Source organism: Bufo bufo, chromosome 3 (assembly GCF_905171765.1).
Source record: "Bufo bufo chromosome 3, aBufBuf1.1, whole genome shotgun sequence".
In the NCBI taxonomy this organism is placed as follows: Eukaryota; Metazoa; Chordata; class Amphibia; order Anura; family Bufonidae; genus Bufo; species Bufo bufo.
This window is the reverse complement of record NC_053391.1, coordinates 44,139,715-44,211,803: the sequence shown is the minus strand read 5'-3', so window position 1 is coordinate 44,211,803 and position 72,089 is coordinate 44,139,715. Positions and strand designations below refer to the sequence as shown.

The 72,089-nt window shown below is 46.3% G+C and overlaps 1 protein-coding gene across 1 annotated transcript; it reads right to left on the bottom strand.

Moving 5' to 3' along the window:
* Positions 1-20,050: 20,050 nt before the first annotated feature.
* On the bottom strand, positions 20,051-63,722 carry LOC120994524 (interferon alpha/beta receptor 1-like). Its single transcript, XM_040423162.1, has 9 exons — positions 63,434-63,722; positions 44,195-44,313; positions 42,205-42,352; positions 40,499-40,604; positions 30,852-31,030; positions 25,258-25,418; positions 23,342-23,483; positions 23,016-23,170; positions 20,051-22,821 (listed from the first exon to the last, which is right to left on the bottom strand). The coding sequence occupies exons 1-9, from the start codon at positions 63,513-63,515 to the stop codon at positions 22,609-22,611; spliced, it is 1,305 nt and encodes a 434-aa protein (XP_040279096.1). The 5' UTR covers positions 63,516-63,722; the 3' UTR covers positions 20,051-22,608.
* Between the last annotated feature and the right edge of the window lie 8,367 nt (positions 63,723-72,089).

Below are 72,089 nucleotides of genomic sequence, written 5' to 3'. Positions count from 1 at the left end.
CCAGCTGCTGTGAAACTACAGCTCCTAGCATGCACACTTACAAGAACAGTCATGTAACAGCCATAAAAGTGAAAAGAGGATTTTGGGAGTTGTAGTCTCAAAACAGAGTCCTGGAGGTTGCTGATCCCTGTGTTAGCAGTTCTGACCATTCTAAACTGCTGACAGCAGTAGTTAGAGACTGGCAAGAGCAGTACAAAAATACATTTTGTGGAGATTTTATTATCAGGAGTAGTGTGTATATAAAGTTTTATTCGGCCAGATTCTGCTCCTGAAAGTGCCCAGGAGGCGGAGCTTCACTGTCATGTGCTCTCTGCACTGGGCTGCATCACAGCCCCTACCCCCACTCTGAGTGACAGCTGTAGTGGTCTCCTGATTGGATGCTACAACTGTCATTCAGAGCAAAGGGGAGGGCCTAAGCAGCAGCTCAATGCAGAGAGCACTTCACAGATAAGCTCTGCCTCCTTGGCACTTGTAGAAGTAGAATCTGGCAGAATAAAACTTGATATGCACACTATGCAGCAGGCGCCTCCCCCCAGGGCCCTTTCAGAGGAGATATAAAAGTAAAGAACTTGTTGGATTTGTCGTGACGCCAGTTACAGTGAAGCAACAAGGGCACAGGGCCCCTTTTAGTGATATGGATGGTACCCAGGTGTAGGAATGCCAGAGTGTTGTAGGGTTGCCTAATGTCCATTAATGGTGTTGCACGTGTCACGTGCTCCTACCTGGATACGATGGACCCTAGGCGTTGGCTCCGCAGCAAATGAAAAGGGGGTTGTGGATGAAGGGATGAAGAATAAAGTCCAGACCTTGCGATGAAGTTAACAACAGCTTCAATGGGGCCGCAAAAGATGCGGACAAGAATAGGCATTTATATTGAAGGCTGTCCGTGCCGTTCCGCAAATTGCGGAACGCGCACGGACACCATCCGCGTTTTGTGGATCCGCGATTTGCGGACCGCAAAACACACCACGGCCGTGTGCATGAGGCCTTACTTGAATAAACTTGTTTCCAACTCGATTTACATGCTTTGGTTGGCTTCCAGCAGGCTTTGGCATTAGTTTTGGCAGGCAAACAAACTCAACCCTGCTACATCAGTTGCTCTCTGGCTCTGCTGTGCTAACAGGCTGGTTATGGAATTCAGCTTCTTTGGGTGCTGCAACTTCTCACTTGGCAATCTGTCTCTAACTTTGTCCAGGGAACACTTTACTCCTGGTCTGTGAGGCTTCAGGCTTTGGCCTATGTGTCCAGCAGAGCTGAAGGTGCTCAGGCTCGCTTAGACAAGGCTCGTCCAGGAGGGACGGGCTCCTGCTTCCTTCCCCAGGCAGGGGGTACTATCCACTGACCTCTAACTGAGCAAACTCCTCCCTCTCTTAGATAGAGCTACAATGGAAATAAGGGTTCTATTCTACGTAAACTTGCTCTGCCATGCTTGCCGCCATCTGCTGGTGAACCAAGCACATTACACATACACAGTTGCAGGGAAATAGATTTGCACATTGTTCAGAACCTGGAATTCAGGACATAAAAAGACATGAGGATAAGAAATGTGCATAGACTTCCGGTTCCGGCGCGCACCTATGAGGAAGTAGAGAAAGACAGCTCCGAGTGCCCGCTTACAACTAGTCCGGGTAACCGCCGCAAAACAGGACGAAAGCTCCCATAAAAACACCTCCAGTAGTGGGGATACCACAGATAGAAAAATACATTGTGCGTGGCAGCACCCAGACTTCAGTATCTCCGCTCCCACAAAGAGACGCATCGCCCTGCAAGCAACAGAGCAAGATGGGCTACAACAGCAGATGATTGTTGAAAGAGCACACCGCATCGGTCCTATGAGAGAGGCTCCTAAAGAGGGCCTTGGACAAAGACCTAGAGCCACGATAGTAAAATACCTTAATTACACCGAGAAAGAAGTCCTCCTAAACAAATATAGGAAGGCAAGTCGCCCGATCCAAATTCGTGGGCATAAGATCTTACTGTTTAGGGACTACTTGGCTGAAGTCGCCAGGAAACCGAGGGCCTTCTCCGCTATCTGCACACAACTTGCTCAAGAAAAAGTGAACTTTGCACTGATCTATCCGGCTACCCTCAGGATCTTTAGAAAGGAGGGCACCATTGAAACCTACCAAACACCTGGAAGACCAGCCTGGATCTACTTTAGTCTGTACCTCCCAGAGGGGGAATCACCATCAAGGACTTCCTCGCAGAAACCGTCCTGGATCCTCTCCAACTATTCAGCAAAGAGGGCCAAGTCAAACGTCAAGCCCGGAATGGGATTGAGACATTCAGGAGTAAAGGTGAATAGATAAAAATTCCTCCGCAGGACTTTGATTTTACAGAAAAAACAGTTCTGTCAGAGTTCAGAGGGACGGACTATTACTTTTTCATTGATGGGCACGGAAGTCGGGTTATGACATAGATGAAAATGTATTCTGGTTATGTGTATGCCAGCGAACCTAGCCAGAATGGTGCGGAAAAAGTGAAGTCTAAATTACAATATTGTTGGCTCGTTTTACCTCCTGAAAGGAGGGATGTTGTTGGGATGTTAGGGAAAGGGGGTTGGTTCTTTCTTAGTTTCGTTTTACTCCATGAATGCAAAGATATGCCTCAAAGTGTGTTACTCAGAAGGGATCGGCGTCCTTCGGGTGAGTCTCCTGAGATGATCAAAGATATTACTAAGTCATGAAAATTGTGACCTGGAATGTAAAGGGCCTGAAGGCCCCACAAAAGAGAATGTCGATTTTACGACATTTAAAGAAACGACGCGGACATTGCTTTACTACAGGAGACGCACCTGGGGAGGCAGATTTTTGCCGAATGAGGCGAATGTGGTTGGGTCAATTATACGGTTCACCGGCACAGGGGAGGAAGGCAGGAGTACTGACCTTAATTCACGTCTACGTCATAAATTAATAGCGATTCATAGTGATGATGAGGGAAGGGTGTTGATGACCAAAATGGAGACGGATGCAGGTGAACTGACTGTGTTCAATATATATGGTCCTAATGTGGGACAGTAAGTATTTTTCAAAACATTGGTTCCAGTTATTTTGAAGGAGGGCAGGGGGCAGATACTGGTGATGTATTCGTAAATACTCCTGCAGTGATGTATTTTCCAAAGCTCAGGGAAGCTTTTCCTTAGAACCCTTTTTGGAAGACACAGGTTTGACTGATGTGTGGAGATTTTTTAACCCGATGGAAAGGGAATTTACCCATTACTCCCATGCTCAGAATTCGTGGTCAAGGATTGACTATATTTTGTCCTCACAACTGCTTATGCAGATGGTGGATATGGTGGAGATCACAGATTTAATTATTTCAGATCACGCTCCAGTAGTTGTTTATATAAGAGAGATAGTACCTAAAGGCACTGATTATACTTGGCGGATTCCCAATTACTTGCTCTCTGATGAGGACTTTCACGATAGGTTGAAGGGCTGGTGGTGGGAGTTCACAGAAAATAATAAATCACACACGGAAGATAATGTCCTGTTTTGGGAAACAGCCAAATCTGTTATCAGGGGAAATATAGTTTCATATGCATCAGCAAGAAGGAAAAAAATACAAGACCAGTATAGACAGGCTACTGAAAAGGTACGACCAGCGTATACCTCCTTTTTAGCAGACCCTTCGGCCCTAAATAGGGTTAATTGGGTTACGGCTAAACATTAATACGATTACTACCTAGAATTGAAAACGAGAATGTTCTTAGACCAAAAGTCGGCGGAACTCTTCAAGTTCGGTAATAAGGCGGGTAAAATGCTAGCTAATCTAGTTAAAGCTCAGAGAGGTAGTTGGGGACCTAATAAAATTATAGATGAAGACGGAGTGGAAATACGAGACTTGAAAACCATCACGCAATGTTTCGGGAACTTTTATAACAAACTATACTCTCAGGAACCCTGTGAGGGATTTCGTGGTAAAGAGCTTTTAGGTAAAATCCGGCTGCCCCGATTGACAGAGGAAGCACTATCACATCTTAATGCTCCAATAACGGAAGGCGAGGTGAAACTTACTATAAAAAACCTAAAAAACGGTAAGGCTCCTGGCCCTGATAGGTATACAGGGGAATTTTTTTAATTACTGACTCCAGAAATCTCGCCAACCTTGACGAGATTGTTCAATTTTTTCTTGGGAGGCGGAGCTATGATGCCTACAGGAAACATGGCATACATTAAAGTTATCTTAAAACCAGGCAAAGACCCGAGCTTAACTAGTTCGTACAGACCAATATCGCTAATCAATCAGGATCTAAAGATCTTCTCCAAAATTCTAGCAAATAGATTGGCAAATTACATGCCAGACCTCTTAGGCCCGCACCAAGTAGGCTTTACTAGAAGGAGAGCAGCGGTGACTAATATTAGAACTGTTCTTGCTGTGCAGGATCATCTAGCCCATAACAGATCTAGAAATAACCAACCAGCCTTTTTGTCGCTGGACGCCGAAAAGGCTTTTGATAATGTTAACTGGCGGTGGTTAGGATGGGTTTTAGATGCCTTTGCAGTCAACCGTATAGACAGATTAAATCGTTTTGTGCGCAGCAAGCAACAAAATTGGGCGACAGTGACAGACTGGCCTGGTTTGAGGGGCTGATAGGCAAGGTGGGAGAAGCTATCTCATTATCGGATCTATACCATCGAATCCAAAGTACCCAGGCAAAAGCTTTGGGGAAGACAGTTTTTAAAAAATGGGAGAGAGAGCTACAAGATGACTCCTTGACCGCAAAAATGAGGGTGGATATGGAGAAAGTGAGACAGGAAATTAGTAGCGAAACCTGGAGAGAGATGCAATTTCATTTTATTCATAAAGCAACATACGCTTTTGATCTCTCGTATAGGGATGCCCCTGCACATTATCTTAGGAGCTGCCCGAAATGTCAATTGCCAAAGGCCAATTTATTACATGGCCTATGGGAATGCCCTAATATTTCACAGCTTTGGAGGCAGGTGATGGATTATATTAAAGCAGTGTTTCCCAACCAGTGTGCCTCCAGCTGTTGCAAAACTACAACTCCCAGCATGCCCGCACAACCAAAAACTGTCTGGGCATGCTGGGAGTTGTAGTTTTGCAACAGCTGGAGGCACACTGGTTGGGAAACACTGCATTAAAGAAGTATGGGAAGTGGAGGTGAGTCCTTCTCCACAACAATGCATATTTCAATGCATTCCGAGAAATCAGAAGGGAGATCAAACTCAAGCGGTAGGAGTTAAAGGGGTGCATCTGTTTTTATTGGCAGCGAAAAGATGCTTATTAAGACACTGGCTATATTCCACCATCCCTACACTAGATGAGGTAATTGGTACAATGAAACATATTCTATACATGGACCGATTAGAGGCAGAGAAACATAAAGGAAAAACCACAACAGCTTTTTTTCATAAGTGGAGAAAATTTGCGATCCTTGCATTACCTCAAGAAGAGTTGAGAGAATTGATGCTCCCATTCTAGAACACACTATGGTGTTTGGGAGAGCAGGCTAATGGCACTCTAGGGAAAATGTCCGTTAGTTAGAAATAAACACTGATCCACAAGGAATGATATTATTTTTAATGTACACAAACGGGAATGGTTATTCATGGAGTATGAATTGTTATACTTTCAGATTACTATTGTTGGGGGCAGGGAGGGAAGTTGGGGGGGGGGTAAAATAACAATAAAATGGGGAATAATGACATGCTATTTCTATCCTATTGACAACGGATCGTACAAAAAACTATAAACATCTCTTGTTAAACCAAGTGAAGTAATATTTGACAAGTTTTGTAACAGGCACTCTGTAATAGATTTTCTGATCTATGTGATTTGTACAAGATGGGAATATATCCCCAATGTCTGATAGGTGCGGGTCCCACCTCTTGGACCCACACCTACCTTTAGAACGGAGCTCGCAAAGTGCCGGAGGACGCACAGCGCATTTGCGGCCGCCCTCTATTCAGTTCTATGGAAGTCCCATTGAAATGAATGGGAAGCACACTGCGCAAGTGCGGCCACAGCTCCGGTCAGGTCTATGGGGCTTACCGAAATAGCTGAGCCAGCGCTCCAAATTTTTGGCTCTCCCATAGAAATGAATGGAGGGTAGCCACACATGCACGCTTTGGCTTTTTGGGGGCTCCATTCCAGAGGTGGGACCAGCATCGATCAGACACTGGGGGGCACATCCTAGCGATATGCCCCCAATGTCCAAGATGGGACAACCCTTTTAAGGTCTTTTTACATGGATTGATAATCAGGCCAGCTATTGAGAATTAGCGTTTGTATAAACGCTCATTCCTGATAATTGACTTCAGTGAAAGGTGTTGGCGATCGCCTAATGAACAAGAAAATGCTTCTTCATTGGGGGGTCGAGTCATTTTCCCGGCACCAAAAATCATCGTTCCTGCACAGCAGATAGGGATGTCTAAATAGCAATCCGCTGACTATTGGACAGTTATCGGGAGCGATAATTACTTAATATATTGGTCTGTCTTAAAGGACCTCAGGCTCTCAGAGCTGAAGAGAACCTACGAGTGAGGAGGGTAAGTACGAGTTTGGGGTCCGAATGTATTTCTTCTGGTCAGAGATAGGTAGAAGGGGGGAGAAACAGCCCAGGACCTATGGTCCACTTAATCCACCCCTGGGCAGAGCTTTATGGATAAGATGCTGTGACGGGGCCCTCTTTGGCAGTAAGCTTCTACTGTAATTATTTAATCTGAGTGGATGTCTGGTTTAGGACACGTGGTTAGCTTTAGAGGAAGTGTGTAGAAGAAGTGAAGCCCTGCATCTCTGCCTTGGTTTACAACAGCTCAAGAACATGTTGATGACCATCACATTGAATTTGGAGGAACTTGCTGCAGATTATCTTAGTATAGAAACCATATGGCAATAACGAGGGAGAGGAAGGCCACAGTCAGTAGAGGTTGGATGTTCCTTCATATTCAGTTTATTGAAACAAATGCTTTTTTTGTGATCTGTTTGTGCATCCTGACTATATATTTTTATATATAACTAACGGGGGTAGTCGTTTTGCCTGAGCTTCTACAATAGCATTTCCAAAGACTTGTTTTATAGCAGTCACCGACAGAAGCTTAGACAACTTCAAATGAACTGCTGCAACAGAAGTGGATGTGGATCCGCTGTGTCACTTGAACGGATCTGACTTCGGACTACTCTAAAGGTTAAGTGGCTCCCCCCCAGGCTTTCACTCTTTAACCCCTCTACATGAATCTGGACCCTTCTGCAGGGGAACCACCAGGCCGATACCTCTCGGGGTAGTTTCTGTTCAATCGACTGCTGACACACAGGGGTCAAGGGACAATGGTGCAAAACACCGAGTCAGGTCAGGCAAAACTGTAGTCAGGGACAGGCCAAGGTCAGGGAAAGCTGCATACAAACAATCCAGTAAGCAGTCCAAGGGTCAGGAGGGGTAGAACAAGCAGGCAGACTGGCCATAGACCATATAGGGAAATTTCCTGGTGGGTCCTACAGGGAGATGGCATTGGACTGATACAGACTCAGCAAGTTAACAGCAACAGTTGTTTACTTATTGAGGCAACTGGTGCAGTGGTCACAGTATCTCTCACAGAGGTTATCGGCTTGTTGGTTTAAACAATAGTTATTTAGAAGGCACAACCACACCTGGTTACATTTCTTGGCAGAGGCACTTGATGTTTGATAGTGTATCAGGCTGCACTCCACTTAGTAGGATTAGCTCTATTACTGGCCTCGTGCAATTTGCCACAAATCTGTAGGCCACAATTCAGTGCACAATGGCACTCAAAGTCTCTGTGCAGTTGCATCACCATGTTAACACAGCGCTATCCTTCTTGGGCGGGCAGGCTGTCGGGTTACATGGTGTCTGGTGTGATCACCCACTTTGAGTGGCCCATAACCACTTGCAGGTTCCAAGCTTCTCAGGTGCATTTCACAATATCATTTCCAGCATGGATCTGCTCAGTAAACCAGTTTTAGGGCAGCTCTAAGGCCAGTACAGCAGGTCCAAAATTATCATGTCAGGTACTGTGTAGGATACAGAATACCTTGCCCTGTCAGATGTCAGGAACATCACCAACACAGATGTCTTCAGCTGCCAAGCGCACATGTAGCAGGTCAGCCAGTGTCATAGGTACAGTACTGCTGACAGATGCCCTTTAAAGGTGGGGTTAAGGGTGTAGTGGTGGCTGATTGGGGACCAGTGATGGCCAGTTCGCCGTGTTCGCCAGCAAACACATGCGGGCTGCCATCTTGACTCACAAGTCCGGCGATGCACAGGTAAGTCCTTACCTGTGCCGGTCTGAAACAAATGCGGTCACTGGGAGCAGGCAGTTCCGAGAACAGCCCGATGAAGGCCCCCGGCGGCTGTTCTCGGAACTGCCTGCTCCCTGTGACCGCATCTGATTTCAGACCGGCTCGCGGCACAGGCACAGGTAAGGGCTTACCTGTGCCTCGCCGGACTTGTGAGTCAAGATGGCAGCCCGCACGTGTTTGCAGGCGAACACTGCGAACTGGCCATCACTGCTGGGGACTGTGTGACATGTCTCATCAGTATGAGTATTGGCCCCAGCCTCCATTAATGACGGGGGAACAGAACGTTATTGGTTTCAGTGGGCAGCGTGGGGACCTGATTCACTGTGGTGACATCGTCCATGTAAGCCGTGTACCAGGGTGGGCTCCCCAGGATACAGCGAAGTCACGAACAAGGAAAACAACTCCACCACTAGCTTTGCCAAAACAGAATTTTACTTAAAAGTGGTAATGAGCACAACCACAAATGCTGGGAACATACAATAAATTTACATACACCCAGTCCGAAGGCTGAGACCCTTGTGCTGCACAGCCCGGCGACCTCCGATGGATGCAGGAGAAAATTGTATTGGTGTGTGGTACGGGCTAGCCTGCGGTGCAGCCAGTGGCGTACCGCCAATATAGGCAGACCACGCAGCTGCTATAGGGCCCGTGGCAGGGGGCCCGGAGCACATGGAAGGCCCCGCCTCCTTCAGACTTATGATCGCTAGTACGCTACACTACTACCTACTACCTAACATTGATGAGGTTTACTTGTCTTCCGTCCCGGGCCCTTCCTCTCTGCTCAGGGCCCCCCTCCCCCATTGTGTGCACAGCACGCTCTGATGTCCTTCCCTCCCTGCCGCTCTCTCTTCTGGGCTTAGCAGTGGAAAGCTCCTTCTGCTGATTGGCCAGTTTATCGTGCGCAGCAGGCTCAGCAGCTGTGCAGGCAGGCACGGCCATGGTATACCGCAGTCACGTGCTGCCTGGTCGGTCAGGCACCCACCGGACCGGAGAACGGACTGAACACAGCCCAGGCTTCTTGGTGGGGAGAAGACAATGGGCAGCAGCAAGCAGAGTTCCTGTGGGGCGGGGGGACACTGTTGTGTATATGGCTCATAGAGGACTTAGGACAGTTTGCTCCAGGCAACCCCCTATGAACTCTACTTGCTGTTGAATTGCTCATATTAGAGGACAGTGTGCCCAGCATCCCATCCGGCGACGTGTGGGACAGCCAATAGCAGGCCACAATGAGAATGAGCCTCCCTAGCATCGCGGGTGACGCTAGGGAGGCCCGTGCCCATCACGGTCTGTTACAGGGACTAGGACTACGTTGGTCTGTATACTTTATACAACTATCTCCTGCATGCATTTGTTTGTACTGTGGCACCTTGCACTTTATTCATGTGTCTTTAGGATTTATTTCATCCCTCTATATTTGCAGGAGCACCTTACTCTGATGTATTATGATTAGTGGTCCTATGGGCATTTTTCCTGTAAATGTAATGCTGCTAATATATATATATGTAATTTTATCCTTTAAATTATTAGTTTAATAAAATGTGTTATCTGTTGTACTATATATCTGCTGCTCTGTTCTTTTTTTTGGGGGTTAACAGTACCTCAGTCTCAGCACCCTCTAAGATGGCTTCTTCCTTTCTCTTCGTCTCCAGGTTCTGTGTAACTCCACCTCTCATGAATATGGAAATATAAGCAGTCTGTAGCTGTGTTTAGGAAACAGCGCCATCTTGTGGTCAAACTGCAGAAAGTCAGGCCAGATCATTTAACCCTTTCCTGACCAGCGCTGTAATAGTACGGCGCTGGCCAGGTCTTTAAAGATGGCGCCCACTCCTGAGCGGAGCGGGTGCCATAGCCGGGGTGGCCTTCTGTTTCTTATAGCAGACACCCACGGCTAATGTCCGCAACCGGCAGCAATGCCGATCGCGGACGTTTAACCCCTCAGATACCGTGCTGCGATCGGAGGAGCTGGAGCTTGAGTGCAGCAGCTCCTGTCTTTGTGAATGACAGGAGGCTGCTGCATAGTGTTTCCTATGGAGCCCTTGCCTGTGATAGGGCTCCATAGGAAACTAGCTATTTTCTTATAGACTCCAATGCTAGTGCTTTGGGGGTCTATCAGAATAGCAATCTAATGATTACTTGTTATAGTTCCCTTTGGGAACTATAAAAAAGTGTAAAAAATAAAGTTTAAAAAAATATATAAATTCAAATCCCGTTTCCAAAATAAAAAATGAACTAAAAAAAAATAAAAATACATATCATGGGTGTCGCCATGTGCAAAATCCCCCATAGTACAAAATAAAAAAATGTTAAATATAAATATATTCCCCATATGGAAAACGGCAAAACGTAAAAATGGCCGATTTGCTGTTTTTGGTCGCTTAATTTTCTACAAAAAAATTAAATAGTCATCACTAGTCATAGTGATCAAAAAGTCATACACACCCCATTATGGTATCAATGAAAAGTTCAGATCGCCCCGCAAAAATTGAGCCCCCTCACAGCTCCGTACACATAATTACAAAAAAGTTATAGGGGTCAAAATATAGCGACGAAAAAATAAAACAGATTTTTCCCCCACTTTTTTTTAATTATTTTATCACTATCAAAACGCAACAAAAACTATACATATAAGGCTACTTTCACACTGGCGTTTCTGGGTCCGCCTGTGAGATCCGTTTCAGGGCTCTTACAAGCGGCCCAAAACTGATCAGTTCAGCCCCAATGCATTCTGAATGGATAAGGATCCGTCCAGAATGCATCAGTTTACCTCCGTTCAGCCTCCATTCCGCTCTGGAGGCCGACACCAAAATGCTGCTTGCAGCATTTTGGTGTCCGACTGGCGATGCGGAGCCAAACGGATCCGTCCTGACTTACAATGTAAGTCAATAAGGACGGATCCGTTTTCACTGACACAATATGGTGCATTTGAAAACGGATCCGTCCCCCATTGACTTTCAATGTAAGTCAGGACGGATCCATTTTGACTTTGACTTTTTTTTTTAAGAATAATGCAAACGGATCCGTTCTGAACGGATACAAACGTTTGCATTATCGGTGCGGATCCATCTGTGCAAATACCAGACGGATCCGCACCGAACGCAGGTGTGAACGTAGCCTAAGGTATCGCCGGATTCATACTGACCTGTAGAATAAAAGTAACTGCTCAGTTTTGTCACACATCGAACGTCGTAAATAAAACACCCGTAAAACTGTGGTGGAATTGCATATTATAATTTTTTTGGGCAATTTCACCCGATTTGGATTTTTTTTCCCGCTACAACTTGTCCTGCAAAAAACAAGCCCTCATATGGCTATGTGAACACACAAATAAAAAAGTTTTGGCTCTGGGAAGGCAGGGAGCGCGAAACGAAAACGCAAAAAAAAAACAAAAAACTCCGGGGTAGAAAGGGTTAATTTAATCTACGCAAACCGTGTTCAGACAAGGAGAGCCGTTTCCCCATCTCACATGGTCTGGTAAATGGGGAGATGGTTTAAATGTATGCTCCCCCTATGTCCCAAATCACAGTCATGTACCCAATGCGGAATTCATGAGAACTCAGTCTTCCTCATTATGAGAGCAGCATTTCCGGCTCAGTTTTTGGCAGCTGTGCTGATCATATGAATTGTGCGTGAACTTCAGAAAGTCTGTGGCCGACGGAGGAAGCCGTCTCTGAAAACATAAGTCAGTTCCTACAGGCACGGTCACAGTCCCTGTGTACACACGACGTACTCGATGCAGCTTTCCATTGTGGATCTGCACACGGGTTTTGCTGCTTTTCCACAATGAATCCCCGGCAAAACCTGTGTGTCTTCTACAGTATGCATAGTTTGGCCACTACACACAAAAATGTGTTCTGGCAGTTTTTGTTCACAAAAAACAAAACAAAAAAAAATAAACTAAGAAATTGTTCATATTTTTATCTATTCCACATGTTTTTTATGTTGTTCAGTGTGTGAACCACAATTATTTTTACATGTTATTCCCTACAGAGCAGCAGAAAAATGTTACTTTGTTTTTCAAAACATTCCAGAGACCCCAAAAACGTCATCTAATTAACAAAAACACCAGTGCATATAAAATAAAATAAAAAAGATTAGCATAGCCCTTCAGCTAATATCTGGTACCGGCATTTATACTGTACTGCAAAAAAAAAAAAAAACACCACTAAGGCAGCAAAAATGCACAAAACCACTACCAAAACCCTGTGTGTGAACCCGCCCTAAAGGATTTTGTTTTATTTTTAATTAGTAAAACAAACAAATAAAAAAATACATTACTCACCTCAATGCAATCCCCCACAGCTGCTGTTCTAGTGCTGCTCTCCACCTCCTGAGCCTTGGATCGACACACAGGAAATGACTTGGACTCCCTGCTCAGCCAATCACAGGCTGCAGTGACCCACCCCTCAGCCAGTGATTGGCTGAGCAGGCAATCCAACAAAGTTTAAGGCCCTCTGCACACCATGCATTTCCTGTCTTGAAGCATTTCTGGAGACCGTTTATCGTATCCGAGCTTCCGTTTCCTTTTCTCCATAAAGTTATTAATATACTTATTAGTGGCACTCCGACCAATGGGTGAATAGCTACTGTAGATCGCGATATATTACCTACATTACATGTAATAATTATTTTCCTACTAGCAGAAGGACCCGGCTTGGCACAGGTTTACTTCCTCTATTTCATTTAATGTTTCTGTGTGTCGTTAACAGATATCGACAGTATCCCCCATAACAGTGACCTCTACAGCACCCAGCCCCCTTAACAGTGAACTCCACAGCCCCTCACCCCTTAACACTGACCCCCCCACAGTGCCCCGCCACTTTAAAATGGGACCTCCACAGCAGCCCCTCCCCTTAACTTTGACCTCCACAGCAGCCTGCCCCTTTAACAGTGAGTTTCACAGCACCCCACTCCCTTAACAGTGACCTCCACAGGGGCCCGCCCCCTTAACAGTGACCTCCACAGTACCCCGCTGCCTTAACAGTGACCTCCACAGCAGCCTGCCCCCTTAACAGTAACATCCACAGTGAACGCCTCTTTAACAGTGACCTCCACAGTGCTCGCCCCTTTAACAGTGACCTCCACAGCGCCCTGCCCCTTTAATGCTAGGGCTACACGATGACATGTGTCACGCGACATTTTGTCTCAACAATGTTTATGATAGGCTATGGTGTCGCACTGCGACATGTTATGACTTGCGACAGAACAGTTGCACAAAAATCCATCCATTGATGTTGCACCAATGTCGAGCTACACATCTAGCAGTGTACTTGTGCCCTATGTGTTGTGAGACTTATTGTCGCGCGACACATGTCGTCGTGTAGCCCTAGCCTAAAGCTGACCTACACCAGTGAAGAAAAATGGCTGGGTTGTTATGGAAACCTGGAGTAAAACTGTATGTATGTGGAGACTAAGGGCCTGCGAGCTTCTATTGGCTGATAAGGGACATGTGACCGTGTGTATGGCAGTTGGGATATGAAGAGAAAGACTTGCAGGCTTCTATTGGCTAATGCAGGTAATTTTTGGGGAATCTCTCAGGAACGGTACGTCCTAGAGAGCTGAGACCCCCACAAGATTTCATTCCAGGTAGCAAGGGATGTGTATACCAAGTTTTGTTGAAATCGATGGTTGCGTTTTTGAGTGATCGCGGAACATACATACATAAACTCACACACATACATATATCCTTCTTTATATATATATATATATATATAGATTGACAAAAGTATAAAAAAATTGCATTTTCTTTGCATGTGGTGGTGCAAATACGCAAAGCATCACACAGTGTCACCATAGAGTGCACACAGATAATGCTGCCATATGTACACATAACCTACAGTATTATTCAGGTCACATACATAATGCTGCCATACTGTACAAATAATATGGTTATACATTGTATAATTCCACATATAAATACAAAACCTATGTACATAACATATATAAAGTCTTAGTCTATAAGTAATACAGTTGCAAGGGTAGTTTTCTGTATCATTTGATTGTATTATCAAAATGTATGTACCTACTTATTTATCCTCTGATGGGGTCTTTTTTTTATTTCTGTATATTGAAAAATTGTTAATAAAAAATGATAAAAAAAAACTAGATTTTTGTACTCATTGTAAAATCTGTTTCCCTTCCGTTCATTGGGGGGGACAGGCTTTGACCATGGGTATAGCTGTTGCCGCTAGGAGGCGACACTGAGCACACAAAGTATAAGCTCCTCCCCTTTAGCCATACCCTTCCTGTATGGACCAAGCTAATCAGTTTAGTGCAAAAGCAGTAGGAGAAGCTGGACATAAGAAAATCACATTATGTGCAAACCCAGCACCACACAGGCCCGAAAAGGCCCATAAACAAAAGAATGAGTGGGAGCTGTGTCCCCCAATGAATGGAAGAGAAACAGATTTTACGGCGAGTACAAAAATCTAGTTTTCTCATCCGTCTCATTGGGGGACACAGGCCTTGACCATGGGACGTTCCAGAGCAGTCCCTGAGGGTGGGCTTAACTTCAACCCCCCTGCCAATCAGAGAACCGCTGTTTGCAAAACACTACGCCCCAAAGAAGCGTCAGAAGATGCAAAGCTGTGCACTCTGTAAAACTTGGAAAAAGTATGCAAAGACGACCAGGTCGCCGCCTTGCACACCTGAAGGGCCGAAGCCCCCTGATGCACCGCCCAAGAGGTCCCACTGCTCGAGCCGAATGAGCAGTCAACCGGAAGGGCGGGGACCCGGTCCTTAACGCGGTACGCTTCCACAAAAGCCAAACAAATCCATCTGGAAATGGAAGTCTTTGATGCTGCCAGCCCTCGTCTCGGCCCCTCTGGAATCACGAACAGGGAATCAGTCCACCTGAAAGATGCCATCTGGGACAGATAGATACGCACTGCACGCACCAGATCCAGAGTATGGAACGACTGTTCAAGGAAGAGACGGGTCCGGACAAAATGAAGGAAGAATAATCTCCTTTAGATGGAATGTCGACACCACCTTCGTCAAGAAGGACTGCACAGGGTGAAGGACCACCTTATCCTGATGGAGGACCAGGAAAGGCGACCGACATGACAAAGCCGCGAGTTCCGACACTCTACGGATAGAAGTAATTGCAAACAAAAAAGCCACCTATTAAGACAGGAAGCGCAGCGACACCTGCTGCAAAGGCTCAAACGGAGAAGATTGGAGAGCGTTGAGCACTAGATTTAGATCCCAAGGATCCAATGGAGAACAGAAGCATGTGCCACCCCCTGCAGAAAAGTCCGAACCTCCGAAACCGAAGCAAAATTTCGCTGAAAAAGAATGGAGAGAGCCGACTGCAGGACAACCAAAAGTCGTCGCAAAGAAAAACGAATGGGAGACAGCTGTCTCCGCTCGCACCAACTAAACTAGGACTTCCAAGTCTGGTGGTAGATTTTGGAAGACGACGGCTTCCTGGCATGAATCATAGTCTGGACCACTGCAAACGAAAAACTCTGAGCCTTCAGTACGGCGGCTTCCACAGCCATGCCGTCAAAACTAGCGACCCTAAATTTGGGTGGAAGATCGGCCCCTGCGACAGCAAGTCCTTATGAAGAGGAAGACACCAAGGTTCGTCGGCGAGAAGTGCGACTAGGGATGCGTGCCACACCCTTTGCGGCCAATCTGGGGCCACGAGAATGATGGGCAGTCCCTCGGACCTGATCTTCCTGAAAAGCCGCGGAATAAGCGAAAGAGGCGGGAACACGTAAGGAAACGTGAACCGACTCAATGGCATCACCAGTGCATCTCATGCCAGGGCCCTGGGGTTCCCGGGACCATGCACCGAAGTCCTCGACCTTGTTGTTGAACTGTGAGGCCATGAGATCCACATCAGGCTGACCCCACCTCTCGCAGATGTCCCGAAAGACCTGCGGGTGAGGAGCCCATTCGCCGGGATTGAGACACTCCCGGGTGAGAAAGTCCGCGATCCAGTTGTCTACGCCTGGAATGTGAACTGCCGATAGTGCCGGAACATGTTTCTCCGCCCAGCTGAAAATCAGTACCGTCTCCTCCATACGCGTCGGGCTCCGGGTGCCGCCCTGGTGATTGATGTATGCCACCGCCGTGGAGTTGTCGGACTGCACCCGCACCGGACAACCCCTGAGATGGTCGACCCAATGTCGCAAAGAGAACATCCACCATCTGAAGGCCCGGCGCACTGGGGCAAGGAGACGCATTGGCCGATCCAAGGAGGCTGGGGAGTGAGCCCAGCTGCACAGAATGGCTCGCTGAAGCGTTCTGGTATGGAATTGAGTATAAAGAAGAATCTGCAGACGAAGAGCGGATAGTTATTCTGGAGGCAAGAACACCTTGGCCTAAAATGGACCCACTGAAAACCAGAGAAACCTCTGATGACTGACACATATGGGCACGTGAAGATAAGCGTCTTTGATGTCTATCGAGGACAGGTACTTCCCCTGGTTCCATGGACGCAATGACCGACCTCAGTGACTCCATCCGAAATCTGCGGATGCAAAGGAAACGGCTACACGCCTTGAGGTCCAGAACGGGACGGACCATCCCCTTTTTGGGAACCACAAAGAGATTGGAGTAAAACCCCTGAAAACGGTCTTGCGCAGGAAACAGAACAATCACACCTTGCTGCAGCAGCGTGTGAATTGCCAGAAAAAAAAGAATCTGCGGCTGCAGGGAAGACTAGGAGGAGACGACCGAAAAAAACGGGACGGAGCGGAGGACTTGAAGTCTAGCTTGTAGCCCTCTGCAATGACCTCCCTGACCCATGCAACTGAGACGTGAGCCAGTCAAACATGCTGAAACACATGAAGCCATGAACACATGAACTCTAAGGGTTAAAGGACTTGGAGCCCTGTTGAAGAAAATGCCAGGAAGGCCGCGGCTTAAAGGAAGGCTTGCGCTTCTGGCCTGCGGCCGACTTATCAGACGCTACCTTGGGGCCGGAAAAACTCTGAAAGGGACGAAAAAAAGGCTTCTGCTTTTTTGACTTATTAGACCGCCACCGGTTCTGTGGTAAAAGGGTGCTCTTAAGATCTGTAGCGTCCGAAATGATCTCATCCAGGTGCTTACCAAAAATTCTGCTGCCGGTAAAGGGGAGGGCCGTCAGGGTCCCCTTTTGAAGCAATATCTGCCGCCCAGCAGGAGAGCCATAGGGTACAGCGAATAGCCACCAACAGGGCTGACGAGCGAGCCATAAACCTGGCCGCGTCCAAAGATGCTTCACAAATATATGCACTGGCATGAAAGAGCTGCAGGGCCACATCAGCAAGTTCCCCCGAGGGGACTCCCGAGTCGAGACTCTGACGTAAATTACTTGCCCACTCTCCCATAGCCCCCATGTAGAGGCAAACACTGACTGCAGCGCTGTGCCCACTGCTTCAAATGAAGATTTTGCAAACGCTTCCAGCTTCTTATTTTTGATATCAGAAAAAGAAGCCCCATCCGCCATTGGCAAGGTAGTATGTTTAGCCAAGCGGGAAACTGGCGGGTCCACTATAGGCGTAGCCGACCATTTCTTAGTCAAATCCTCTGGAAAGGGATGTTCAAGCGTTTTGGAAACATGAAATGCTTATCAGGGAAATTCCATTCCTTGGAGAGAAAGGAATCAAACTCCTGGTGGCTAGGGAAACACGTGCGAATAACGGGACTTCCTAAAGGAAACACCTGCGCAGGCAGATGACGGAGCTGGATCCTCAACCTGCAACGTCTCAATAAGTGCCGTAATTAAATTGTCCACCATGGAGGATAGTTTGGGCGACTGACCCTCCGGTGAGACAACATCCTCATCTGACCGTCTCTCCTCAGAACATGCCTCTTCAGCTGAGCACATGTCAGAGTGAGACTCTCTATCAGGAGGAGAGGCCGAGGACACACAGAACCCCTTTTAAGGGAAGAAGTTCTGGCCCATTTTGTGGGGCGGTCGCGATGGGCATGAGCCCCAGAGTCGGACCGGTCAGAGGACTGCCCCAAAGTTGTCACGGCTGAGGATGGAGGAAATCCTCAGCCGTGCGATGCCCGGAAGATGTTAGTGGCTGCTCGGCCAGGATGACAGAAATAGGGAGCAGGTCACCTCCTAGAGCTTCCCTAATCTGACCCTGACTCCTAGCTGCATGAGCCGACCTTGAAGGTAGGAGGGCTCATGCTCAGGAACCTCGGATCCCTACTGACCCTCCGCCGATCCCTGAGCTGGGTAGACAGCCCGTTCCTCCTAGACACGGAGGAACAGGAGTCTCACTGGCCAAGCTGCAAAGGAAAGGGATACAAAAACAGACCTATGGATATGGCAGGTGAACTGCACTAGTTCCACCTACCTGCCACAGCCTTGCTGACTGGATCCCTGTGCTGACACGCTGACGTCCACACCATACTTAAAAGGACACAGCCAACACTCATACAGACAGGAACCCAGATCCATAGCTGCATTAAATAACAGAAGGAAAACAACATCGACTAAACATCACATAACATTTGCTATGACCACAAGGGTGGCCCTCACTGGCGGATGGTATAAGGTAGGAGGATGACTCCAGCAGACCATGGCTGAAGTACCCCTCTGACTACTGCTCTCAGCAGAGGCTATATAGGCCCAAGTAGCCACACCCACACAGACACACCCAGTGCTCACAGTCTAGGAAGGGAATTAACCCTTCTCACACCCGGGAAGGGAAGACCGCAACTTAAAAGGGAATACGCACACAATTACACTGCAGCTGTTACCGCAGGCAACGACATGCGTGGCAACCGTGTCCTGGGAGTCAGCCAGAAGGCCAAGACACAAGTGAAGGGAAGTGTCAGTGCAAACACACAAACCTCGTGCACACCAAACCTATAAAAAAAGGCACACCTACAAAGACAGGTTGCCAGGTGAAACCGCATGCAGATTGCAGCAAGCTGCCAAGCAACAGCTCAGGCTGCTATGCTGCCAAGTACACAATAAGAACATGTTGCCAACGGCAACCACAAGTGAGGCAACGTACAAGCGGCCCTCACCTGTGGTCGAAACAACCACACGAGACCGCAGGCAACAGCATGCGGTTTAGGAGTCACGACCATGACCATGGTCGTGACAGAAGTCTTCTGCCCCCTTGGCTCCAGCCGGATCACCACCTTCGGTGTGTGGCCCCTTGGTGAGGGACGCTACACCGAAATAGAGGGGACTTTCGCTGGGGCGGCTGTGGTGATGCGATTGCTGGCAGAAGACAGAGGTTTTTATGGGAACCTCTGGTCCTTATTTTCTTCCGGAAAGCGGGAACGAGCAGGGGGTTTGGGCGACCCCCTGGTCTCCAGTCTTCTGCCGACAAACGCCCCAATATATCCACAATAGCTTTGTTGGTATTGGAGACATCCTGCACCACCCTAGACAGGGAACGCGCCCATTCCGGTTCTTACGTAGGTTGGGCAGCGGCGCAGCACACGCAAAGCAGTGGGAGTCTGACTGAGGGAATGGAAATTTTGCGCAGGCAAAATGACGCACCAAAGGGACCGCCTGCTTCGGGACCTGGGGCCTGGGTTCAGACATAATGACACCCCTGTCACCCCAATGAGGCAAATAGGAAGGTTAGGCCCTGCAAGAAGGGACAAACAACACTTACCCAGCCTGTGTCCCTCCAAACGCCAGTCAGACCCTCATTTCCCGCCAGGAGCTTTAAAAACCCAGAAGTGGGAGGAGTCCACTCTCCCACTGCTCTGCCACTGACGTGGGGGCGGGGCGGACAGAAGCCCCGCGCTGTCGGCTCTAATGCCCGTCCATCCTCTCAGGCCACTCGCTCTCAGGTCACCCCCCCCCCCCGGCATCCACGGGCCGTCTCACATATTGGCCAGGGACAATAAGCCATGGGGGGACCCTGCATAAATAGGCTGCACAGAAGCCAGGGCCTCCATAAACAACGGCCCCGGCTGCCCCAGAACCGATGCGCCGACCCGGAAGCGGCGCCCAGGGGAGTAAACCCCGCCCCCTCCTCTCCCGGTGCGCTCCAGAGGACGCTGTCAGCCCGGGAAGCCGCAGCAGACGCGCGCCGTGTACAAAGAAAGCAGCCACCCCCTTGCTGCAGCAGTGTCCCCGGTATGTTAACCCTTAACGGAGATTGCTGCCCAAGTCCACACGTGGGGAGGAGGGAATACTGGCCGGGGTACTGGAGGTGGTACTGAGGGGGTTACTGGAGGGAGGGGAGCACTGCTCCTACTCACCTGTCCGACGTCTTTTGCCCCCCTAACTCCAGCCGGATCACCACGCGGCCACTTGGTGAGGGACGCTACACCAGAAACGGAGGGGACTTTCACTGGAGAGGCCGTGGTGATGCGCTTGCTGGCGGGAAACAGAGGTTTTTACAGGGACCTCTGATCCTCCTTTTCTTCTAGAGAGCAGTAACAAACAGGGGGTTTGGGTGACCCCCTGGTCTCCCGTCTCCTGGGTGGGAGTGCAGGCAGTTTTTACCCGGACTGCCTGAAGCTTCCCGCTAGAAAAAAAGAGACAAAGTTAGTAAATCAGCAGACCTGCAATGCAGGAAGGTCTGCCTCCTACAGACACTAAGCTAAAACTGATTAGCTTGGTCCCTGCAGGAAGGGTATAGCTGAAGAGGGAGGAGCTTACACTTTGTGCTTAGTGTCCGCCTCCTAGCGGCAACAGCTATACCCATGGTCAATGCCTGTGTCCCCCAATGAGATGGGTGAGAAAAAGGGGTCTCCAACCATTAACAAGTATGGTATATCAACTCCCGATCTAGTGCTCTGTGAACAATAGCAACACAAACCCATTAAAGTGCAGCAAAAAGCTGAAGGGGTCATGACACTTTACAGAGAGCACTTTGCCTCCTTCATTTTAGGCACGTGGTGGTCGGGGTCAGACCCCCGGCCTGTGTAACTCTTTGGCGTATTAAAAGCATGTGATATCAGTAAAGGAAAATGCATAAAAAACAAACACTCTTATAAAGAGTCTTAAAATGTACACCAAAACAGTGTAGTACAGAGATTGACTATTTAAAGGGAATGCCCGTCCTTAAACCTCAATTTTTTTTTTTTTTTTGTTTGTTTTATTCTGTGCTCAGTAATATGCCTTCATAGGATTGGAGAACAGTTTTTTTTTTTTGTTAGAACTGCATACACATACATTTAAAAGAGAACATGCTGTTACCTACAACCGCCACTGGAGGGAGCTCAATGCATACTGTACATACATAGACCCCAATAATATACGGGATGCGGTAGCTCCTATGCTCCCACTAGTGGTGACTGCAGTTACAATGGCTTTAGGTTAAAGGGATTGTGTTATCTGAGACCTTGCAGGCATGTCGCTAGGATAAGCCCTCAAAGTCAGATAGGCACGGATCTTAGAGGTGGGACCTGCACCTATCTCCAGAAGGGGACCCAGAAAGTAGAGTGCAACTCATATGCGCACTGTGCTCTCCATTCATTTCTATCGGAGTTCCAAAAAAAGCAGAATGAGCGTGCTCTGCAATTTTCAGAAAAGTCCCATAAAAATCAATGGAGAGTGCACACAGCTCCATTCACTTCTATGGGACTGCAGGAAATAGCTAAGCCAGCTGACGGCAGAGCTGTTCTCCGCTCACTTCGGGGGTCCCATTCTGGTGATAGGTGCAGGTCCCGGAGTTGGGACCCGAACCTATCTGACACTGATGCCATATGATAGTGACACTCCAGCAATGTCTAAGATGGAACAAGGTTTAAGCCAACACCAATCTGCAACACGTGTGGTTGGATGGAAGATCTAGCCGAACAGCACGGACATTCTGCAACGCCTGCACGACTAAAGTGCGTCAGTTGTCTCCTAGCGCCTCTCGACAGAGCAGAGCGGTATTACATGTTCTGTGCAGCTCTTTACCTGTGCCACAATGTACAGTACAGTATTTCGACAGCACAGAATTCTGAACCTAACCTAACCACTAAAAGTGGAGAGACCCTATATATGGCCCGGGGCCACGTTAAAGGGGTTGTCCGACTGTTCAATACCGATGACGTCAGAGTTTCATACCCTGACCAGCACAATATCGATATGACTGATCTGTGGCCATTTGCCGTGCTGTGCCTGGGTACTTGACGGACATCTTGCAAGATGGTGATCTGTGTCTAAAATGGTCTGGAAGCCCCTATTGAAGCACCAAAGAAAAATATCAAAAAGACTGCGCCCCCCTCCATGTCAAGGCATGTTTGTATTCAAGTCGCTGCCCATGGAAAGAGGGGGCTGTGCAACTGGGTGGCGGGAAGCTGAGCAGCACTCCACCGGATCTGGACTGGCCCTTCTATGAACCTCCTCCATCATCGCCTGTAGGAGGAGAACCACCAGTCTCCGACCATAGCTATACCTTCCCCAATACACAAGGATCACTGGGTGCACGTTCCGGCCTCCCCTGTGCTTTGACCCTCATCTGAATAGTTCCCAGAATCCTGGCTGCTGGCCTGAGAGGAGCTTTTAGAAGGAATCTGCACCAAATCTTCAGTATGGGAGTTGTGGACAATGGAGCAGCGGTCTGTGGTCTCTTCTTCAGGCAGTAAAAACGGACGATTGGTAGAATCCACCGACGACTCGCCAAAACCCTGAAAAAACAAAATAACACTAAGAATATAGTGGAATGTTCTTAGCTGAAACCTGTCCCGGCCGGCGGCAGTGTATCCGAGCCCTCGCTCCTGTAACCAGCCGCATGTCAGGAGTCCACTATCACCAGGTATGTACATGTGGCGTCCCGGGACGTAGACCTGATGGACGTGGCCCTTCTGATCTCGTCTCCTACCTGCTCGATGCATGATGGCAGTCTGCTGGAAGGGAAGAAGGTATGCTTGATGTAACGCTTTAAGGGGCAGAAGCAGATGTAGAGAAGACCAGAAAGCAGGACTACTCCAAAAATGGTGAATCCGATTATCCATTCAACCATATAGGACCTGGGATCTAGAAGAAAAGAGAAGACAACATATTTATTTCATCTGAACAGGACAAGGACTGCGGGGGGGTGGGGGGCAAAATGTGTATAGAAAGTAATAATATATACTGTATAATACTGCCCGACGGAAACCACTGAGTATGTAATTCCTTTTATCTATCATTTGGCTCTTCACGCACCTGTAGTGATGCAGTAAACCTGGCTGTACAGGCTGCTCCTGTCACCGTCTTCGCACTTCATCTTTGCTTTTGCACAGTAAGTGGCTGACTCTTTCAGAGACTCAATCTTAAAAAATGGCCGCTTCTCTTCTTTAACCGTTACCTATAACACAGCAAAACACATAAGACGCTGGTCAGGTAAAAATGCCCAACATGATTCCTGACGGGCCCCTGACAGGGCTCTACAGATTAACATCTAAAATTCATATTTTACGCTTTATAGGGTCTATAGATAACAGTGGGGGAAGGGAGGTGACAACTGCTCAGAGTGCATTTCTGGTTCAGAAAATCAGTTGTCACTTTTTCATTTCTGCCATGGTTGAAAAACTTCAGCGGACATACATTTCTGGTCAGTGACTTGTAAGTTCAGTTCAGACAAAGTGGTTTTTTTCCTTCTCATCTGTTTAACCCTTTCCTAAAATGTGATCTACATGTATGTCATCAGGGCCCAGTGATCGCAGGGGCCCAGCAGTAGTCCATGCAAAACCCATGGGAGCTGTGACTGACAGCCGAGCTCTTATTGTAATGGCCAGGATTGGCGATAACTCCCATCCCAGCCACTTAACCCCTTAGGGTGGTTTAAACTGGATAGGGCTCCCTCAGTCACTCCATCGACACCCTGCTCTCTGCAATGCGACTGCGGGTGCCAATGATTGCTATGGCAGCCGATGGCCTCCAGAAGTATTGGACTGTATTATAGAAAAAGCATAAAACAAAACAAAGGATGAGATAGTCAAGTCCACTGGTTGGAAAAAATAAATAAAAATACCTTAGTTTCCTTTAAACTCCTTGCCGACATCCGCCATACATGTACGGCAGCAGTCAGAAGGAAGCGTTTGAGGAAGGCACAGAACCTGAGCGCACTCTGTTCACTGCGGGCGTCGGCAGCGATCTACAACGGACACTCAGCTGCAATGGGGGGGGGGATCAGAGATAACTCTGATCCTGGTTCTTTCAATGGTTTATCCAGTGGAATAAAGTAAGATATTATACATGTGTGCAATGTACCTTGATTACAAATGTCCAAGCCTTCTATCACTTGCTTGCAGACTGAAAGTTCTGAAAGGAAATTGCTCCCCTCCCTTTGAGACCTCGTGAGCTCACGAGACCAAAGAGGTTTGGCTTTCTACCTAGGGTTTGGCGTTGCACCAATATGGCCTCCCTCTAGGGTCACGTCATTCTCCCCACTGGCATCTAGTTTGGAAATGTTTTTACCAAGGTACTTTACACATAAGTATGAGATCTTCAGAATTTTAAAAAACAATTTTATTTTGCTGAACAACCCCTTTAACCCTTAAGGTCAATAGATGGGCGCAGAAGTGGAGCGGTTAGACGGACTGAAGCGGCTACTGTTGTCCCCTCCCCGGCGAAGCAATTGCAAGTTGCAGCCAGGGTCCTTGTGAAGGTCCCCAGACCCACCGTCTTAGGACACCTATTACGCCCTGCCACGTGGAAGAGGAAGTGGCTGATGTACAGACTGCTCACTGCTCCCTTATCACTCACGGTACGTCAAACAAAAGGCAGTGTCCAGAGCGCGGTGCCCGTTACTGACCACACAGGTCCTGCAAGCTGTCGACCTTTATTCGACCATGCCAAAATAAATCAACCTTCTTTCTCCTCAAACCTTGTGGAGCAAAAGATATTGTGCTCACTTCTACAGTACAGCTTGTACAAGGTAAGAAACAGACAGTCAAGCTGGCCCTCCTGCAAGGTGAGAAAGGAAGCCGCCGCTCCCAGCTTGAACGGGGCTCCAAAAAAAAACTTCAGAAAATGCAGAAAAGATGAAGAAATGTACTTATTTCAACAAGACTGATGAAGATGTGCCTGACTGATAGGAGCGCACAGTAGTTCTGCAATCTAACAAAGTTACAACTTACCTCCGAACTGTGCGTAGAATTGGTCCAGTATTCCAGGTGAGTCAGCCAGCCACAGAGGCCATCTATATCTATATTTCTGAACCCTTCGGGGGCACTCACATTAACGAACAATTCATTATTGACAATACGCATCATCAAGTCTTTTGGTGGCCCGATAACAGCTGTCAGAGAGATATATCACAAATCAACCATTTACACAGATTCCTTTACTCAAACGGTACTTTTATTTATTTTTAAAACCTCACAGAATAGACCAAGCAGTAGAGAGACCGGTGGGGTAAGGTAAGTTGAAGATTACTTTCTTTTATTATTTTACACCATTCTGAGCGGTTTCTAAAAAAAATGTAAGCTGCTCGACAATCCCTTTAATAACCTTAAAGGGGTTGTCTCATCTCAGACATTGGTGGTATATCGCTAGGATATGCTATCAAAGTCAGAAAGGTGCAAGTTCCAATTCAGGGACCTATTCCTATCTCCAGAATAGGCCCCCCACCAAAATGAAGGAGACCACGTAGCGCAAGCGGAACTCCCATAGAAGTTAATGGAGAGAACGGCACGCATGCACGGTGTGCTTTCTTTTGCATTGGGGGGGGGGGGGGGGGGTCCCATTCTGTAGATAGGCGTGGTCCTATCTACACATATAGTCAACATACCTGGTGCCCTCCCTGTTCTGGTTCCCAAATGGATTTATTTCAAGATGGCCGCCACCTCCTCACACTTCCCCAATCTGGGTGCTACAGGAAAGTCTAAAACACGCCCCCCCCCCCCTTTCCCCGAAGAACTAGTGTTGATGACACAAACATGTGTAATGGATAGTGACATTTTAGACTTTAGGACTAGAGAATCGCCTTAATATTCCTCATTGAATGGCCAAATTTATTCAAATACATTTTGGGCTGGGGTGGGAGGATGTTAACAGACTGGGGCACATTTATTAGGACCAGCGTTTTAGACAATGGTCTTAAAGAGGACCTTTCATCGGTCCAAACATTGTAAGATAACTATCAGGTTGTGTGGAGCGGCGCCCAGGGATCTCACTGCACTCACGGTTATTCCGGGGCGCCGTTCCGTTCTCCCACTATGTCCCCCGGTTTTTTCGCTGATTTGGTTATACTGGGAGGAGCCTGCCCTTTTTCTCCTGGGCGTCTCCTTCTCCTGTAGCGCTATCCAGTCACAGCGCAGACCTCACAGCCTGGGAGAAAAAACCTCCCAAGCTGTGAGCTCTGCACTGCGATTGGCCAGCACTACAGCCTGGGAGAAGGAGATGCCCAGGAGAAACAGGGCAGGCTCCTCCCAGTATAACCAAATCAGCGAAAATACCGGGGGACATAGCGGGAGAACGGAACGGCGCCCCCGGAATAACAGTAAGTGCTCCCTGGGCGCCGCTCTACACAGCCTGACAGTTATCTTACAATGTTTGGACCGATGAAAGGTCCTCTTTATGAAGGCCCTGCGCTGGATCCGCCAGAATTATGAAGGGAGGCGCCGGCCGCTACATAACTTCGGCGGATACACCGCTGCTTCTAAAAGTAAGACATCTTCCTTGCCGTCTTACATTTAGACCATTTTCTATGCTTAAAACACCTACACCTTGAGAGACCAGGCACAACTACCACCTCACAAGGTCCATCAAGAAAAACGCAGCCGGCACTGCTGGGTGTGTATAGCGTCTAATAGACCCTTCAACGCACGAGACAAATAGTGACAATCAGTGGTGCCCTGCTCCACGTAATCAAAATAGAAACTTATGGGTTAGAAGAAAAGGCAGCGGCACTCACCGTTAAATAAACTTTGGCAGCTTTATTGAAGATAAAAAAGGTCGGACACTGGCACTGCACAAAAGGTCAGGCTACAGCCGTTTCGCGCACCTTGCGCTTTGTCAAGCCTACAATGAACCGGTGTAGGTGTGAGATATACCTCACTCCCTCCTCCCCGGCCACGTGACCACCCACAGGTAAATTATTAATGAAGTGATTAAAAAGGTGACTCTGATCGTCAAATACATATACATACATACATATATCAAGAAAAAACTCGCCCGTAAAAAAAAATCTGACAAAGACAGCAAGGTCTTTTTTATCGTTGAGTCCTAACGGAACCATGTCATTGGTTTTGGTGATCTAAGCCGCTTCCCTCTGCAGGAGGAGGCGCTTTCTATCCCCTCCTCTTACCGGCATATGAACCACCTCCAATCCTGCACACTTCAGGACATGCTTGTCACCTCCATGTTCCTCGTGTACATGCTTAATCAGACGAGTGGCTCCTACTCCTGTGTCACTTTTTGTGTTCCCTAAACCTGATATATAGGGGTCTAAAGGTTTTGCCAATATAAAACTTTCCAGTTGTTAAAGATGGCCTTTTTGATCAGGGGTGCCATCGGAGTGAATATGAATATACAGTTGCAAGAAAAAGTATGTGAACCCTTTGGAATGATATGGATTTCTGCACAAATTGGTCATAAAATGTGATCTGATCTTCATCTAAGTCACAACAATAAACACAAGAGAAGATACAAGCGGCACTTCTGCTTTCAGCGGTGCGGTGCGCGCGTCCCGGGAGGAAGATCCACAGATAATGGTATAGTAAGGACCAGCACTCGCTTCAGTAATTGACTTGCCTCACAGTAGCCGAAACGCACGCGTCACTTATCATTTGTATGTGACCGTTAAATCTATTTGAAATTATTACTGAAGCGAGTGCTGGTCCTTACTATACCAACAATAAACACAGTCTGCTTAAACTAATAACACTCAAAGAATTAAATGTTACCATGTTTTTATTGAACACACCATGTAAACATTCACAGTGCAGGTGGAAAAAGTATGTGAACCCCTAGACTAATGACATCTCCAAGAGCTAATTGGAGTGAGGTGTCAGCCAACTGGAGTCCAATCAATGAGATGAGATTGGAGGTGTTGGTTACAGCTGCCCTGCCCTATAAAAAACACACACCAGTTCTGGGTTTGCTTTTAACAAGAAGCATTGCCTGATGTGAATGATGCCTCGCACAAAAGAGCTCTCAAAAGACCTACGATTAAGAATTGTTGACTTGCATAAAGCTGGAAAGGGTTATAAAAGTATCTCCAAAAGCCTTGCTGTTCATCAGTCCATGGTAAGACACATTGTCTATAAATGGAGAAAGTTCAGCACTGCTGCTACTCTCCCTAGGAGTGTCCGTCCTGTAAAGATGACTGCAAGAGCACAGCGCAGACTGCTCAATGAGGTGAAGAAGAATCCTAGTGTCAGCTAAAGACTTACAAAAGTCTCTGGCATATGCTAACATCCCTGTTAGAGAATCTACGATACGTAAAACACTAAACAAGAATGGATTTCATGGGAGGATACCACAGAGGGAGCCACTGCTGTCCAAAAATAACATTGCTGCACGTTTACAGTTTGCGCAAGAGCGCCTGGATGTTCCACAGCAGTACTGGCAAAATATTCTGTGGACAGATGAAACCAAAGTTGAGTTGTTTGGAAGAAACACACAACACTATGTGTGGAGAGAAAGAGGCACAGCACACCAACATCAAAACCTCATCCCAACTGTGAAGTATGGTGGTGGGGGCATCATGGTTTGGGGCTGCTTTGCTGCGTCAGGGCCTCGACGGATTGCTATCATCGAAGGAAAAATGAATTCCCAAGTTTATCAATACATTTTGCAGGAGAACTTAAGGCCATCTGTCCACCAGCTGAAGCTCAACAGAAGATGGGTGTTGCAACAGGACAACGACCCAAAGCATAGAAGTAAATCAACAACAGAATGGCTTAAACAGAAGAAAATACGCCTTCTGGAGTGGCCCAGTCAGAGTCCTGACCTCAACCCGATTGAGATGCTGTGGCATGACCTCAAGAAAGCGATTCACACCAGACATCCCAAGAATATTGCTGAACTGAAACAGTTCTGTAAAGAGGAATGGTCAAGAATTACTCCTGACCGTTGTGCACGTCTGATCTGCAACTACAGGAAACGTTTGGTTGAAGTTATTGCTGCCAAAGGAGGTTCAACCAGTTATTACATCCAAGGGTTCACATACTTTTTCCACCTGCACTGTGAATGTTTACATGGTGTGTTCAATAAAAACATGGTAACATTTGATTCTTTGTGTGTTATTAGTTTAAGCAGACTGTGATTGTCTATTGTTGTGACTTAGATGAAGATCAGATCACATTGTATGACCAATTTGTGCAGAAATCCATATCATTCCAAAGGGTTCACATACTTTTTCTTGCAACTGTAGCCCGTGCATTATCCTGATTATCCTGTCAGATTTTTTTCTTTTTTCTACTACAGTCTCTCTGCTTGAGTCTAGTGACTCTCTGGTGGGCTCTGCATCTATAACTCCCTCCGGGTGCCCCCTCTGCAGAAAACAGAGTTTTAGATGCATACATTGCTCCTTGAATTCATTATCATCTGAGACTATTCTCCTCAGACACAGAAACTGCCCATAAGGGACTGCCTTTTTGGCATAGGGCGAGTGAAAACTGTCATACTGCAGAAAGGAATTCATGGAGGTAGGTTTTCTAAAATTGGTGCAAATCTCACCATATTTTACACTTATATTGACATCTAAAAAGTTCAATTCCCTATGGTGAATCTGGCTTGTAAATCTCATATTCATGTCATTAGAGGTATTCAAGAAATCCACGAATTCCCCAAATTGCGTCTCTGTACCTGCCCAGATAATGAACACGTCATCGATGTATCTAAGGAATAACCTAATATTTTGGACAAAAGGATTATTAATAGTGAACACAAACTATCGATGGCTTGCTGTCTTTGTCTGATTTGTTTTTACACGTGTTTTCTTGACATACAGTCAGGTCCATAAATATTGGGACATTGACACAATTCTAACATTTTTGGCTCTATACACCACCACGGATTTTAAATGAAACGAGCAAGATGTGCTTTACCTGCAGACCGTCAGCTTTAATTTGAGGGGATTTAAATCCAAATCAGGTGAACGGTGTAGGAATGACAACAGTTGGGAATGCACCTACAATGTGACTTTCAGACCCCTCCATGATTTCTAAGTGGGAGAACTTGCAAAATCACAGGGTGTTCAAATACTTCTGTTCCTGACTGTATATGTATTTGACGATCATTGTCTGAGATGGGAATACCCAGTAAGGCTAACTTTATCCCCTTGAAACATAAACTAATGGAAGACTGAACTCAATGGGCCTCCACAGCTTGGACACACTGCAGCCATAATCTTCTCCACTGAGAATTCTGCATTACTTTCAAAGTTTGCCAATTGTTTCAATCAATTACGGAAAGGTATTGTAACTGCGTGCCGCCCCCACACAACTTAAAAAGTTCAGAACGTCCTTTCGGAGTCCGCAGATGGCGTGGCTGCCGCCGTCTCAGCTACGGTAACTGGTTGTCTAAGCGTAATAAATAAGTCCTGTATGACACTATACACACAGCCAGAAAACGCCCCAAAAAAACTATTTTACCGTATGGTACTGCTGGAGGGTGATCCTTACGTTACATATAGATGTCTTCCTAGCGACATGCCACCAATGTTTGAGGTTAGACAACCCCTTTAGGTTTTTCGAGTGTATTATATGATGATTTTGATACTTACTGTCATCGTGTGGCATGAACTTTATGGCGCTGGAGCTTTTTGCTTCTCTTCGGCCGTCATACACAGAGGCGCGGAGGATATGGATCCCTTTGAAAGACAACGCTGTGTGACACTGAGTGGCGGTTATATTTTCACATCCCTTTATTTTCGCACAGCGATCTCTTCCAGCGAGATTCTGACTGGAAACAAAGGGGAATTGGTATTAGTTCGTCATCGTTCATACATGTGGATTTAAGTGAAGGCGACAAGGCAATGGTGGCGCTATTACTTAGAATAAAATAAAAAATCCAGAAAAATCCCCTTTAACTAGGGAGCCATATTGCGATGAAAAATCTGCTTTAAATGTTGAAATAAATTAAATTAGCGACTTCCTCTCTAAAATCACTCCCTAGGGAAGCATTCCAATGACAGAGCCGGGAAGCTGCAGCCAAATCATGTTCTGCCTGACCTCATTACCAGCAGAAATGGATGTTTTACGACAGCCTGTATGAAGTGTCCTGCGAAGTTCCTTCTACTGACTGACTGATATATGGTGCCCACTCTCTATGATTTGAAAAAAAGAGGTTCTTCAGCAGCTCCAGTGTGCATTATATACTGTAGTCATGTGTCTCAGCTGCAGTAGAAATGCTGCCTCTATGAAGTAGATGAGGGACTACCTGTCAGTGAATGAGGGGCAGGAAAGGGTTAATTACTCTTACCGGTAATTGGATTTTCCAATAGCCTCCCCAACGGCACTCAACAGGAGGGTGTCCCCGCCCCAGGACAGGAAACAACACGGAAGCTTGAAGCTTAAAAGGCCTCCTCTCCTTACCTAAGGGCTCTTTCACACTTGCGTTGTTGTGTTCCTGCATAGAGTTCCGTCGTCGGGGCTCTATGCCGGAAGAATCCTGATCAGTTTTATCCTAATGCATTCTGAATGGAGAGAAATCCGTTCAGGATGCATCAGGATGTCTTCAGTTCCGGAACGGAAAGTTTTTTGGCCGGAGAAAATACCGCAGCATGCTGCGCTTTTTGCTCCGGTCAAAAATCCTGAACACTTGCCGCAAGGCCGGATCCGGAATGAATGCCCATTGAAAGGCATTAATCCGGATCCGGCCTTAAGCTAAACGTCGTTTCGGCGCATTGCCGGAGCCGACATTTAGCTTTTTAAGAGTGGTTACCATGGCTGCCGGGACGCTAAAGTCCTGGCAGCCATGGTAAAGTGTAGTGGGGAGCGGGGGAGCAGTGTACTTACCGTCCGTGCGGCTCCCGGGGCGCTTCAGAGTGACGTCAGGGCGCCCCACGCGCATGGATGACGTGATCGCATGGATCACGTCATCCATGCGCATGGGGCGCCCTGACGTCACTCTGGAGCGCCCCGGGAGCCGCACGGACTGTAAGTATACCGCTCCCCCGCTCCCCACTACTACTATGGCAACCAGGACTTTAATAGCGTCTTGGCTGCCATAGTAACACTGAACGCATTTTGAAGACGGATCCGTCTTCAAATGCTTTCAGTTCACTTGCGGTGTTACGGCGGGCACTTCAGGCAAATGGAGTGCACGACGGATCCGGACAACGCAAGTGTGAAAGAGCCCTAAGTCAGTAAATAACAGAGTACACGGTAGAGATGCCAAACAAAAAGATTTATATATTAATTCATATACAAACCACAAGACACTCAGAAAAAATTGCATAAGGGAGGGAAATCCCAGTGCCGTTGGGGAGAATATTGGAAAATCCATTTACCGGGAAGAGTAATTAACCCTTTTCCCGGCGCCTCCCCAACGGCATTTAACAGGAGGATTATCAGAGGAATAAATCTAGGGGGGGGACCACTGCAGAAAGGATTCTGCGTCCAAAAGAGAGGTCCTGGTTATGGACCACGTCCAATTTATAATAATGTTTGAAGAAAGTCATCGGATTTGCCCATGCTGCTGCTCTACAGATCTGTTCGATAGAGACGGAGGCAGATTTACTGTCTGCTGCTGCTTTACCTTTATTAGGTCCCTGGTACTGGACACGGAGATGGTCTGAATTCCTGAATTTATCAGAATATTTGAGGTAGGTCAGAACGCATCGTTATGAAACTTTTGCTTTTGATCTAATGAAGGCTTGGCACAAAATGATGGTAAGGTCATTTCTAGGTTACAGTGGAAACTAGATACCACCTTCGGGAGAAAGGACGGGCAGTGCTTCAGTATGATGCGATCGTCAAGAATCTGCAGACAAGGAGAACGGCAGGAGAAAGCCTGGATTTCCCCAATTCTTCTGGCTATAGTGATTGCAAGAAGGAAGGTAGTCTTCAGAGTCAGGAGCTTCAGGGAGATTTCCTCAATGGGCTCGAAAGGAGGATTCATCAAGACCGAGAGGACTAAATTTAAGTCCCAAGGTGGGACAGAAGCACGGATAGTAGGAGAGTCTCTGATTGCCCCTTTAATGAAACGTTTGATTAAGGGGTGCTCCGATAACTTAGTGTCCAGGAAGACCCCTAGAGCCGTAATCTGGACTTTAAGAGTTGAAGGCTTGAGACCCTTCTCCAGGCTCGACTGTAGAAAATCTAGTAACTTGGGGATATTTTCTAAGGCTTCCTGGTGAATTTCATCTCCTGCAAACAATAAAAAGGCCTTCCAAGCCCTGAGGTATATTCTAGAGGTTATTTTCTTCCTGCTTTTCAATAAGGTGGATATTACAACGTCAGAGAGACCTTTGTTCTTCAGACTTAGCCGCTCAATTTCCAGGCAGTCAATCTCAGATGAGCGACCTCTGGATGAGGGACCGGGCCTTGGTGTAAGAGACCTGGACTCACAGGAAGGGTCCAGGATATTCCAGACGATAGACTCAGAAGCAGCGGAAACCATGCCCTTCTGGGCCAGTAAGGAGCAATCAAAATTATTTGTGCATTTTGTTCTACCACCTTCATCAAGGTCCTCGGAATCAGGCTGAAGGGAGGAAATGCGTACAGGAGTCCCTGAGGCCAAGGGCAAGACAGAGCGTCTAAGATATCCGGATGGTCCTGAGGAGATAGGGAACCCAACCGCGCCACTTTCCGATTGACCTTGTTTGCGAACAGGTCTATAATGGGCATGCCCCATTTCTCCGTGATCTGAAGAAATACCTTGGTGTTTAAGGACCATTCGCCCTCTTTCAGAGTCTGCCTGCTGAGGTAGTCTGCTATTAAATTGTTGCTCCCTTTTAGGTGAACCGCCGTAAGAGAAAGCAGGTGGCTTTCTGCCCATAGAAATATTTTTCTTGTTATCGATGCCAGAGCTTTGTTTCGGGTACCGCCTTGTTTGTTTAGCTAGGCCACGGTGGTAGTATTGTCCGAAAAGGACCTTTATGTGACCAAGAGGCCTTTCTGCTTGGAGTGCTAGAAGGACCTTGTGAATCGCTGTTAGTTCTCTTAAATTTGAAGAGGCGTCTGCCATAGAATGATACCAGATGCCCTGAACCACCAACTGTTGGGTATGACCTCCCCAGCCTCGACTGCTGGCGTCTGTAGTAATCACGAGCTGATCTTCCTGACGCCAAAAGGCTCCCATTTGAAGATTTTTCTTTATTTTCCACCAGGCCAGAGCGTACTTCACTTGGGGGGAATAATGATTCTTTCGTCTAAGGTACCTTTCTCGCCGTTCCATGTATCCAGTAGGAAAGCCTGTAGAATTCTGGTGTAGCTTTGTGCCCACCTGACTGCAGGAATTGTTGCTGTTAGTGATCCCAATAAGGTCATGACGTCCCTGATGGTCGTGGTTCTTAAATCGCAGAAACGACTTACTTTCTGATACAGGGCTGTCTGCTTTTCTTCGGGGAGAAAGGACATTAGTGAGCGGGAGTCGAGAAGGACTCCTAAAAATAAAAAAAACCTTTCGCTGAGAAGGAGTGAAATCCGATTTTTTTAAAATTTATTACCCATCCCAGATCTGTGAAGGTAGCCTGGACCATATTTAGATGGGAGATGAGACGGTCTTCCGAGTCTGCTGCAATCAAAAAATCGTCCAGGTATGGGACGATTAAGATACCTTGTAGATGCAGATGAGCTGTTACCTCTGCAATAACTTTCGTAAAAATTCTTGGGGCCGATGCTAGGCCAAAGGGGAGAGCCTGAAACTGAAAATGACTGAGGTGGTCTCTTAAAAAGACTGCAATTCTGAGGATTTTTTTATGATCTTCGGATATAGGAACATGGTAGTAGGCATCTTGCAGGTCCATCGTTACCATGTAACAAAATTGAGGCAGAAGATTTTCTGTCGATCTGATGGTTTCCATCTTGAACCTCTTGTAGGTCAAGGATTTGTTTAGATTTTTCAGGTTTATGATTAGCCTGACGGAACCTCCTGGTTTCTGGACCAAAAAGTCTGGGGAATAAAATCCCTGTTGACGTTGATGCTCTGGAACAGGAAGCAAGACTTCTTTTTGGATCAGGCTCATTATTTCGGATTCCAGACACAGTTGTTCTTCTCTTCTGGGTAATGTATTGTTTATAACAAAATGCTGCGGTGGGTAAGAATCGAATTCTAGTCTGAAACCTTCTTGAATGGAAACAAGTATCCAAGGGCAGGTTCCGATTTTTTCGCAGCTTGGGGCGAAACTTCTCAGTCTTGCCCCTACCTGACCTTTGGCGTCATTGGGAGGATTTGGATGAATTATCTGGATTGAAAAGGAACCCCTTTCCTCTTGCTTTTGAAGCCTGCCATCTTCCTGACGATTCTCTCCTTTTTTGGTCCCCTCTGGGCTTGTTTTGGGAACGAAAGGACCGTCTCTGGTGGAAATACTTTGGCTCTGAAGGGAAACCTTTTTTTCTTGTCGGACGCTTTTTCCAATATGTCGTCCAGGACAGATCCGAAAAGTCTATCCCCCTCACAAGGGATTGAGCAAAGGCGATTTTTTGAACCTGTATCACCTGACCAGGATCGAAGCCATACAGCTCTGCTGGTGGCATTTGATATAGCTGCGGATCTTGCGGAAAGCTTTACCAAGTCAGCTGAGGCATCCGCTAGGAAATTTGAGGCTTGTTTGAGTACAGAGAGGGACGCCAGGATCTCTTTTCTGGGGGTGCCTGCAGCCAAATGATCTTTTAGTTGAGATAACCACACAGATAAGGATCTTGCGGTACAGGTGGCTGAGATACTAGGCCTGAACATGGCTGTATTCGTCTCCCAGGCTCTTTTTAGCAGACTCTCGCACTTTTTATCCATCGGGTCCCGTAATAGACCCATGTCTTCAAATGGTAGTGAGGATTTCTATGAAATTCGAGCCACAGGCCCATCAATTTTGGGGGTTTTGTCCCAAAGGCTGGAATCAGACTCAGCAAATGGGTATTTTCTTTTAAAGGAACCTGAAACAGGCGTACGCTTTTCAGGGTCCTTCCACTCTCTCTTCCATATGAGTGATTTTATATTATTGTGCACTGGAAATACCCGCCTTTTCCTCTCCCCCAGACCTTGGAACATCTGGTCCTGTAAGGAAACACTTTCCTTGGTATCTTCCAGGTTCATAGTGGCTCTTATGGTTTTCAAGAGACCCTGGGTATCCTCTGGAAAAAATAACGGCCTGCCCGATTCGTCTTCTGAAGAGTCAGAATTATCACTGGAGGTAATCTCTCCCTCGTCTAACTCCGGCCCATAACAGGATACGAGAGATCTACGGGAATTAGAGGCCTGGGGGGATGAAGGCGGCAGCCTGGATTCTACTGCTGCATTTACTTCTTCCTTAATAATATTGCGCATAGATTCCAGAATGGAAGGGGATTCTTCTGACACAAATTTTCTCAGTACACTTTGAACATAATGATTTTTTGCCTTTAGAGACAAAGGATTTGTGGCAAACTGCACATTTTTTGTGGTTCGATTCCGACCCTGGTGCCTTGGCAATGGAGGTTTCTCTGCCCTAAGAGAAATCACAAGGGGTTAAATGGCAATATAAGAGATTTCTTCCAGCACCAGGCACCCAGGGTGAAAGAGTATAATCCAGACATAGAGAGGAGGCTTACCGGGGCTAAGGGTGACTGAGGCTCGATCCATTGGCTTGCAGGCAGCGTCTACCTCGATAGGAGTAGACATCCCAGACCTGGAACACCACAGGGAGGAAAACTCCAGGTTCCCGGTCTTTATTTGAAATGCCGGCATCGCGTGATGTCATGGCGCACGTCGGCACGTGACGCCGTGCCGACGTCATCACGCATGCTCAGCCGCTCTGCCAATGGGAAACTCTCACCGCCGGACACAGGGAGACTCCGCCCCCAGACGCCACTGCTGACTCCTTGCTCCTCTTCAGGGAGCAAGCGACTTGAGCCCGGGGCTGCCTTACAAGGAAAGGACTTAAGCCGAGGATGGAGAAGGGAGGCCAATGCGCCCCCGAGGCCCCCTATCCCGTGCACAGTCCTCCCAGACTAGGGAAGAGACCGTGCACCAACGCTAGGTTCCTGGAACGCATCAGGAGGAGCTTCCGCGTGACCTGGGGACAGGAAACAACACTGACTTAGGTAAGGAGAGGAGGCCTTTTAAGCTTCAAGCTTCCGTGTTGTTTCCTGTCCTGGGGGGGGGGGGGGGGACACCCTCCTGTTGAGTGCCGTTGGGGAGGCGCCGGGAAATTACCAACTAACTTTTCGACAAGAGGTTCTGCAGCAGTGTGGATGGGTCCTCCTTTATACGGCCGCAGAACTCCTATCCTATACTGTAGGGGGCGCAGTATGCCATATATTGGTGACCTCATTTTTTTAAAATATTCTTTTTAATCGAGATTTTCAATGCTAATCAATAAATCAGAACATTAGATTTTTTTACAAGCCTTTTCGGGATCGTAGTCCCCTATTCTTTTTTGTCGAATAAGTACATATAAATGAAAGGTATAACAAAAGAAACAAAAATAGAAAACAAAAATATATATAAATATATAACACTGATATTAAGACACAGGTGTAATGTTACATTTTGTGTATTATTTATATACATATACACATACACATACAATACTAAATATTTAGGGGGCCATGTAGAATCAGAAATACGCCTATATTAGGTGCAAATTGGGCGTGGCGTGGGCACGGAAGGGGGCAGGCCCGCCTCATTCATCATTTTCTACGCCCATTTTCTAGAAAATGGTTTAAATGTAAGGCAGCAAGGAAGCTGGCGCTGGATACGCTGAAGTTATGGAGAGGCCGGTGCCGCAACATAACTTCGGCAAAACCACTGCCAGCGCAGGGGCTTATTAAGACCGGCGTCTGAAACAACAGTCTTAAAGGGGTTCTACGGGAATTAGGAAAATGAAAATACTTAAATATTACTTCATTATAAATATATTACCAAATACCTTTCATTAGTTATAATGGCTCGTTTTGTCCGAGGAGCAATCACTAGGAAAAATAATCAATACGCCGATCACTGGTTCCTTGCTACACATCCATTCACCTGTTTTATATGCCTATATTCCTCGCATGTTTGTAAGTATAATAAAACCTGGTGTGTGATTAAATCTCATTGCGGTGCTCCACTATCTCTGCCTATCTGGCCTTGGCTGTTATAGGACAGGTGAATGGATGTGTAGCAAGGAACCAGTGATTGGCGTATTGATTAATGTCGACGCAAGCTGAAGTGGTCCGAGTGGATTCTCTGGTGAGCAGCGCGGTTTTAATATTATGAAGATTGGAATTCGGTGTGAACAGAACCCACCACGCCTGAAACCGGCAGCGCTCAAAGTAGGATGGACTATTCGGTCTTATTTTAATAGGAAAAATAAAATGGCTGCCATCCTACTAGTCCACACAAAACCTGTCCTAATCACACAGGAGGACAAGTTAAAGAGCTGCGCCATCTTCCTCTCTTACTTGTCAGGGATTATGTTCCTGAATGCAGTTTAATATGATCTTCAGATGAATATCTGTAGGAATGCAGTTCATGAGGAGACATTAAGTACATAGAGGAGGTGGGGTTGTGGCTGATGAGCAGCAGCACTTGGATGCAGTCTCCATTACCACAGTGTGTCCTGACCATCCTCTTTATACTTCATTTCTCCTCATAAACTTCATTCCTACAGAGATTCAGCTGAAGATCTTATCATCTGTATTCAGGATCATAATCCCTGACAAGAAGGAGAGGAGGATGAGGCAGCTCTTTACCTCAGTGATGTAAAAAACTTGTCCTGCTCTGTGATTAGGACAGGTTTTGTGTGTGCTAATAGGATGGCTGCCATTTTATTTCTCCTAATCCTTGCTCCCTAGACAAAATGAACCATTATAGCTAATGAAATGTATTGGGGAATATATTTATACTAAAGTAATATTTAAGTATTTTCATTTTCTTAATTCCCGGAAAATCCTGTTAATAAATGACCCCCTTAGTTTCCCTAGGGTGTTTTTAAAATTTATCTACATTGTACCATTTTGTGTGTTGGAATGGAGTCAGCAGATTTTCTATTCGTTGAGTTTTCAGGGGCGTTTCAATAAAAGTTTACCATTTTTTAAAGAAGTGTTTTTTTAAAAAATTTGTTACTTAATTTATCTATTCTCTTCATACATCATTACTTCTGTAGTTGAGGGGGTTGTCTGGTGCATCCAGGAGTTCACGATGCATCTTTTAGCTACTAATAGTACAGCATGGATTATTTGTGGGATTTGAGATGTTTGATTTTTTCAGTCTTGTTCTTTGTAATGAAAAATATATATCAGGTCTAGTAATTTTCTGTGTGTTGCTATATACTGTTGGATGTTTTGCCAGGACTTTTGAAAGTTATTGCATGTCCATAATCCATGCCATAAGATAATGTCATTTATAGTATGTCACAAAATAAAAAATAAAAATAAATAAAAATGAAAGTAAGACTCCACTTTTTGACATAAATTGTGATTCGCAAAAATGAAACCATTTTCTAACAAATATCTATGATAAATATTCCTTAAAGGGGTTCTCTGCTTTCCTCCTGAGAGGGATTGTCCAGGTACAGAGCTGAACCCGGAAATACCCCCGGTTTCACCCCTCCGGCCCCATTTAATGCTCCGATACTCTGCCTTGCCCTGCACTGGATCGCATCGGGCAAGCGCTTTTTTGTTTATGTTTTTACACTTCCGCCTAGACGTGTATTCGGTGACGTCACCGGCTCTGATGGGCAGGCTTTAGAGCTGCCCTAGTCGTTTTACAGGCTAGGGCAGCGCTAAAGCCCGCCCATTAGTGCCGGTGACATCTTCAGGCTCACCGCTGGGTGGAAGCCTCCGCCTAGCAGTCTCTATGGGGAGCCTGGTACGTCACTGGAACTCCATAAAGTGCAGATTCAGCGCAGGGCAAAGGAGAGCGTCGGAGAATGAAATGCTCCGATGCTCATATTAGTGGGGCTGGAGGGGTAGAAACGGGGGTATGTCCTAGTTTAGCTCAGAACCCAGACAACCCATTTAAAGGAAATCTGTCACCAGTGCCCTCCCTATCTAACGGTTTCCATAGGCATGTAGTTCACCTGATTAAAATCAAAGGACACTTCATAGAGAAGCTCCGCCTCCTGGGCACTTGAAGGAGCAGAATCTGTCAGAGTAAAAGTTCATATCCACACTGCTCCTGATGACAAAAGCTCCACAAAAGGTATGTTTGTCCTGCTCTCCCCAGCCCTTACCCAGTGCTGTCAGCAGTTTAGCATTGCCAGACCTGCTGACAGATTGCCTTAGGGGACGTTTCTTGAGCACTTACCACCTGTCCACAGAAAATGTGACATTCGGAGACTGATCAAAGTCCCAGTCCCACTTCAGCAGGTACCTCAAGTCTAGCGCCTCCATCCTCAGATTATTCGGCGGTGCTGGAAGACAAATGAGTGATTTTACAAAAAGAATTAAAAAAAATCCTTAGCCATGATTGTAGGGAGCCTGTAGGTTCATTTAGGCTACTTTCACACTAGCGTTTTTACTGGATCCGGCAGGGTTCAGCAAAAACGCTTCCGTTACTGATAATACAACCATCTGCATCCGTTATGAATGGATATGGTTGTATTATCTTTAACATCGCCAAGACGGATCCATAATGAACTGCATTGAAAGTCAATGGGGGACGGATCCGTTTTCTATTGTAGCAGAGAAAACGGATCCGTCCCCATTGACTTGCATTGGGGGTCATGCTGGATCCATCTTGCTCCGCATCCCTGGATGGAAAGCAAAATACAACATGTTGCGGTTTGCTCTCCGGTATGGGAACGCAATGGAATGCATTTTGGAGCGCTCCGTTCTGTTCAGTTTTGTCCCCATTGACAATGAATGGGGACAAAACTGAAGCGTTTTTTTTTCCGGTATTGAGCCCCTATGATGGATCTCGATATAGGAAAACTAAAATGCTAGTGTGAAAGTAGCCTTACAGAGGTGTCACCATGCTTTGTTTTATTGATTTTAGTAAATATGGCGAATGTGCCCCCTCCGTGCACTTAACGGCTCATTTGCATATGGATTAAAAGTCCATTTTTCTCCAGAATTAAGCAATGGATCCAGCAGTGAAAGGTATCAGTCATTTCTTGCTGACACATCCCTTTAAAGGGGTCTTCCTCACCAAAATGGTTTCCATGACTTTACCCAACAATGTTTACACCATCGGTCATGTGACGACGGAGCGCCGTTCCTCAGCTTTGGGCCAATGTGTCATGCACACAGTATGAACCCCTCTCTCTCCTCCTCTCCATCCACACAAGTACAGGCGTTGTATGCATCTTCACTGCACAGCGCATGCGCCCGATGAAACGGGGAGACAATGAGGAGGCGGATGAGTAAGGAGGGGGATGTATCTGAAGTCACATGGCGACCACTGGGAGCAAGTTTATACCGGTGACATGGCGGATTGGCGGTCGTTAACTAGGGAAGAGCAAATCGACTTCGGGTGAAGCATCCGAAGTCGATTCGCTCATCCCTAGTCGTTACCACTGAAACGCAATGAACGACAGGTACAGAACGTGGTCGTGCGACGGGCAGTGAAAACGGATAAATGGCGCATCTGACCAAAGAAGCGCTCATCTATAAATGAGTAGTCCACGTAACCCACAGAAACCATTTTTTACCCTGGTGGCAGACCACATAAATGCTGTGGGGCCAGGAGTAAAAGGGGGTCTCAGTGCTGAACCCCTTCTCCTGCTTCCTAACACCATTGCATTTTTCTGCAGCAAACACAAGATGGAGTTCTGTGCAATGGGATTTTAACAGCTGTCATTGAGTTCAATGGTAACTGTATACATTCCTGTGCACTGAGTTCCATCAAGTCTTGTCTAGCCCCAGCTAAAGACTCTCTTTAGCCCTTTCTCTGCACAGAATTTGGAACTCCGGATCAGAAACAAGGAGCTCACCGTGTCAAAAAACATTTAACCCCCGAAAAAAGAATGAAAAAACTATGGTTGGTATATAATAGGCGCTTCAGGACCTTACCTTTAGAGGGCGCTGTGAAACATTTTTCTCGGCTGAATGGAGTCATTATCAGATTATCACGTACGCCGACCTTCACGCAATACGTTTGCTCAGGAAAAAGCTCGTTGGGTGGAATTATATAATTGCGCACGTTCGAAACCCGAGATTTCTATTTTAAAAGAAAAAAAAAAAAACGTAAGAGAGTTAATTGTGCCCTGTAATAACGACATTATCATTCCGATATGGAGCGGATTGCGCAAATTCAAAACGGTGAATGACAGGAGCAGAGAGTCCGCGCCCTGTGATACTGTGGGCAACTGCATCCCCTGAACAGCCCATAGCAGGCTTTCCCGAACTCCCCTGCGGTTGCTATGGAGCAGTAGTGGGCATGCTCGACTGCTGCTCCATACATCACCACTCCGTTTGACCACGGTCATGCATTTGGGGAAGACAAGGGTGGGAACCATCGCCAGCCCGCAATGTACATTTACAGTGCAGTAGGAGAAGGGGTACCCCTGACTACCCCGCAGTTTGTATGGAGCAGTAGTGGGCATGCTCCACTTCTGTCAGCCATGTATTTGCAGTAGGAGGTCCAGGTCCCCAAATCCTATAGGACACAGGCTGCCCAAATGTCTCCTCTATACTCACATATATAGCGCTCAGTCATTGCTATATACAAGTGAGGCAGAGGCGCTATTGACTGGTCACAGGATCACTGGGATTCCTCTACTAGGGGGTTGCCGCTAGGCCTACCCAGACCTACCACTGTCACTTGTACTGGGGCAGATTTCCCGTAACTGGAGTTGCTGTGGAGCCCCAGTTCATTGACATGGCAGATTTTGCGTGAAAATATTCGCACTGAAAGCCATGTGGACTCTGCTTCCTGCTGTTATCGGTGGGAATCCGTGCCGTCACTAATACGGTTCTGGATTATTTCTACGCTAAAATAAGCTTCTTAGCAAAAGATGTGCCCCTTCCATGGTTAGCGTTAGCTGTCTAAAAATGTGTGCCCATGTGCGCTCGGGCTCATGTTTACCAATCAAAGGGGTTTTCCCCTTAATCTGATTGGTGGGGGTCTCACACCCGGGACCCCCGCAGATGAGCTGTTTGAGAAGGCACAGGCGCTAACAGTAGTACCGCAACCTTCTCTCTACCCACTAAGCACAGCGCCGTACATTGCACAGTGGCTGTGCTTGGTATCGCATAGGTCACATGACTGATGAACGCGGTCACATAGGCCTGGGTAAAGCTGGAGAAGGCTGCGGCGGTACTGCGAGCGGCGGTGCCTTCTCAAACAGCTGATCGGCGGGGGTCCCCGGTGTCTGAGCCCCACCAATCCTATACTCTGGATAGCTCATCAGTATAAAAGTCTCAAAAAACCTCTTTGAATCAAGGCAAAGCAGTTGTTACGTGTTTTTCTGCCACGTCAACATGGGTTTAGGTCCCATCCACACACACAGACTTTTGACCTGTGTTTGGCTTGGTTTATAGTCACAACCGCACCATGAAGGGACATGTAGGAAACCGCGGCGAATGTCTGCTCGCAGTTTAGCTCTGAACAATGGGAGCATGGCTGTGGTAGTAAGCGCCTCCACTACTACGCTGATCAGTCGGGGTGAAGGACCCCTCGCCAATCATCTTGTCCCTCCGTGGTCTTTTCTAGCCTATGAGAGACTAAATATTAAAAAATACAGTGCATGCAGGATATAAATGGGCAGCACGGGGGCTCAGTGGTTAGCACTGGTGCCTTGCAGCGCTGGGGTCCTAGGTACGAATCCGTCCAAGGGCAACATCTGCATGGAGTTTGTATGTTCTCCCCGTGTTTGCGTGGGTTTCCTCCGGGTTCTCCGGTTTCCTCCCACACTTAGACATACTGATAGGGAACTTAGATTGTGGGCCCCATTGGGGACAGTTAATGTCTGTAAAGCGCTGCGGAATATAGTAGCGCTATATAAGTGCGGAACATAAATAAATAAAAGATATCAAGTACAAAATCCTAAAAGCCACTTACCTCCTCGATGGAATCGTTTTTTCGGAGAATGACGTCAAACATAAACTCCGGGGATGAAATGTTAACTATAACCAACGCATTGCTGAATATGACATGGACATCAGGCGGAGGTGCGGCCCCTGATTACATGGGAAAGAAGAAAAAACGTGCGGTCAGATGATTCTGGATGAAGGCTGGTATTATGCACAGCGCCATACGGATGATAGTGGCTTTGCCTGGTATTGCAGGTGACTCCCATTTACTTCAATGCCACCGAGTTGTAATGCCAGGCACAGTTGGGCGAGCCATTCCTTCTGCTGATGGGCATGGGTCAGGATACAGCCAGAAAACCCATTTTAAATAATAAAAAAAAAATAGATAAAAAAAGTCCATAAAATGTGAATACATTAAAGGGGTCCTCTCACTACAGCAAATGGCATTTATCATGTAGACAGAGTTCATACAAGGCACTTACTAATGTATTGTGATTGTCCATATTGCCTCCTTTGCGATTTATACAGTACTCGTTTCCATGGTTACGACCACCCTGCAATCCATCAGTATTGGTCGTCATTGGCGTACCTAGGGTGTTTGGCACCTGGACGGGCCCTTTCTCTGTCTTTTCGGGAAGATAGACATTTTTGCTCCATTTATGACCAGGTCTGAGTTATCCTGTTATTTCTGCAGTATGGTATCTCTGTCTTTTAAAGTGCAGTATTTTGGCGAGTATTGGTCTCGGTGGTCTGCCTGGTGGTAGTGGCCTTGTGGGGACCCGGTGCGCTCTTTCAACAGCATACAATGAAGACAGTACTTTGTCTTGAAACTTCTGATGTATCCACTTTTCTATATAGACCGTTGTGTTGGGACTTTCTGTTTTTTTCCGGAATCTCCACTATTCTAATGTTGTTACGGCGTGATCATCCGCTTTAGCAAATACTGCAGCCACGTCTCTTGCCGTCGACTTAGCCGCCATCTTGAGAGGCCTAACCTCATCTTCCATTCCTGACACTCTTTTTTCAAGCTCTGAGGTTCTCTCAGTGATTTTATACAGTAGTTTTGTACAAAGGTGTGCCCCCTCACAGTAGTTATGCCCACATTGTGCCCTCTCACAGTAGTTATGCCCACATTGTGCCCCCCTCAAAGTAGTAGTGCCCTCTCTTTGCCCCTTTCACAGTTGTAATGCCCTCTTTGTGCCCCCTTCACTGTAATAATGCCCATTGTGCCCTCTTAATAGTAGTAATGCCCTCTGTGCCCCCTCCACAGTAATAATGCCCATTGTGGGCGTGGCCTACCGGAGTATGGTGTGAGACGAAGATCGGAGTGCTCGTGCAAGTATCCTGGAACATTCGTCTGTTCGCGGCCACCCGGTGGACGAAAATCCCTCTGCGAGGTACCAGGGGCGGATAAGAGTCCCCTGCAGCGCATATATAAGCACCAGAATGCCGAGAAGGGGGAAAAGTAGCAGGCGCAGAAAGAGTCCAACATGGCGCCGGCATGGAGGAGGGGCAGCATGAGGCAGTGAGTAGGAGCGCGGCAGTGCGCCTGAGTAGTTTGAGTAGTCCCAAAGTAAAGGGGCTGAAACAATGTCCTCCAGGAGGAGAGACTAACAGATGAGGAGGGGGAGAGAGAGAAAATGGCCGTCGGGTCACTACACTAATTGACCACTGATAAAGAACCTACTCTCAAAGATATGATGGCTGTAGCCAGTTTCAATTCCACTCTTAAAGCCCTCAACCTTCAAGTGGGCAGTCTGAGGGAGGATATATCCCTGATAAGACACGATATGCATAAAATTACTGAGAGAACCTCAGGAATGGAATGGAAGATGAGGTTAGGCCTCTCAAGATGGCGGCTAAGTCGACGGCAAGAGACGTGGCTCCCCTATTTGTTAAAGCGGATGACTTGGAAAATAGATCACGCTGTAAAAACATTAGAATAGTGGGGATTCCGGAAAAAAGACAGTACTGTCTTCATTGTATGCTGTTGAAAGAGCGCACCGGGTCCCCACAAGGCCACTACCACCAGGCAGACCACTGAGACCAATACTCATCAAAATACTGCACTATAAAAGATACCATACTGCGGATATCATGGGATAACTCAGACCTGGTCATAAATGGAGCAAAAATTTCTATCTTCCCGGACTATCCCACAGAGATCCCGAAGAGGAGGACACGTTTCCTGAACGTCAAGATCTGCAAATCCAATACTCCATGCTTTTCCTGGCAAAACTGAGAGTGGTGGCTATGGGATCTACCAGGTTCTTTGAGGATCCAGAAGAGGCGGCGCATTGGCTGGACTGCCATGAAAAGCAGAGCAAGGACACCTGAGAAGTTGGCGCCTAGGAAGATACGTTTTTGATACTTTACATGATGTCCTGACGGGCGTTTGTGTTTCCCCCTTTCCGGATTCTTTTCCTTTTCTGTTTTTTTACCCCTGTCCTCTCTCCTTTTGTGTGTTTGCTTTTTTCTCCGTCAGTATTACTACATAATGAGCCGCTGTGAAGCGGGGTCACCATAGACCGGCCAAATATTCCTCTGTCCCAGTATTAACTCATTCCTGCCCTAATTGAGCCACAACGCCTTCAGACTTATTGCCTTCCAACCCTGAATTATTGGAATTATCTTTGTGGGAAAGTCACCTGTCTCAGGACTGTCCAGCGGAGGGGACAATCGGATGAACAATCGGATGTTCCATCAGTTGCAGGAGTGTGTTACACGGAATGTGCGGTTTACAGATAGTTCTCACTTAGATCTATACGTGTTTGGAAAGTGTATGGTTGACCATGCTGGTTACAGAGGTAGGCAAGAAGTTCAGGAAGAGCCCTATTCAAGTGTTGATTTGGAAATATATTTTTAGGCATACATTCTGCATTAACGGGAAGGGTCTTGGGGGGGTACTCACTCAGGCTTGGCCAGAGGGATAATATGGCATCTTAAACTAGCAATGTGGGTGATATTAATGGGAGGGGATCACTTCTATACTAGGATTCGGAAATATGACACGTATGATTAAGATAAAGATACCCAGCTGGAATGTGAGGGGCATGGCCGAAACGACTAAGCGACATACTTGTCCCGGTTTCAGCCGGATATTTGCTGCTTACAAGAATTGCATTTACCTAAGAACACAATACATTGGCTACAGAAGTCGTGGGTGGGTATGCGTCTCCTGCAGTGTTTTCCTCGCATTCCAGGGGAGTTAGTATACTAGTTCATAAAAGTGTTAGGTTTCAATGTATTAAAGAGTTCCTGGATGTGGAAGGGAGGTTTGTCTGTATTCTATTCAATATAGAAGGGATACAAATAAATGTTGGCGGCGCTATACATTCCTCAGCCATTTGCATCAACCCCATTGTGGCACAATAGTCGGGGATTCCATGGTTGCTTATAGGGGACTATACCTGTACTCCGGATGACCGGCTAGATAGATGTAGAAAGGGGGGGCGCTGGGAGGTCTCCGGGTAGTTCTGCCGTATGCAATATTATGACAGAGGTGGGTCTGATAGATGTATGGAGGGTAAGACATCCCACAGAGCTCGTCCACATATCATACCCTATCCCAAATAGATTTGGCATTAGTGAACGATGCAATGCTTCCACTCATCCCCAGATGTGGTGTCAGACCACTCTATTCTGAAAGTGGAACTGGGTGGGGGTCAGGTCGGGGCCGAAGTTATGGAAGTGTAACGCAGTACGGCTACAGATCTTGGGTGACCTGACGGGTATGGCTGAATCCATTAGAGAACACTTCACTTTCAATGCGGGAACGGCGTCCCCACATACTATATGGGATACTATGAAGGCATATCTGAGGGGGCTGTTGATTAAGGCGATTAGTGCCCACAAAACTAGATCGAAAGAAGCGGATGTCAAGGCTCATAGAGACGTGGCGGAGGGGGGGAGGGAGGCCTTTGGAGTAACACCTTCACAGGATACCAGTAGGAAAATGAGGGAGGCACAGGAGCAATTATAAGATGTCATTTGTTACAGGCAGCAGAACCGGACACAGGCCTCTCACCCAGTTAAGCCAAAACTCTGCTCTGCACTGATGAGGGGCAATCACCCCGAAACAGCCGTCTGCAGATGAGATGCTGGCTTATTTAATGTCCAAGTCATGTCTCAAGGCTTATTTGAAGAGCTGAACCTTGACTTATAGGATAGCTGCCTTACATCTGGTGGCATCAGAGGCAGAGCTTGTTAAGAGCTCGTTTGTATCCCTTTCTTCCCAGGCAGCAGAAAGGAAACCTACCTTTTACAAACAACGTTTATTTGAGGAAGGAGAAAGAGTAAGTCATATGCTTGCTGTCATCTCTAGGGCCCAGCAGGGTTCGTCATGCATAACAGAGCTGGTAGATCATCAGGAGAAATCATTTGTGGGAACAGGGGATATCCAGGGTATATTTAAGGATTTCTACTCGTCCCTATATACCTCTAGGGTATCTACTTCGGAGGAGGAGCTGCCTACACTATCGGCAGATGATAGGGAACAATTAGAAGAACCTATTACTATGGAAGAATTAGAGGAAGCCCTAAAAGATATGGCCAATGATAAGGCCCCGGGTTCGGACGGTATCCCAGTTGAAGTATACAAGAGCTTCTAGGGGATTTTGCTGCCGGAACTACTCAAGGTTTTCAATTACTCGCTAGAGGTGGCTTCTATGCAGGAGGCCACTATAGTAGTGATCCCAAAACCGGGGAAAGATCCGCCAACTCCAGACTCATATAGACCAATATCCCTCTTAATGTCCGATGTTAAGCTTTTAGCAAAGGTCTTAGCGAAGTGTCTATCCAGAGTGATTCGTAACATAATCCATCCAGATCAGATGGGTTTTATGCCCCAGAAATCCACGGCTATCAATATAAGAAGAGTATATACCAGTTTACAAGGTCAGGCGGATAACTGTGGAGATAGAGCCATCCTATCGCTCAACGCTGCTAAGGCATTGGACAGTGTGGAATGGGGGTTTCTTTGGGCTACATTGGGTTATATGGGATTTGGACAGAGATTTATCAAATGGGTTCAGGTCCTGTATTCAAACCCGAAGGCGTGGATTAGTGTCCGACTACATTCAATTGGCTAGGTGAACTAGACAGGGATGTCTTCTCTCGCCCTTGCCATTTGCTATAGCCATTGAACCTCTAGCGGCAGCAGTACGTAAATCTCCGGATATTAACCACTTGCCGCAACTGTAACGCCGAAAGGCGTCATCGCGGCGGCTCCCCCAGGCTACGCTAACGCCGATTGGCGTCATCTCGCAAGAGCCGAGATTTCCTGTGAACGCGCGCACACAGGCTCGCGCGCTCACAGGAACGGAAGGTAAGAGAGTGGATCTCCAGCCTGCCAGCGGCGATCGTTCGCTGGCAGGCTGGAGATGTGTTTTTTTTTAACCCCTAACAGGTATATTAGACGCTGTTTTGATAACAGCGTCTAATATACCTGCTACCTGGTCCTCTGGTGGTCCCCTTTGTTTGGATCGACCACCAGAGGACACAGGTAGCTCAGTAATATGTTGCACCAAGCACCACTACACTACACCCCCCCCCTGTCACTTATTAACCCCTTATTCACCCTTGATCACCCCTGATCACCCCATATAGACTCCCTGATTACCCCCATGTCATTGATTACCCCCCTGTCATTGATTACCCCCCTGTAAAGCTCTATTCAGACGTCCGCATGATTTTTACGGATCCACTGATAGATGGATCGGATCCGCAAAACGCATACGGACGTCTGAATGGAGCCTTACAGGGGCGTGATCAATGACTGTGGTGATCACCCCATATAGACTCCCTGATCACCCCCCTGTCATTGATTACCCCCCTGTAAAGCTCCATTCAGATGTCCGCATGATTTTTACGGATCCACTGATAGATGGATCGGATCCGCAAAACGCATACGGACGTCTGAATGGAGCCTTACAGGGGCGTGATCAATGACTGTGGTGATCACCCCATATAGACTCCCTGATCACCCCCCTGTCATTGATCACCCCCCTGTAAAGCTCCATTCAGATGTCCGCATGATTTTTACGGATCCACTGATAGATGGATCGGATCCGCAAAACACATACAGGCGTCTCCCTGGAGCCTTCCAGGGGGGGTGATCACCCCATATAGACTCCCTGATCACCCCCCTGTCATTGATCACCCCACCTGTCATTGATCACCCCCCTGTCATTGATCACCCCCCCTGTCAGGCTGCATTCAGATGTCCGTATGATTTTTACGGATCCACGGATACATGGATCGGATCCGCAAAACACATACGGACATCTGAATGGAGCCTTATAGGGGGGTGATCAATGACAGGGGGGTGATCACCCCATATAGACTCCCTGATCACCCCCCTGTCATTGATCACCCCCCTGTCATTGATCACCCCCCTGTAAGGCTCCATTCAGACATTTTTTTGGCCCAAGTTAGCGGAAATTTTTTTTTTTTTCTTACAAAGTCTCATATTCCACTAACTTGTGTCAAAAAATAAAATCTCACATGAACTCACCATACCCCTCACGGAATCCAAATGCGTAAAATTTTTTAGAGATTTATATTCCAGACTTCTTCTCACGCTTTAGGGCCCCTAGAATGCCAGGGCAGTATAAATACCCCACATGTGACCCCATTTCGGAAAGAAGACACCCCAAGGTATTCCGTGAGGGGCATATTGAGTCCATGAACGATTGAAATTTTTGTCCCAAGTTAGCGGAAAGGGAGACTTTGTGGGAAAAAAATAAATAAAATCAATTTCCGCTAACTTGTGCCAAAAAAAAAAAAATTCTATGAACTCGCCATGCCCCTCATTGAATACCTTGGGGTGTCTTCTTTCCAAAATGGGGTCACATGTGGGGTATTTATACTGCCCTGGCATTCTAGGGGCCCTAAAGTGTGAGAAGAAGTCTGGGATCCAAATGTCTAAAAATGCCCTCATAAAAGGAATGTGGGTCCCTTTGCGCATCTAGGCTGCAAAAAAGTGTCACACATCTGGTATCGCCGTACTCAGGAGAAGTTGGGCAATGTGTTTTGGGGTGTCATTTTACATATACCCATGCTGGGTGAGATAAATATCTTGGTCAAATGCCAACTTTGTATAAAAAAATGGGAAAAGTTGTCTTTTGCTGAGATATTTCTCTCACCCAGCATGAGTATATGTAAAAAGACACCCCAAAACACATTCCCCAACTTCTCCTGAATACGGCGATACCACATGTGTGACACTTTTTTGCAGCCTAGGTGGGAAAAGGGGCCCACATTCCAAAGAGCGCCTTTAGGATTTCACAGGTCATTTACCTACTTACCACACATTAGGGCCCCTGGAAAATGCCAGGGCAGTATAACTACCCCACAAGTGACCCCATTTTGGAAAGAAGACACCCCAAGGTATTCCGTGAGGGGCATGGCGAGTTCCTAGAATTTTATATTTTTTGTCAAAAGTTAGCGGAAAATGCTGATTTTTTTTTTTCCTTACAAAGTCTCATATTCCACTAACTTGTGACAAAAAATAAAAACTTCCATGAACTCACTATGCCCATCACAAAATACCTGGGGGTGTCTTCTTTCCAAAATGGGGTCACTTGTGGGGTAGTTATACTGCCCTGGCATTCTAGGGGCCCAAATGTGTGGTAAGGAGTTTGAAATCAAATTCTGTAAAAAATGACCAGTGAAATCCGAAAGGTGCTCTTTGGAATGTGGGCCCCTTTGCCCACCTAGGCTGCAAAAAAGTGTCACACATCTGGTATCTCCGTATTCAGGAGAAGTTGGGGAATGTGTTTTGGGGTGTCATTTCACATATACCCATGCTGGGTGAGAGAAATATCTTGGCAAAAGACAACTTTTCCCATTTTTTTATACAAAGTTGGCATTTGACCAAGATATTTATCTCACCTAGCATGGGTATATGTAAAATGACACCCCAAAACACATTCCCCAACTTCTCCTGAATACGGAGATACCAGATGTGTGACACTTTTTTGCAGCCTAGGTGGGCAAAGGGGCCCACATTCCAAAGAGCACCTTTCGGATTTCACTGGTCATTTTTTACAGAATTTGATTTCAAACTCCTTACCACACATTTGGGCCCCTAGAATGCCAGGGCAGTATAACTACCCCACAAGTGACCCCATTTTGGAAAGAAGACACCCCAAGGTATTCGCTGATGGGCATAGTGAGTTCATGGAAGTTTTTATTTTTTGTCACAAGTTAGTGGAATATGAGACTTTGTAAGAAAAAAAAAAAAAAAAAACATAATTTTCCGCTAACTTGTGACAAAAAAAAAAAAGTTCTATGATCTCACTATGCCCATCAGCGAATACCTTAGGGTGTCTACTTTCCGAAATGGGGTCACTTGTGGGGTGTTTGTACTGTCTGGGCATTGTAGAACCTCATGACAGGTGCTCAGAAAGTCAGAGCTGCTTCAAAAAGCGGAAATTCACATTTTTGTACCATAGTTTGTAAACGCTATAGCTTTTACCCAAACCATTTTTTTTTACCCAAACATTTTTTTTTTATCAAAGACATGTAGAACAATAAATTTAGAGAAAAATTTATATATGGATGTCGTTTTTTTTGCAAAATTTTGCAACTGAAAGTGAAAAATGTCATTTTTTTGCAAAAAAATCGTTAAATTTCGATTAATAACAAAAAAAGTAAAAATGTCAGCAGCAATGAAATACCACCAAATGAAAGCTCTATTAGTGAGAAGAAAAGGAGGTAAAATTCATTTGGGTGGTAAGTTGCATGACCGAGCAATAAACGGTGAAAGTAGTGTAGTGCCGATTTGTAAAAAAGGGCCTGGTCTTTAGGGGGGTATAAACCTGTGGTCCTTAAGTGGTTAAGGGCTTTCAATATGGACAGTTACATAATAAAATAGCGTTATATGCCAACGACACTCTCTTTTTTGGGAGATACGGCGTCCAGACTTTTGGGCCTTACTATTAATTGGCATTGATGCCTATTGATGGGCAGGTAGTGTCTGATACGGTCATAGCTAACAGTGTTGAGCGAACTTGTGTTTTAAGTTCGGCGTCTAAAGTTCGGGTTATCGAAGAATCGTGTTATGGTCCGTGGTAGCGGAATCCATAACGCGATTCTTCGATAACCCGAACCCAAACTTTAGACGCCGAACTTAAAACACAAAGTTCGCTCAACACTAATAGCTAATAATATTCCCTGTGCGAATAACATTAATGACTTAGGAATTCATATATCTCCTAGGCTTAGGGACTTTGAGGATTTGAACCTATGTCCATTGCTGGCGAAATTTAGAGTGAAGGCCAGAGCACGGTGTAAGCTATACAGCCAAGGCTGATCCGTCATGAACTCCACTGAAAGTCAATGAGGGACGGATCCGTTTTCTATTGTGCCAGATTGTGTCATAGAAAACAATCCCTACTGACTTACATTGTGTGTCAGGACGGATCCGTTTGGCTCAGTTTCGTCAGACGGACACCAAAACACTGCAGGCAGCGTTTTGGTGTCGGCCTTTCAGAGCGGAATGGAGACTGATCGGAGGCAAACTGATGCATTCTGAGCGGATCCTTATCCATTCAGAATGCATTGGGGCTGAACTGATCCGTTTTGGACCGCGTGTGAGAGCCCTGAACGGATCTCACAAACAGAAAGCCAAAACGCCAGTGTGAAAGTAGCCCGACTCCATTAGAACATCACATATCACACTGATTAATGCCGTGCACATCTTCATCTAGGCCCATCAACAGAGCTGTCATACTGTTATCCCATTTCTACACCTACTATTATCATGAAGATTACCCTTCTGATATCATCTTCCCCTCACAACGGCAGTAAACTGACAAAGGATCACCTATCTATACAGGAGGTCTTATCATTTGTGCTACAGAAGGACAAGATCTTCTATTTAATTTATAATGGTAAAGAACTGGTGAAATGAAAAAGAATAATAAAAAATTATGAATATTAAGTTAAAAAAAATAACCCTTTCGGACAAAGATAATTCCAATAATTCAGGGTTGGAAGGCAGTGAGTCTGAAGGCGTTGTGGCTCAATTAGGGCAGGAATGAGTTAATACTGGGACAGAGGAATATTTGGCCGGTCTATGGTGACCCCGCGGCTCATTACCCAGATTCTCATTATTCCCTGCACACAGATTACTTACTTGGCCTTGACGTTTTTTCATTTGCGAACAAACGTAATATCGTAGAAACGAAGCTCGTCTGCCGTGCCCACACATATCTACAGTGTACGGAGCAAAGTCCTGGGACACGTCCTTTAAAGGTTTTTTTTCCGGGATTTTCATATTGATTACCTATCCTCAGGATAGGTCATCAATATCAGATCGGCGGGGGTCTGACTCCCAACACACCCGCCGATCCGCTGTATGGAGGCCGCGCGTTGTGACCTCCTCCTGGGCCAGTGATGTCACGTTCATCAGTCACAAGGTGTAGGAGAAGCTCAGCCCCATTCAACTGGGGCAGTGGAGACATCTTATGCAGAGTGATGGACCCGGATCACACTTCTCCATCTGGCGGTCTGATGGACAAGTTTGGGTTTGGTGAATACCAGGAGGATGTTACCTGCCTGACCGCGCTGTGCCGGCTGTAAGGTCCCGTGGAGGAGGGATAATGCTACGAGGGTGTTCTTCAGGGGTTGGGCTCGGCCCCTTAGTTCTGGTGAAGAGAAATCTTAAAGGGCTTGTCCAGGTTCAGAGCTGAACCCAGACATATCCTCCTTTTCACCTAGGCAGCGTTTCGGGTCATTACATATGGACCCTTACTTGTTTGTTGCTCCCGGCCGCAAATAAAATGTTTTACTTGGTTTTACTGTTTGAAGGTTTTCTAATCTAAGAGATGCCTTCTTGGAGGATCTCAATGAAAATAAGCAAATAACGCCATATCTGCATGGCTTCATGAGGGATCGGTCATGTCAAACTAATTTAATCAGTTTCTATGAGGAGGTAAGTTCTAGACTTGACAGCGGCGAATCAGTGGATGTCGTGTATCTGGACTTCTCCAAAGCATTTGACACTGTACCACATAAAAGGTTAGTATATAAAATGAGAATGCTCGGACTGGGAGAAAACGTCTGTATGTGGGTAAGTAACTGGCTGAGTGATAGAAAACAGAGGGTGGTTATTAACGGTACACACTCAGATTGGGTCACTGTCACTAGTGGAGTACCTCAGGGGTCAGTCTTGGGTCCTATTCTCTTCAATATATTTATTAATGATCTTGTAGAAGGCTTGCATAGTAAAATATACATTTTTGGAAATGACACAAAACTGTGTAAAGTACCATGAAAGAGGACGGTATACTATATACAGTGGCGGAAATAATTATTTGACCCCTCACTGATTTTGTAAGTTTGTCCAATGACAAAGAAATGAAAAGTCTCAGAACAGTATCATTTCAATGGTAGGTTTATTGTAACAGTGGCAGATAGCACATCAAAAGGAAAATCGAAAAAATAACTTTAAATAAAAGATAGCAACTGATTTGCATTTCATTGAGTGAAATAAGTATTTGAACCCCTACCAACCATTAAGAGTTCTGGCTCCCACAGAGTGGTTAGACACTTCTACTCAATTAGTTACCCTCATTAAGGACACCTGTCTTAACTAGTCACCTGTATAAAAGACACCTGTCCACAGAATCAATCAATCAAGCAGACTCCAAACTCTCCAACATGGGAAAGACCAAAGAGCTGTCCAAGGATGTCAGAGACAAAATTGTAGACCTGCACAAGGCTGGAATGGGCTACAAAACCATTAGCAAGAAGCTGGGAGAGAAGGTGACAACTGTTGGTGCGATTGTTCGAAAATGGAAGGAGCACAAAATGACCATCAATCGACCTCGCTCTGGGGCTCCACGCAAGATCTCACCTCGTGGGGTGTCAATGGTTCTGAGAAAGGTGAAAAAGCATCCTAGAACTACACGGGAGGAGTTAGTTAATGACCTCAAATTAGCAGGGACCACAGTCACCAAGAAAACCATTGGAAACACATTACACCGCAATGGATTAAAATCCTGCAGGGCTCGCAAGGTCCCCCTGCTCAGGAAGGCACATGTGCAGGCCCGTCTGAAGTTTGCCAATGAACACCTGAATGATTCAGAGAGTGACTGGGAGAAGGTGCTGTGGTCTGATGAGACCAAAATAGAGCTCTTTGGCATTAACTCAACTCGCTGTGTTTGGAGGAAGAAAAATGCTGCCTATGACCCCCAAAACACCGTCCCCACCGTCAAGCATGGGGGTGGAAACATTTTGCTTTGGGGGTGTTTTTCTGCTAAGGGCACAGGACAACTTATTCGCATAAACGGGAAAATGGACGGAGCCATGTATCGTGAAATCCTGAGCGACAACCTCCTTCCCTCTGCCAGGAAACTGAAAATGGGTCGTGGATGGGTGTTCCAGCACGACAATGACCCAAAACATACAGCAAAGGCAACAAAGGAGTGGCTCAAGAAGAAGCACATTAAGGTCATGGAGTGGCCTAGTCAGTCTCCGGACCTTAATCCAATCGAAAACCTATGGAGGGAGCTCAAGCTCAGAGTTGCACAGAGACAGCCTCGAAACCTTAGGGATTTAGAGATGATCTGCAAAGAGGAGTGGACCAACATTCCTCCTAAAATGTGCGCAAACTTGGTCATCAATTACAAGAAACGTTTGACCTCTGTGCTTGCAAACAAGGGTTTTTCCACCAAGTATTAAGTCTTTTTTTGTTAGAGGGTTCAAATACTTATTTCACTCAATGAAATGCAAATCAGTTGCTATCTTTTATTTAAAGTTATTTTTTCGATTTTCCTTTTGATGTGCTATCTGCCACTGTTACAATAAACCTACCATTGAAATGATACTGTTCTGAGACTTTTCATTTCTTTGTCATTGGACAAACTTACAAAATCAGTGAGGGGTCAAATAATTATTTCCGCCACTGTATATATATATATATATATATATATATATATATATATATATATATACACACACACTACAGAGGACGGTATACTGTGTATATATATATATATATATACACTCACCTAAAGAATTATTAGGAACACCTGTTCTATTTCTCATTAATGCAATTATCTAGTCAACCAATCACATGGCAGTTGCTTCAATGCATTTAGGGGGGTGGTCCTGGTCAAGACAATCTCCTGAACTCCAAACTGAATGTCAGAATGGGAAAGAAAGGTGATTTAAGCCATTTTGAGCGTTGCATGGTTGTTGGTGCCAGACGGGCCGGTCTGAGTATTTCACAATCTGCTCAGTTACTGGGATTTTCATGCACAACCATTTCTAGGGTTTACAAAGAATGGTGTGAAAAGGGAAAAACCTCCAGTATGCGGCAGTCCTGTGGGCAAAAATGCCTTGTGGATGCTAGAGGTCAGAGGAGAATGGGCCGACTGATTCAAGCTGATAGAAGAGCAACGTTGACTGAAATAACCACTCGTTACAACCGAGGTCTGCAGCAAAGCATTTGTGAAGCCACAACACGCACAACCTTGAGGCGGATGGGCTACAACAGCAGAAGACCCCACCGGGTACCACTCATCTCCACTACAAATAGGAAAAAGAGGCTGCAATTTGCACGAGCTCACCAAAATTGGATTGTTGAAGACTGGAAAAATGTTGCCTGGTCTGATGAGTCTCGATTTCTGTTGAGACATTCAAATGGTAGAGTCCGAATTTGGGGTAAACAGAATGAGAACATGTATCCATCATGCCTTGTTACCACTGTGCAGGCTGGTGGTGGTGGTGTAATGGTGTGGGGGATGTTTTCTGGGCACACTTTAGACCCCTTAGTGCCAATTGGGCATCGTTTAAATGCCACGGGCTACCTGAGCATTGTTTCTGACCATGTCCATCCCTTCATGACCACCATGTACCCATCCTCTGATGGCTACTTCCAGCAGGATAATGCACCATGTCACAAAGCTCCAATCATTTCAAATTGGTTTCTTGAACATGACAATGAGTTCACTGTACTAAAATGGCCCCACAGTCACCAGATCTCAACCCAATAGAGCATCTTTGGGATGTGGTGGAACGGGAGCTTCGTGCCCTGGATGTGCATCCCTCAAATCTCCATCAACTGCAAGATGCTATCCTATCAATATGGGCCAACATTTCTAAAGAATGCTATCAGCACCTTGTGGAATCAATGCCACGTAGAATTAAGGCAGTTCTGAAGGCAAAAGGGGGTCCAACACCGTATTAGTATGGTGTTCCTAATAATTCTTTAGGTGAGTGTATGTACACACTACAGATGTCACTACACTGCATACATACACTACAGAGGACGGTATACTGTATATATATATATACTACAGAGGACGGTATACTGTATATATATATATACTACAGAGGACAGTATACTGTATATATATATATATATATATATATATATATATACTACAGAGGGATCTGGATAGATTGGAGGCTTGGGCAGATAAGTGGCAGATGAGGTTTAACACTGATAAATGTAAAGTTATGCACATGGGAAGGAATAATGCAAGTCACCCGTACATACTAAATGGTAAAACACTGGGTAACACTGACATGGAAAAGGACCGAGGAATTTTAATAAACAGCAAACTAAGCTGTAGAAACCAGTGTCAGGCAGCTGCTGCCAAGGCCAATAAGATAATGGGTTGCATCAAAAGGGGTATAGATGCCCGTGATAAGAACATAGTCCTACCACTTTACAAATCGCTAGTCAGACCACACATGGAGTACTGTGTACAGTTCTGGGCTCCAGTGAACAAGGCAGACATAGCAGAGCTGGAGAGGGTCCAGAGGAGGGCAACTAAAGTAATAACTGGAATGGGGCAACTACAGTACCCTGAAAGATTATCAAAATTAGGGTTATTCACATTAGAAAAAAGACGACTGAGGGGAGATCTAATTACTATGTATAAATATATCAGGGGTCAGTACAGAGATCTCTCCCATCATCTATTTATCCCCAGGACTGTGTCTGTGACGAGGGGACATCCTCTGCGTCTGGAGGAAAGAAGGTTTGTACACAAACATAGAAGAGGATTCTTTACGGTAAGAGCAGTGAGACTATGGAACTCTCTGCCTGAGGAGGTGGTGATGGTGAGTACAATAAAGGAATGTAAGAGGGGCCTGGATGTATTTCTGGAGCGTAATAATATTACAGGCTATAGCTACTAGAGAGGGGTCGTTGATCCAGGGAGTTATTCTGATTGCCTGATTGGAGTCGGGAAGGAATTTTTTATTCCCCTAAAGTGGGGAAAATTGGCTTCTACCTCACAGTTTTTTTTTTGCCTTCTTCTGGATCAACTTGCAGGATGACAGGCCGAACTGGATGGACAGAGGGCTTTTTTTGGCCTTATGTACTATGTTACTATATGTTACTATGTAATCTCCTGATGGAACCTGAAGCGGTAATCCGATCGCACATCCTTCCTCCTCAGATTCTTATTCTTTCCCATCGCCATGCTCTACACTGCAGCCGCACTGGTGTAAGGGCTGATCTCTCTGCACAGCAAAATGGTGCACGTTGATGGGACTAATGAAACGTATTCTGCACAGACCAGCCGATATCTGCACCGGTATATCTACACAGATTAGACCGCTTTTACATAGTCAATGGTCCATCCGTGAAGGATCTGTGTTTGGTCTGAGTGTCCTGTTTTTTGTCCTTCATCTGTCATCCATATTCCCCAGACACTGCTCGGCTGAGATTTAGTTTCCAGAGCATCTCTTACAATGGTCCGTGAAAACCACAGAAGACATCCGGTACTCTCTGAAGTGACCTAGCATATTACAGCTGCAGTTCCTATGTTGGCCTGCAGGTGGCTCCATAGAAAGACCACAAATGGAGTTTACACTGTAGTTCTATGGAGCTACAGTATAAGCCAGCACTCCAGCTGTTGTGAAACTACAACTCCCAGCATGCATACTTCCTCTATTCTTCTCAGAACCCTCATAGAAATGAATGGAGCATGCTGGGCATTGTAGTTTCACAACAGCTGGAGTGCCAAAGGTTGCTGACCCTGGTATAAGCTAAAAGAAATCTAACTAGTGCATATTGTAGCCTCCTAGAGGGGCTAAAAAAAAAAGTTAAACATTTAAAAACACCCTTTCTCTAGAATACAAAAAATTGAACAATAAAAAAATAAACACCATGGGCATTGCTGTGTCCAAAAACCCCCATACTATTAAAATATAAAAATATTTATCCTGTACAGCAAATGGCGTAATGGAAAATTTTTTTAAAAAAAATGGCCGATTCGCCATTTTTTCATTCTTTCTCTTATAAAAAAAAAATTCCTAAAATCTGATAAAAAAAATTCCTAAAATGGTATCAATAAAAATGACAGGTCGTCCCGCAAAAAATGAGCCCCACACAGTTCAGTAGACATAACTATAAAAATATGGTGATGTAATAAAAGTTTCATTTTTTATTTTAAGTTTTTTTTCTTCCCCCCCAGCCTACACGTATGTGGCATCACTGCACTCAAACCGACTCAGAGAATGAAGGGGGCATGGGTCAGTTTTGCCGCATAGGGAACGCCGTAGAGACAAAACTCGTAAAAATAGTGGTGAAATTGCGTTTTTTTTCCCAATGCCTTCTCATTTGGAAAAGAAAATGTCCACATTGCATACCATATTAAGCGGTGGCAATGTGAACGGAAAAATAAAAAGATTATGGCTCTGTGAAGACAAAGAGGAAAAAAAACAAACAAAAAAAAAACCTCCTGTACTGAAGGGGTTAAAGTCAATGGATGCGGGGGCGGTCACAGAAAGCGTACATCCGTGATTCAATGTGGAAGTGCCATGTGCCATAGCACACAAATACCAAACGACCCTTCTAGTAGGTGACGGGCGGATTTTAGGCCCAATAGACCGGGTATCGCCCTGTTTTTTACCCACTAATTAAAACAAAAAAACTTAGCTTTTATTTTTTCTCATTTGTTAGAATCTCTTGAGATACGAGAGTAATATTTGAAAAAACGTGCAGTGTCGCTCTGAGTATTATCGCCATACTTATAGAGGAACCTGTTGTGTACTCGGCCGTGACGTGGTTAATCTCATCGGATTCATGTTGCCTGCCTGACCGCGCTACTTCCGCTTTCTTCTAAAAACACCAACTAAACACTGCCCCCCCCCTTATACCAAGGCAGCGTTAGACACGGGACCGGCGAAGACGGCCCTTTTAATTTGCTCTTATGGTGACGTCATTTATTGGTCCCTCCGACGGTTGCTTCCGTTTAAGCGGATGGTCTACGCGGAGCTCGCTACGCTGTCTGGTATAGGGCAGCGCCGCGCCCGTACCTCTCACCCCCTCATTCTCTCCCCTTTCTTATCATACGCTGTTAAGATCCCGCACTTGGCTATTCTATTTTGCGCATGCGCCAGAACTTAGACATCTCTCACGCCGATATCTCCTTACTGCGCATGCCTGCCTGTACGAATCTCCTGCAGGCGCCTGCGCCAGGACTTCATCACGCTCCTGACTTGTGCCCACTTACTGCGCACGCTGCCTGTTTATCTCATATACCGAGAATGGAACTGAAGTGGTCACATTTTGTAATTGTAACCAAGTATTCCTCATTGAATGACTTATCTGATCAGCTCAAATTCCATACCTAGGAGGGTTGTTGTTGCGGGTATCGAAATATCTATACCCAATCAATACTTTTGTCCCGGTATCGGTTCGGTACCGGGATTTGCCTTTTATCAATACTAGGCTGTGATACTGCGCAGCCCAGTATCAGAGAACATGGAGCGCGCTGCTGTCAGCGCGCGCCATGTTCCCTCAGCAGCACAGGGAAGAAGGAGTCACTCTCTCCCTCCCCCCTGTGCCGCCGCTGCCAATGAGGAGAGAGGGGCGGAGGAGCGACTGTTTTTAATACTGGGGGGAGGGCGCACTGCACCACCAATTAAAATTAATGTTTAATGCAGATACAGGAGGCGGGTGCGGTGGCAGAATCACATAGCCTGCACCGGACCTCTGTGACAGGGCGCTGGGTGCAGCACCTGAGGGGTTAACTGCCGCGGATCGCAGCGAGGTCAGGTGCCGGCCGGATTCTGCTGCTGCACCCGCAGTGCGCCCCCCCCCCCCCCCCCCCAGTATTAGAGTAATTGGTGGCGCAGTGCGCCCTGAACCCCACACTCTTTATTTTTTATTTCCTTTATCAATAGATCCATTGTAGATTTGTTCTGTTCTTACGGAGCGCTGCCACCTGCAGGAATTACATAGGAACTACAGCTCTAAAAGCCCTGCTTTTCCTCGGGGCTCCCCCAATCTCCGCACAGGGAAGCCAAGCCCCTGGTTTTCAGATCTCAGATGCAGTGGTCACAACTGACCGTGACATTTAAAGGGTTAAATGTCTGCGATCGGCATTCCAACATTAGCCTCAGGTGTGTGTTTAAAGCTGCGTTTGCGAGCTTGTAGCCTTCCTTTATTTTATTTTTTTTAAAGCTGGCTGCTCAAGGGGACATGCCCTTTCTGCTTCAGTTCTCTGCTTATCACAGCTCAGAGGGCGTGTCCTTTCTCAGAGGTGCATTCTTTCTGCTGCTGCTCTCTTCCTGTCACAGCTCAGGGGGCGTATCCTTTCTGCTGTGGCTCACTCCCTATCACGGCTTAGGGGGCGTATCCTTTCTGCTGTGGCTCACTCCCTATCACGGCTTAGGGGGCGTATCCTTTCTGCTGCAGCTTTCTCCCTATCACAGTTTAGAGGGTGTGTACTCTCTGCTGCAGCTCTCTCCCTATCAAAACTCAGGGGGTGTATCCTTTCTGCTGCAGCTCTCTCCCTATCACAGCTCAGAGGGTGTGTCCTTTCTCAGAGGCACATTCTTTCTGCTGCGGCTCTCTCCCTATCACAGTTTAGGGGGCGTATCCTTTCTGCTGCAGGTCTCTCCCTATCACAGCTCAGGGGGCATGTCCTTTCTGCTGCAGGTCTCTCCCTATCACAGCTCAGGAGGCGTATCCTTTCTGCTGCAGCTCTCTCCCTATCACAGCTCAGGGGGCATGCCCTTTCTGCTGCAGCTCTCTCCCTATCACAGCTCAGGGGGCATGTCCTTTCTGCTGCAGCTGTCAATGTATTTCCATTCTCTTCTGTACTTGTCCTGCCCCTTGGGACTGTTCACACATGGCGGGTGCGCAGAGGATTTTACTTTCTAAATGAAGAGTGGAAGCAGCAATAGGATTGGCTGATAGGGTCACAAATAGTTGGGGTTCATTATGGGGAAGACACTGGGGGGGAGGGGCAGCACTCACACTCCGAGCTCACTCATTCTCAGTGTGACTAACCTTCTGACCCCGCTGCCTTAACGACCACCCAGGTGACAGGCAGCAGGAGGGCGACGAGCCGCCCCGCCGTGTCCTCCCTCATCCTCCTGGCATCTGCGATCACCTGGGAAACTCTCCTCTAACCAACCAGCCGTCCCACCGCCGCCGTCATCCTCCTCCAGGCGCGTGTCCTCCCACACATCAGAACAAGCAGCCGGTCACGAGACCCTGCGACATCTCCTGGTCCTTACGGCGCATGGAGTTGAGACAAGGACCCTTATTAGAAGTGGTACTCTCAGTTTTACCTCGGCGGCCATTTTGTTGAAGTCAAAACCTCTGTGTTGTATTGAGCAGACTTCGGGAACATGGCCGCGGAGACAGGGACAGGAGCAAACTAAAAAGATGTACGTCTTCATTTGTAGACAAGGTTTTTGTGTTCCTTATGACTATTTTATGTGCAGAATGGAGATGAGTAAAGGGGAGGGGATTATGGTAACATGTCATCATGCCTCCCTTTTAGATGCCGCAGTGCCCTCAAAACTTTTACAAACTAACCCCAACTCGTTGCTAACCGGTTCCTCCATATTGTGGTCAACCAGTTTATCCACAATATTGCCAGTCAAGGAATTAGTGCCAGCCAGTGGCCCCTTCCAAGTCCTCTCATTACTGGGCATCTGCAGTACTGGTGGACTGGTCATAGACCCGACAGAGGAATTTCGTGTTGCGCTCCCTGCCTTCCCAAAGCAGTAACTTTTTTATTTTTCTGTTCACATTAGCAGCACGAGGGCTTTGTTTTTTGCGGGACAATTTGTACTTTCCAACGTCACCATTTAATATTGCATATGATGTAGTGGGAAGCTGGAAAAAAAATAGGGTGGAATCGGAAATTCCGCCGCAGTTATACAGGTTTTTTATTTATGACGTTCGATGTGCGATAAAACTGATCAGTTACTTTCATTCTATAGGTCAGTACAAATGCGGCGATACCTTATATGTATAGTTTATAGTTTTACTTGCGTTCTGATAAAATAATAAAAACCTTGGGGAAAAAAATCTGTTTTATTTTTTCCTATTCTGACCCCTATGACTTGTTTGTAGTTATGTGTACGGAGTTCATTTTTGGCGGGGCGGTCTGTACTTTTCATTGATACCATTTTAAGGTGTGCATAACTTTTTGATCACTGTTTATAAATTATTATTTTTTTGTGGCAAATAAAGCGACCAAAAAAGGCAAATCGGCCATTTAGACTTTTTTTTTTTCATTTCGCTGTTTGCCGTATGGGAGAAATATTTTTATAGCATGGCCGTTTTCGCACGTGATGATACCCACGATGTGTAGTTTTAAAAAAAGTTATTTTGGGGAAAGGGGTGGTGATTTAAATTTTTATATATTTTTTTTTATTTTTAAAAACTATTTTTACCATTTCACCACCATCACGGAAAGATAGGAGATTAACCCCCTGACCTCTGTAGGGGCAGGAAAGATTAAATTGCCCCTTCAGTGTTTTCCTGCCCCTATAGTGGGCTATACTTCTTTTAACCATATTTTATTTGACAGGGCCGGAGCATAGGGGGCCGGGGCCTCCCTTGGGTTAGAAATCCCCTGTGACGATGGGGAAGAATGCAGGCCTCGCATCTGTAGATCGGATGCCTGCGTTCTGGCGCTACTGACGTGTGCGCACCTTCCTTTCCCCTGGTGGGATAAGCAGGTGCAGGTCGGAGTTCCCACGTGGTTGCGTCGGTATCTGATGTCATTTCCGGTAGCGCGATGATGTGTGCGCGTCTTGGAAATGCGATACACCGGAGGATTGCCCCATGTCTAAAACTGCAAGGAGCCATGGTGGATCCTGATCCTGAGGTCTGATCACATCCACAAGCATGTCGGCCCCTGAACAGCCTAGAAAGCTGGATGTTCCTGCACCAGTGATTGTAAGTCTCCTATAGGGGAACCCTCTATTGTACAGCTTGGTGTATTATGGACAAGGGGATACATATGTATATACATTCTGTCCAAAAAAGGGGGATATATGCTGATTGATCCTCCAGCAATAATGTATCTCTTGCTTCAAAAAGCTTCCTGAACAATATACAAAAAAATTGTGCAGAGAATGCATTTCAAGTATTGTGAGAGAGGAGCAACCATCTATGAAGGAGGAATTAAAAACAATAATTCGTGACGAAGTTAGATCCTCCCTGGATTCGCTTTAAGAATCCAGCCCGGGTTCTCTTCCCCTTAAAAGACAAAAAATAGCGGTCCCTTCCTCCTCTGATTGCGAGGATGTAATGGATGACCCAGAGCCTTCTAGGCAATGGGAGGACGACGATCCCCTTTCAGAGGGGGAAATTGTGGAGGACGCCAAAAAAAATTCAATATTTCCTCAGAAAATATGGGGAAATCTATTAAAAGCGGTTAGAGCCACTATGGGCATTGAGGAGGTCCAGAAACCGCATTCCATACAGGAAGAAAGGTGTGGGGGGTTTAAGAACCAAAAGGTCAAAGGTGTTCCCCCATAAATGAAAATATAAAAGAGATGGTCCTTGACGAGTGATCCAGAAAAACGTCTCGGCATATCGAGAGAATTCAAAAATCGTCTCTTGTTTGATCCCTCTGAATCCAAATTATTTGATAATATACCTAAGATAGACGTGCAGGTAAGTTAAGGTAAACGAAAAAAACTCCCTACCATTTGAAGACTCTTCCCAGCTGCGAGACCCTATGGAACGGAAAGCAGATAGTCTCCTGCGTAAATCTTGGGAAGCTGCCAAGTACAGCATTAAAACCAACATAACTGCGACGTCTGTGGCGAGATCAATGTACTTGTGGCTCAATGAGTTCGTGGGTCACTTAAAAAACAAAACAATAATAGGAAATAATAGATTCTTTACCCCTTCTCAGATCAGCCACTGATTTCCTAGCCTAAGCTTCAGCGGAGACAGTTAGATTCTCTGCTAAAGACGAAGCACTCTCAAATACCGCTAGAAGGGCTTTATGGATGAAGTCATGGTCCGGCGACAAGACCTCAAAAATGAAACTCTGTTCCATCGCTTTTTCGGGAGAGTATGTCTTTGGTCCGGTTTTGGACAAAATCCTTGAAAAAGCAACGGATAAGAAAAAAAGGTTTTCCTGAAGAAAAAACTTAGAGGAAATTTTTTTCCTTTCGTCCCTATGGAGGTAGAGATAGACCCTATAGGGGGAAAGGGAAATCGGGGCGGTGGAGCTACCCAAAGGGCGGTCGAGGTAGGGGGTTCCTCCTTAATCCCCAAAGTAAAACCAGTGACAAGCAATGACGCCAGGATTGGTTCTTCTCTCAGTGGAAGGGAATCACATCAAATCCCTGGGTTCTAGACATGGTGGAGAAGGGATACAAGATTGAGTTCTCCTCTCTTCCCCAAAATCTGTGGTCACATCCCCATCGTCAAACGGCTAAGGGAAAGACTTTGGAAGGGCATCCTAGAAATGTTAAAACTGGGGGCAATGACTTCCGGTTCCGGCGCCGCCATGTGAAGCAGCTTGGTGCAGGAGCTCCCCGACTGCCAGCCACAAACCGAGACATACTGCCCGTGTGACTGCCTCTCTGAAGTTGGGAGCGGGATCGCAGGGTGCGACCACGCTGTATGGATCGCTACCTTGTGAACATGGGCAAAAAACTCAAGAGCAGAGTACTACCATCACCGATGCATGGGGACGAGATGCCAGCCAGCATGGCGCCAAATTTAGACGTGGCGATCTAGGCGCGCTCCAGAGCCGGAGCAGATACCAGAGAGAAAGGAGACACAGATTATCATGCCGGAATCTCTGATTAAATACATAGATTACAAGGCGCTTGCAGTGGAAGTTGGTGCCCACCTGGCGGCAGATCTGCGGGAAACCCTGGCCTCTTCAGTCACCCATGTCATGCAACAGCTGCAGGATACTGTGCAACAACATGACGCCAGATTAGATGTGGCTAAATCCCGAATTCAGGTGATGGAAGACACCGCAGAATCGATCCTCCACAAACTGCATAAGGTGCTCACGGAAAACAAGAGACTGTGTGAAAAGGTGGAGGATTTGGAAAATCGCTCCAGACGCAATAACTTGAGGTTGGTGGGGCTGAAGGAGGCGATCCCGGCAGGGGAGTTGCTGGCTATATGCGAGAACGAGCTACCTGGAGCCCTGGGGATTTTGCGCCATTGCAAGGTGGAGCGCGCACACAGAGTGGGCCCGAACAACCGCAGCGACGACCGGCAACCAGTCAGACCCAGGCAGGTCATCATGCGGTATTTAGATTACTCTGATAAAGAAGCCATCCTCAGAGCTTACAAAGCGCGTAAAGGCCCTGTCATGCTGAGAGGGGTGAAGATTTTAATCTTTGGGGACTATTCTGCGGAAGTCTCTAGGAGAAGGAAGGCTTTTTCACCGATCTGTACGCAATTATACAACAGAAAGGTCAAATTTGCACTGGTATACCCAGCATCTCTTCGAATCTACCGTCCGGATGGCTCCTCTACGTTATTTCACTCACCAGATGAGGCTTCCAAAGCCCTGGAAAGAAGCACGTCATCACATAGAGAAATGTCGGGGACGCCGAATCATCGTGATCGGGACTGGGGCTTGAATGGCCAAACGGATGACCTGGTGCCGATGGGACCACATGAGCAACCTATAGTGGATCGATTCGGCGCGAGCTCGAGCCAAAGTCGTGAGGCTAGATGATCGGCCTGCGGAGTCTGGCGAAGCACTACATTGCCCAGGTCCAGGGGATAATCTGGACTCCAGAGCGTTTTAAGGGGTATGTGGTGGGGTCGGCCTGTTGGATGAGGGTGGCCGGGGGCAGATTTGCTCCCGTAGGGATGTTAAGATCTCACTTGATCCCTGGGGCCCCGGCTCTCCCGAATCCGAGAGGCGGACCCGCTGATTCAGTGTGCCCTGCCATTATGTCATGTTATTTTATTTTTATGTACCGGAATGGCTGCGTGTGGTGGGGTTTGGCCTTCCGGATGGTTGGGGCACGCTGCACCACATTCTTAATGTTGATATGCTCTGCTCCGATATAGTTAAAATTAGAAATGTGCTTTCAGTAGGTTGGTAGCTAGGGGGGCGTGGCGATCACAACATCAGGATCGTGCGCTCACGCATGGGGAAAAAAGCGAAGTCGCTAAATGATCAAAAATGGCCTTTAAAGCCATATTTAGGGCTTGGTATACTCAGGCTCTACACCTATTGTTGTTGTTTTTGTTATATTGCAGGGATTTTGGGTAATGTTAATTGGGTATTTAACTATTGGATGTCTACCGCTCCTTCTCTCCGCATGCAAACCGACACACAGTGGGAACCACCATGAGAATAGTATCCTGGAATGTTAAGGGGTTACGCTCCCCTCAGAAGCGTAACAAAGTAATCCGACATCTAAAAAACCTTCATGCTGACATAGCCCTCCTACAGGAGACGCACTTATCGGACGAGGATTATGTCAGGATGAGGAGGGCTTGGGTGGGTACTGTGGTTGGTTCCGCTGCAGTTAATCGAAAAGCGGGAGTGATGATTTTGATACATAAGAATTTGTCTTCTACTGTTCTAGAACAGTCGTGTGACGATGAGGGGAGATGGTGTGTAGCGAGGATCTCACTGGGATCAGATGAATTCACAATATATAATGTTTATGCCCCTAATGGAGACAATAGGCCCTTTTTATCTAAATTAGCTGGGATTGTTGCCAAAAATGGATCATCCAACAAAGTGGTGGGGGGAGACTTCAATGCTGTGCACTCCTCGAGGGAGGACAGGAAATCTTCACGGAAGCATGAGGAGCGCCTGTCTGTAGTTGAGGGGGGACTGGTAAAATTTATGGATGACACAGCACTGATAGACTCCTGGCGGCTTTCAAACCCAGATAGTAGAGAGTTTACTTTCTACTCCAACCCCCACGACTCATGGTCGAGAATCGACTATCTTCTTACCTCTAGCGGTCTAACAAACAGGATCTTAAGAACTGAGATACATGACTTGATTATATCAGATCATGCCCCCATCTCCTTAAATTTAGCAGAAAGACAGCCCAGGGGTTCAGACATCATTTGGCGCTTCCCAACATTCTTATATCATGATGAGAATTTCGCGGATCTATTAAGGGGATGGTATTGGGAATACAAAGTGGATAATAGCTTACACCAAGACTCACCATCTATCTACTGGGATGCAGCTAAAGCGGTGTTGAGAGGTCGCATAATGGCTTATACACAGGGACTCAAGAGGAAAGTGGCTCAAGAATTAACAAAGCATAGCCAAGCTCTCCGTTCGGCTTATACAGAACACGTGATTAGGCCCTCAGAACAATCTATGAAACAATGGAAGGTAGCCAGGGAAAACTATGAATTGTGGTACGAGAGAAGGGCAAAGATGTATATGTCAATTTCCACGGCCAAATTTTTTAGGGAAGGTAATAAGTCAGGTAGACTCTTGGCGTCATTAGTGAAAAATGCTAGGCGACAACATCACATCACGTCCATAGCAGACCCTCGGGGTGAGGTATACAAAAAGCCAGAGAAGATTGTTTCCGTTTTACGTGACTTTTATGCTAAGTTGTATGAAGATCCGGGCCCAATTGACCCAATGTCCGAGTTCTTTCTGAAATGTACCACCCTCCCAGCACCGTCGCAGGCCCAGCTTGAGGCTTTAAACTTGCCAATCACGGACTCGGAAGTCCTAAAGGCAATCAAAAACTCGAAATTGCACAAGGCACCGGGACCTGATGGGTACTCCATAGAATTTTATAAGATGTTGGCGGGAGAAATAGTGGAGCCTCTTACTAGGGTTTTTAATGGTGTCCTCACGGGCTCACCCTTGTCATCCTCAGATAATGTGGCTTATATTAAGTTAATTCCCAAGCCAGGGAGGGAAGAGTTGCTCCCCTCGTCGTATCGTCCCATCTCACTTATCAATGTCGATCTAAAGATAGCAGCGAAAATAATGGCGGATAGACTTTCCTTGATAATGCCTGACCTAGTATCCCCATCCCAGTCGGGATTTATCAAAAATAGAGCAGCAGTCTCAAATATCCGCAAAGTCCTCACTGTACTCGATGCAGTGAAAGGGAACCTTGATAGATCTGTATTGCCTTCACTAGTTGCATTTGACGCGGAAAAGGCATTTGATAATGTGAGATGGGACTGGTTAAATAGGGTTTTGGACGAAATGCAGATTTCCGGTCCCTTTAGAATATTTGTATCAGCACTCTATAGCGATCCCAGAGCCAGAATCTCGATACCCGGATTCCTGTCACTACCTTTGAACCTAGCCAGAGGGACGCGCCAAGGTTGTCCCCTCTCGCCACTATTATTTAATATAGCCTTGGAGCCGTTGATTAGGCTGCTGGAGGAGGGAAATATTTTTCAGGGTATAAAGGTAGGGAAAATTGAGGTGAGGACTTCGCTATTTGCTGATGACCTTCTCCTTTTCCTTTCCGACCCGTTGTCTGATTTAGAGAAAGTATTGCGACTGTTGGACTCATTTGGTCCGGTTTCAGGCTTCAAAATAAACTTAGATAAATGTATGTAACTCACATTGAGAACTTCCTCGCCAAAGCCCAATCTGCCAGAGTCATGTAATCAAATAGTAGTAGCAGAAACCTATATTAAATATCTAGGCATTAAAATAGGGCGAACTTCAGAATCACTTTATGCTCTAAATTACACTCCCCTATTTAAAACAATAAAAAAAGATCTTGACAGGTGGAAAAATCTCCCTTTGTCCCTAACCGGCAGAGGACATCTTATCAAGATGATCTGCTTCCCGAAACTCCTATATCCTATGCAAACACTGCCATTGCTCTTGACACACTCTGATGTCAGAGGTATTCAATCCATGTTTACATCTTTCTTATGGTCAGGGAAAAAACCTAGGGTGGCCCTATCTAAGTTAATGTTGCCCAGGTATCAAGGGGGCTTGAACATCCCAAATATACGGCTCTACAATCTGGCCTGCCTGTTCAGGCATTGCCTGGATTGGACGTGTAACACTCACTTTACTCCAACCCTAGTCTGGAACAGCAATTGGCGGGTGATTGGCCGCTGGTAAACTTATTACACACCAGGAGACAGGCACTTCCACCTCATTTAAAACACTCTCTGATTCTACGAGACACTATGGTTACTTGGAAGGAGGTACGTAAACTAGCCAAGAGACCATTCTTGGCTTCCAGAGATTTGGAGTTGTGGAGGCACCCCGAATTCCCACTAGGAGCACAAAACAAAATGTTTAAAACATGGAGATCTAGAGGAATACGCACATTTTTAGACGTGCTCCACATATCTGGGAAAAGATATATGACGTTCTCAGAATTATGTGACAAATATGGTCTCGATGGCTCCCAGTTTCTTGCCTATCAACAACTTATACACTTCTGCAGGCAGAGATTGTTTGACGTTTCTAGTGAATGTATAAACCAATCCCTGGCATTTTCTTTGATGCGAAGCGGTGCTAGATATTCTATCTCTCATATATACCTTGTCATTAGAGAAGCAGTAGATAAGAAGATAGTGGCCGGCCTCTTCAAAAAATGGGGGAGAAAATTGAAGGTGTCGTTGCCAGTAGAGGAAGTCTTGACGGGGTGGTTAAGAGTTTGTAAGGCGGTGCCTTGTGAAAAATGGAGGGAGTCACATTTCAGATTCATGCACTCAGCGATTTATGCATTCAACG

What these genes read in the sequence shown, in the direction of transcription:
- LOC120994524 (XM_040423162.1), bottom strand. Translation starts at nt 63,515, where the DNA reads ATGAGGGAGGACACGGCGGGGCGGCTCGTCGCCCTCCTGCTGCCTGTC. An exon ending in ACATTTTCTGTGGACAGGTG is followed by an intron (nt 31,031 to 40,498) that starts GTAAGTGCTCAA and finishes CTTTGTTTCCAG; the next exon opens with TCAGAATCTCGCTGGAAGAG. An exon ending in GTTCATGCCACACGATGACA is followed by an intron (nt 25,419 to 30,851) that starts GTAAGTATCAAA and finishes TCTCTCTGACAG; the next exon opens with CTGTTATCGGGCCACCAAAA.